Below are 72089 nucleotides of genomic sequence, written 5' to 3' on the forward strand. Positions count from 1 at the left end.
GGAGTTGTCCTGCTCTTACAAAAGAGATGGTGTCTGAGTCTCCGTTTTGGGTCACGGACCATTTTAGCTTAGATTGACTGGCCTATTGCTCACAGACTACAGTATGTCTTATTTTCTTTCCACAGTATTCTGAATTGCCACTGAACTGCTGTGACATTGCTTCCCTTGAAAGTCACCATCCATGCAATGCTGTACTGATTTCCCATAATATTGTGTGACCCTTCATCCTTGAACCACGCAAAAGCATAGCCCACTATGACCCTCTTTGAAGCCATCTTGATAATGTTTCACAGCTGTTGTTGAAATAAATAATGGCATATTTAATGTGAATGTAGTATAAATCTGATGAAAAGAGGTGAAGTTGAGTTAAATCCTGACTTTGGCTTGATAATAGTTAGCGCCATTAACTGTGCAACCCTCAACATCAGCCGTCTGTGCAATGGCCTCTAAATCCATACCACTTATTGTTACCCGTCAAATGTTAACGTTTAAGGCCTATTCATAGTCTGGATTTTCGGTGATGAGGTGACCACCGCTCCGGTGGTGAGCTGACCACCGTAGCTGAAATAACATTGAGCGGTGGTCAGTAAAAACAGAGAGAAGGGCTGGAGCGGTGGCGGTGGTTTGCTCTTCACCGCGGCTCGTGACGTCATGTTGTAGTTCGGTGGTCACCTAACCACCGTAAATCCAGACTATGTATGAGCCTTGAGGGTTCCTGACAGAGCTGACGAAATGTGACGAGTTGGGAGTGAGAACGGGTTGTCAGAGTGTGGCAAGGTGGCGTCAATGTCACATTGTCCCACTAGTGGCCCCGAGAGGCACTGCGGGTCCTCACACCTGACCAGAACAGAGAGGTTTGACCCGACTGACTCGGCAGACTAAACATCTTCCTTCCTTAGCCCCATTCTCTCGCAGGCAGGTTAAAGGGAAGAACACAGACTCGAAGTATACGTTTATTATCATCTCTATAGAGTTAAGTTTGATTTATTTATTTATTTTCTGCAAATGACAGTGGGCTCCATTAAGCTGTTTGCCTGCTGGCCTATGTAGCTTTGACGGAGCGGCTTCAGTCTGTCTCTGCTACCAAAGGCTAATGCACTGAAAGGCTAATTTGATCATAGCTAATAGCCGTCTCTCTAGTGGCGACAATTAAGCTGAAGCTATTTGGCCGGTGATTCATCACTGTCAGATTGTCAAGCTGTCTCCTTCACTCAGGACAGTACGAGAACTAAGTGGTTAACCTTTTCAACATATCGAACGCTGTCGGTCGGACTACCTCATATCTCCATGTTTCAATGTTTTGATGTTTTCCTTTGTCTTACTACACTAACTACAGTGTCACACAAAAGTATCAAAACATAGCTCATCTAAGCTCAAAGCTTTACTTTGTTTGACAAGGGGCTGTGTTGTTTACGCACACAGCAAGCCCCGCAAAAGTGTCTTGCTGGTGGCCACTCTAGGACGGACGGACAGACGAATGGTGCATGTAGTCCATGCAACTATCTGAAAGCCCACACCCTCACCCATCACATCATTTACATGCAATAGCCTACTTATCATTATAATTATACATTGTACATTCAATACCAATGAGACAATGATTGGACTTTGATTTGGTGTGCAGCTCAGGAGACAAAATAATAAAACCTCTCTCTCTCTCTCTCTCTCTCTCACGCTCGCACGCACACACACACACACACTCCCACACACACACACTGTTTTCGCCACATTGCCTCCTAGAAATATGTTTTTGTCAGAACGAAATCAGCGGCGGTCGACCACAAGCAACCGGGCTCAGTGCGACAAGCGAGATGCATCAGGGCGTCCGTGGCCCATCGGCCTCATCCTCAGCACCATGTGGCCGGGACAAATGAAGGATGCACTCATTACCCGCCGTGAATTGGAATTAGATAAGTAGGCCGCCACGCGCTCTGGCGAGCTGCCTTTTGAGGGCAAAACCATCAATAATGTGGAGGATTTTTTTTTTGCCCACAAAAAAGCAAGCAGCCCTGAGATTATATTATAGCCTATCGTCGCTTAGGGCAGTGGTTCTCAAACCGTGGCCCGGGATTCCCAGAGGGGTCCCCAAATGTAAACAAACCAACATACAGTGCTGTGTGTAGCGTATCTGCTCATTTATAAAGTGACAATTGAATGACTTAAGATCTTTTTAATACATCTAAACATGTCAAATTGTATTAAAACCATTATATATATAAAATAAAATAAAATGTGAGAATGACAATGTCAATGAGGCTTTCATTACGATGCAGTGTTTGCAGTCCATGCAGGTCCAAAGAGAACATTATTCTCACAAATAGCACTAGTGACTTCATGGGACCGGGCTGTGACGGAGGCCTGCAGGGGTCATCACTATGCTGGCTTGTGGTGGACATTGTTAAAAATACTGTAGCCTGGTCAGATGATTGTAGTGAGTGAGTTAACATGCTTTGAAGCATGTGAATATTTCCCATTTATCTACACAGTACTTTGCATTCTTATTGAACTCTGTGAGATCTTTTAAGCTGCACTGGTTGGGTAGTTCAGGGCAGAACAAGGCAGTGCTTCATGGTCCTATTCTCCACATTCACAGATGGCTGAGCCGGTTTTGTAGTCCCATCTGGCCATAGCAGCATTTGATCGTCCCCAATCCCTAGCTGTTCTTAGGAGTGTCTTCCACTGAACCCATAAATGATAAAAAAAAATAGACATGTAGGCCTGGGCCATGGCTCAATGGTCCAGGCACCTTGGCTGGTAATCCAGTCGGGCAGTGCGCCGCAGGTTCGACTCCCGATCCCGACGGCCTTTCCTGTCAGCCTACTGTCTGTCCCTCCATCAAAAATAAAGGCGTAAGCCAAAAATAAAATACATTTTTAATTTCACCTCAACATTTTTCTCAACCACTTCAAACACAACATCCCCTATTCTGGGGGGAATGTTTGACAAAGAATTGCAAATGTACAAACTCACAACGCGCCGCAAAGCTTGCAGACCTACTTATGAAGAGCAATCAAACTACAGTTGCTACTGAGGTCCGTAGGTTTATTAGTAGGCTACTTGTGTAAATGTGTGCTTAGCTGAGAGCTTCAGCTGGTCTGGTTAGCATAAGCATTTCCTGTAAACAGCACTCCCTCTGTAAATATTGCATGGAGCAGTAGGGGTGCATAGCCAATTTGTTTGTCCACTTGTTGTCTCCTGTTGTTATTTAGTTTAGGAAGTGCCTGGTGACTGTCCTTTGTGTTTTCTGGCAGGGTTTAATGCAGGGTTTTATTGTAGATAACGGTACATTTCACTTTTCCTGGCGTGCAATACTTTGGCATCCTCTTGTTTTTTATGAGATCTTATTAATATGAATGGGACATAGACAGATTTATTCTAACTAGACGGCAATTACATTTTCATCGTTTGTGTTGGTAAAAATTGATCTACATCTAATTTGCATCAAAGCGTCTTTGACGACATTATGCAGGAGATTATAACTGCATCAAAACAACAAAAAGAGCAGGATCAAATGTCTCCAATTATTGTTGCTGTCTTACATTACAGAACATTAGATTTGTCGCAAATTAGTCTGCATAGTTTTCCTAGATGGATTCCCTCTCACATTAGTTGCAGTGGTTCCAGTGGGTGCCAAGCAGTGATAGAAAGTAACTCATTTCAACATTAGCTATTTGAAAATAGACAATCTAAAAGCTCACAACGTGTTGTGTGTTCACTTATTGTGTTCCAAAATTAAAAAATATATACTTTTGTCTCATATTATGTAGACAGACAGACAGACAGACAGACAGACAGTATAAACGATACATTGCCACATAACTATATTTGCAATTAATGTTGTCAAAATAGAAAAGGTCTAAAAGACCTAATAAGCAACCCAATTTCAAATAAGTACTTCTCTCTATTATTTCATGGAGACTAAAATGTGGGTGATGCGCATGAACAAGTCCATTATGGACTAGAGTAAAAAAGCACAGATGGTTAATCACTTGAACCCCGTCCATATTCTGGGAGGAACATTTGCAAAAATATAAAATAGAACAGCGGATCTGCCAGCTCACTTTACTTTGCAACACGATGAATGCTTGTAAGCATGAAGATCTGCATTTTTTTGCCAGATTTTGAGATGGTGTAGATGGAAAAGGTTGTCCAAGTTCAGTTCTCTAATTAAGCCTACAATATTTTCAAGAATGGGTATTTTTTTGTGTGGCCCTTTCGGTGTGGTTTGCGTGACCATGTCATAATATGGTCCCTGCTCTGCAAGAGGTGACAATGAGGGCTTGGGAGAGGAGAGGCCAATTATTTGAGAAGCTTCCAGTATGGATTCCAGCAGCCTTGTTTCTGCCAGTGAAGACGGATGAACATGGTGAAATAGCATGTGGCACAGTACAGCAGACAGCTGTTCTGCAATGGATTCCATTCCAAGTCCAACATGTAGGACGTGCCTCGTGTACAGTCTGGAACACGTCAATGTATTTTATTTTATTTGTATTGACCTTTATTTCTTCAGAGAAGAGCAAGCTCTCTTTTTCAAGGACTCCCCTATAGAACATGAGCACAACATGTACAAAGTGCAATATGATAAACAACAATGCAAAGGGCTACACAATGCAGGTGCAGTCCTATACAAATGCATCCTAAAGGTAGTACCCTAAAAGTCTCTATTCAGGGAGTCCTGCAGTTTGTTCCATTTGTCTGGGGCATAGAAGATGAAAGCAGTCTTTCCTTGTTCACTGTTCATTCGTGGGGTGATAACTCTAATGTGTGTCTGTGAGCGTCTTTGATATCCTGTCATTTTAGGTTCTAAAATGAAGATAAGTACAATGGGAGCTTGTCACACAGGGCCTTATAAATAAATAAAACACAATGTTGCTCTCTACATGGCAAGAGAAGGCCAGCCCAGTTTCCCCATATAAAATACAGTTTTAACAAAGCAGCTGGTGCTACACGGGACATGACTGAAAGCAGGGTGAGTGTATTGACTATGCCTTATTATTGGCTGCGTTCAGCCTTTTCTTGCCGACACCATGTGCCGTTATGTGTGACCGTGACGTGTAGGCTACTACCATACTGCTTTATAACTGACTCCCTAATGCCTTATGCATCCTTATTACTGACTCTGTACCGCCTTACTGACTCCATAATGCCTTATGCATCCTTATTACTGACTCTGTACTGCCTTACTGACTCCCTAATGCCTTATGCATCCTTATTACTGACTCTGTACCGCCTTACTGACTCCCTACTGCCTTATGCATCCTTATTACTGACTCTGTACCGCCTTACTGACTCCCTAATGCCTTATGCATCCTTATTACTGACTCTGTACTGCCTTACTGACTCCCTACTGCCTTATGCATCCTTATTACTGACTCTGTACTGCCTTACTGACTCCCTACTGCCTTATGCATCCTTATTACTGACTCTGTACCGCCTTACTGACTCCCTACTGCCTTATGCATCCTTATTACTGACTCTGTACCGCCTTACTGACTCCCTACTGCCTTATGCATCCTTATTACTGACTCTGTACCGCCTTACTGACTCCCTAATGCCTTATGCATCCTTATTACTGACTCTGTACAGCCTTACTGACTCCCTACTGCCTTAGGCATCCTTATCACTGACTCCCTAGTCCCATACTACCTTAGGGGTAGCATTGTGCAGCATCATGTTAAAACAGTCTTATTCATATAGTGGCGAACACATTAGAAAAGAAAGACCACAAGTATATAATTGCTGCTCCACCAGACCACGTTTGCCAAATAAAAATACAAATAAATGTTACTGTGCCAGACTCTGCCATTATACCATAATACAGTGACTCAATGCAGTGACAGACCACTGTCACACATACAGTATAGGTTATCAGTCCCATAATGGAACCTAGCTCCTCAGAGCTATATACCGGTAGTACATTGTGTATGTACAGTACAGTACTGTATATAATATGCTTGAATGTTGCATAATTATGCCTTTAAAAAGTTACTATACTAACTCAGCCGCAATGCATTTTTATACTGTATAATGCATTATTATGTAACACAGATGTTGAAGACAGCAGTAAAAGGTTGCCTTGATGCTGATCTGCAGGCCAATGCATTTCAAAGGTGTTTCCACTCCAGACGCTGATAAGCTGGCGCAGGTCCAGGGATTCACATCTCCCTGCGTGCTTCCTCCCCTGACCTTGTTAGCAATTAGCTGCATCTACTGAGCCCAATGTTTCCATCAAAAACAAATCTGTTTAGTTTGAATGTGGCCAGCAACGAGCTATTATTACCACCAGGACGGGTATACACTGTCAAGTCTTTATTGAGAGTGTACAAATAGAAACAAATGGACCCTTATGGGTCTGTAACTCTTGAGTTACATCTGAGAGTTAAATTAATCATGCGTGCGTGCCTGTATTTGTGTCGGGCAGAAACCTCTTCTCTCATACTTAAACTTTTTAGTTAATACATAATGTCGTACTTACTTACATACTATATCATAACTGAGCTGATTTGCAATTTTCCTGTCATTATAGGCAACAACCATTTAAAACATAGCAAATCTAAAAGCTATATAGACACATTGTGAGCTTGTGGATTTTCTATTTCTGTGACTTGATTGCTCAGACGGATCAATTTAGTCAATTATTAACAAAAAATACATTGATTTATCATTGATACATTGATCTCCTTGAAATCTAGTAAATGGATTTTAGTATAATAGTCACTTGTCCAGTTCTGCTGGGAGGCTTGGCGTTCAGCTTACAGTGAAAAAAATGAAATAAAAAAACTAATTTGTGCCAACGCAGCACTTCCTTCAAACGCTCCAAGAGGAAGTCATTAGGTCCCCTGAACGAGGTCAGAGGTCAAAGGTGGGGGGGGGGTCAGCGAGCAATTGAGCCACCTCTTTGTTTAGCGTGAGAGAGACGTTTGCTGACTGGTAAGTTTGTGAGGAACTAACAAGACAGCTCTGTTTATCGGCGCTATAGCCGTGTGCTCTGATGTTGACCTGAGACAAGACATTGTTCACACACATGGTTCTCTAACATTTTCACGTCCAGGATGGACCCCCAAATTGATATGAATTTGCTGGCGGACCCCCATCTGAAAAGCTTGTGCTGATGTGAGTATGTTGACAGGCTGTTGCACAGTCAGGTATTGTCACTTTAAGTAGTGTACATATGGGACACACCTTTCCCAGATACAGTACACGCACGCACATGCACGCGCACACACATGTTATCAATTTGTGCATGCAATAACATGCTTTAACACTAGTGATCCACGTGCCCCGCAATGTAGCCTTTTTTGGTGTGACAATTGTCATCGCAGACCTTCGGAACAACATGTGGGATTGGAGCAACGGAAGTGAAAAATGTGCTTGCCGTCCACGTCAGATCCAGAAATATACATTACTATCGGATTCCTTTCCCAGATTGCGTCCCTGGTCAAAACAAGCTTTATTCAATGACTCATAACCAAATAGCCGATGATCACAGTCACACATTTTTTCACACAAGACAGTGGTTCCCAAACTGAGGGTTGGCAACTTCAAAGGGATCCCCAAATAATTGTGGGGGTCCCCAGATGATTAGCAATGTGCAACATTGTTTTCTCACTCAACAGTAAACACATCATCATACAGTATTTAAATGTATAGCCTGTACACTATACACTAGTATCTGAATATTTCTAAAGTGACAATGTAAATTGTCAAATATTACGTAAGAAAGGAGCACACATTGTGAAAATAGCCAATCGAGAAGCTCACAACACCTTGCAGTGGGAGCTTGTGGTTGGGCTATTTTCACAATATCTGTGGGATGAGTCAAACTAAATATAATGCATACAAGTCTGTCTGGGGCTGGGTCCCCTGCAGTTCAAAGTTCAAACCTACAGTATGATTATTGGGCTGAAAAGTTTGGGAACCCTTGTTCTAAGAAACCCTGCCACTTTACACATTGAACATTGAGACCTTCCACTTAAGGTTGTGTTTACTTCGCCCGCCTCGCATTATAAATCTATTACCTCATTACACTTCAAGGGCCATTTCAATTGCTGCTGTTCATGAGCTCCGAAAATGCCCCGGAAATTATTTCTAATTACCGATTGTCGATGCGGGTGGTAATAAAAAGTGACTGTGCATGGATGTGGCGGGGTTTGGCTGCAAAACAGCAGAAAGTAATTATGCTGATCCGCAGTGAAAATGATATCGCCCACAGTTTCCCCCGGTCGTACTAATCCTTCACGTTTTGTTGGAGCAAATGGAGAACAGTGCAGAATGGACTTTAATTTGATTCGATTTTCATGAGGAATTTAGAAAGCACAGCAGCTTAATCCATTAAAACCGGTAAAGCCCATCTAGATTTCAGCATTGCTTATCTAAAAGTAGCTTATCTACAAGCTTGCAGCGTGTCACAAAGTGTAGCTTTGAGCTTGCCTATTTTTTTTTTTTTTAATCTTGAAAGTGTTTGAAAACATTTGTATAATTTTGAAGTTTTGTTTCTCTTCTCTTCTGGGAGTCCGTGGCCACATACATGGGGTTCTTTCGCACGAAAATAAATAAATGAAATTAGAAATGTATCTATAAGGCATTGTGGAATTGACCTCAGGTCTTAATGGGCTAAAGGGAGGTCCATAAAAGCCCCCGAGGAGTACGACACAAAACGCAGCAAAGCCTAATTCATGCTCTGTGCGCAGAGAATGGTCGACAATAGAAGACCTACGCAACCTGCAATCGTATGAATGTGTTTATTGCGAACGCAGTGAGCACTTACTATGAGACCTAGCAGATCATGTCTGTCTGTCTGTCTGTCTGTCCGTGTGTTTGTCCCGCTATCCAAATATGGAGTGTGTTGCATCAGCAATCACTCAGCTCCATATATGGGCACAAAAGGGGCCAGGTCCACTCAGCTCCATGTATGGGCACAAAAGGGGCCAGGTCCACTCATCTCCATATATGGGCACAAAAGGGGCCAGGTCCACATATACAGTAACAGCGGGACAGACAGACAGACAGACGCGTTCGCTTCCCGCGTTTGCGCGTCTTACTGGTTATATACCAGTAAGACGCGCAAACGCGGGAAGCGAACTTTTGTGCCCATATATGGAGCTGAGTGATTGCTGATGCAACACACTCCATATTTGGATAGCGGGACAGACACACACACACACAGACACACAGACAGACATGATCTGCTAGGTCTCATAGTAAGTGCTCATTGCGTTCGCAATCACTGCGTTCGCAATAATTATTTGCATATAGAGTCAATAGGCCATATTTCCAAAATGTAATCAATTTCCAACAGATCTCCAAACCTGTTGTTTTGGGGAGCGCTGGTTTCAGTCCATTCTCTCTTGTGTGTATTGGCTAGTGAGATGCACCCTAGGAGACATTTATAATTCAAAGCGCAACAGTATTGCGCACAGAGAACAGCTGATATTCAAGCTCACATCGCATCGCGGATGCGAATGTTGTGAGCGTAGAGGTCTGCGTACGCGACACCATCACGGGACGAAGCATAAATTATACTTGATGGGCTGCAGGTGCGCGTGCAGCCATGGACAGCCAGGCTCTGCTGCCGTGATCATGAGCGCACCTCCCGTTCTTATGACAGCGACTGGAGGTGTGGTTTTGAATTGCTATTATTGTTCAAACACAACAGAAACCAATGGACTATAAATTTCAAGGGCGAGAGATCACAATAAAAATCCTAATCATTCTTACTCCACACTGGGATAAAAACAGCATCTGAAAGTTTGAAGGGGCATTTTTTACACGTGAGTGCAGTTAGAACTTTTCCATTGCATCTTATGAGAGGTGGTGTTCAGAACTAACCTGACGCTGCCAGATGAGGGCGGTATTGGGGAAACATATTCCCCAACACAACACTCATCTGGGATCTCTGACGGAGTTGAGCCCTGAGTCAGATCTGCTTCGTACCGAACCAATCAGCGTGAGCTAAAGGCGGGATATGTGCAAAAGCGGATGTGACGGTATATAGACACGTCGATATGATTGGTTGTGTTTGCACGCCCACACGGTGATAGACAGACGCTCCCATCCAATCATCTACCATGTATCTTGAAAAAAAGGAACAGCCCCGTCATCGAATTTGCTTCCGCGATCCCAGATCCAAATAAGCTGTGAAACAAATTTGTGTAGCAAGCTTTTTGGATCTGGCAGCGTCAGGTTAGTTCAGAACACCACCTCTCATAAGATGCAATGGAAAACACCATGTGGGTCAAAATGCTGTCGCCATGTTACAAAACATAGACATTAACCACTTCAGACCTATTAAAATGTTGGCTATTTTCAAAGGATTTGTATACCTTTGAAACCTGTGAAATGGGACCCGCCTGGATGAGTCCCAGAACAGTATTAGTGAGGATACATTAGGCCTATGTCTCTGGTACTCATCCAGGCTGCATAAACTCTAGAGACTCCATTCATGATATCATGTTTTTGTAGCTGATCAATTTATTTGATGTGTAGGGCCTACTCTATGGCAGGGTTTCTCAAACTTTTTCATGCCAAGGACCCCCAAATTGATATATGTATTTGTCCGCAGACCGCCATTTGAAAAGGTTTTTGTGCCCCCAGAAGAGAAGATTTATGTTTAAAAATATATATTCTATATCTTTGCTACTTTTCCAAATCCACTTGAGCTTATAGATCTTTTTGAATAGCCATAAGCCAACATAAGTGGTGATCTTTTTCTTTCTTTCTTTTCTGCTGGGGATCCAGCTGGAACCCCTCCAAGGATTCCTGGGGGTCCCTGGATCCCACTTTGAGATTGAATGCTCTATGGAATAAAGTTCGAATTGTATTGAATTGAATAATATCCTCACAGTCCACCTGTGGGCCCCTGGGAAACAGGTTGAGACTTGCCGCACTATAACCCATAGTGTCAATACTGTGGGGGCCAACAACATTCATCGAAAATAGCCGACCCGCAAGACCCTCCGGTCAACTGAGTATAGGGTTTAAGTGGTTAGCACTCACTCGCTATGTTATACCGACCGAGAGAGAGAGAGAGAGAGAAAGAAAGTGGAGAGAAATCAAATCCCAGCAGCTCATGGTAGCAGCGGCTGAAATCGAAACATAATCGAGGTAATCCCGCTTTTGACCCCATCGGAGTCGGCAGGGGCCTAAATGTATTTCTGTCTCGCCATGATTGAATATGGGGGGGGGGGGGGGGGGTGTTAGGGGGTGTGGGGGTCTCCCACACACACACACACACCCCGCGCAAAGCACTGAGCCCTTTCATAATATCAAAAAATATATACAAATGAATACCCCCAATTAACGACAGGATGGCTTAGGATAAAGGAAAGGAAGTTAGCGGTGCCTTTTATCAGGACGATGATGTATGATGTGATGAGTCTGACCCATACACAACAAGTCACCCACCTGCCATCATGCATCAGCCAAGCTGACTTTCTAATGTCTGTTTAGAGCACATTAAACAAGTGTGATCTTTGCTTAAAGAAGTGAGGCGCCCCCTCACTTCACACAAGTGTGATTTTGTAACATCTTCAACGTTATGCAAGAACGTTATAGCTGGTCGACGAGCTCACAGCACGTTGCACTGTGAGTTTGTAGATCGGCTATTAATAAATGTTTTTTGGCGGTGATGTTGGGTGTAGCCAGAACAAATGGTCAAAGTGATGTTGGGTGTAGCCAGAACAAATGGTCAAAGTGATGTTGGGTGTAGCCAGAACAAATGGTCAAAGTGATGTTGGGTGTAGCCAGAACAAATGGTCAAAGTGATGTTGGGTGTAGCCAGAACAAATGGTCAAAGTGATGTTGGGTGTAGCCAGAACAAATGGTCAAAGTGATGTTGGGTGTAGCCAGAACAAATGGTCAAAGTGATGTTGGGTGTAGCCAGAACAATTGGTCAAAGTGATGTTGGGTGTAGCCAGAACAATTGGTCAAAGTGATGTTGGGTGTAGCCAGAACAAATGGTCAAAGTGTGATGTTGGGTGTAGCCAGAACAAATGGTCAAAGTGATGTTGGGTGTAGCCAGAACAAATGGTCAAAGTGATGTTGGGTGTAGCCAGAACAATTGGTCAAAGTGATGTTGGGTGTAGCCAGAACAAATGGTCAAAGTGATGTTGGGTGTAGCCAGAACAAATGGTCAAAGTGATGTTGGGTGTAGCCAGAACAAATGGTCAAAGTGCGGTTGGGTGTAGCCAGAACAAATGGTCAAAGTGCGGTTGCAACTCTAGTCCAGTTCTCGAAGACTACAGCGGTTGAAGTGGTTACAAGGGCTTAAATACATGATAACTGGAGCACAGGTTCTCTTTTTTGCCCCCTCAAAACAAAACCGTTTCAGACATACAAGGTTTCCCCCCCCGACAGTGGCGTTAAATTACAGCTGCTTATATAGCTTTGTGAGGCGCGGTGTGGAGCGGAAAATATATCAAAGCCCCTAAAAAAATAAAAAATAAAAAAATAGAAGAAGCCCCCCCAAGTAATCACAAGAAGTCAGACCGGCGGGACAATTAAGCGCTTGCCGCACTGATCCCTGAAAAGCTATCCATTAAGCCATGAATGTCCCATAAAAGAAACAATTGCTTATACAGTGGAGGGTGAGCGGGAGCCGCATCGGTTCAGCGGCTTCTAGTAAGGGAGGGGGAGCCATATCATTCTGAGGGCGATGTTGAGCCTTCTTTTTTGTGTATACCTGATCACTGTACAAGCTGAAGCACTGTCTCTGGAGAGCTCTATATGGGTGTTTGTCATCACAGCCATTACTTCTTGTTTTGTGTTTGCATAATGTATATATATATATTTGCTTTTACTTAAGCACTTAAAAAGCCCCAGCCTACCTATTCTGGGAAAAACCTTTGCAGAAAATTGCCGATATTGCTACATGATTTTCAGAATGTACGTGCGTATGTATGTACTCACTGTATATGATAAGAGATTTGTTTTGGTAAAAACAAAAAGTGTTTTTGTTAAAAGGTCAAAGCACTCAATCTGTAGCCCAGGGTTTCATACCCCTTTGTACAGTCCTAGTAAATGTACTTAGTTACTGTGCACCATAATTGCAGTGGAGTTGATAAAAGTGTGTGTGTGTGTGTGTGTGTGTGTGTGTGTGTGTGTGTGTGTGTGTGTGTGTGTGGTGCTATTGTACACCTTATCGATGTAAGCCATTTCCTCATCCGCTATATGTTTCAATCGATAGCGTCCTCCTGCATGGTGCGGTGGGCTAGTGATCCCCCCAGGGACTTTGACTGCAACTTCTGCAACACAGCGGCTATAATGACCTATAGAACAGTGTTTCTCAAACACTGGGTCCCGACCCATTTTTCGGGTCACAGAAACCATTTCATTGGTTTGTGAGTAAATATATGACCACCTTTTATTCTCTGTCTCCCCCCCCCCCCTACATTCTGTGTTTGTCATTAATTAAATGGCATTACAAAAAATGGAAAAAGAAGAAAAAAGAAGATCTATAGCTGTGCTCTACGACACTTCTCAAACACGTTCTTCTTCAAAGAACGTTCTCAAACATATTCAAAACTGTAGCCGATCTACAAGCTCAAAATGCATCACGATGTGATGCTTTGTGAGCTTGCAGATCGGATATGTGCAAATAACTAATGCTTAATACAGGATTAAAGTGGTTAAAATTGATTGTGATGCTATATTAAATATATTTTTCTGGGGACCCCCTGGAACCCCCTCTCGAGGACCCCTGGAGGATCCTCGAGAGAAACACTGGTCTAGAACACTGGTTCTGAGCCTGTGGGCGGGCCATAAGGGTATTGCAAGTGGGCCCTGGATTAATTGGCACAACACTAAAATGAATAGGAATTTAGAAGTAGACTAGGTTAAATTCTAATTCACCTTTAGAAAAGCCCCACCCTCTACCACTTAGACACTCCCACTTGGACACTTTCCAGCCGGGCTCATTCATTCCAATGTAAATATCATGGATTTTACACATTAAATACTGGTTCATTTTTGGAAATAGACCTTCAAAATCTCTTCCAAATGCCATATGCACTGGAAAAATATGTGTGCGACATTTATTTTTTAAACAATGTTTCATCATAGAGACACACAGGGACTACAAAATGCACGCCCCCACATGAGACAGCAGCCCCACTTATGGTCCATTAGAACAGTGTTCTGCAGGCCAGCCCATAGAAGTCCATTGAAATCCAACTGTTAAGTTAGCCTACTTTTAAAATAATACGAAATGAACTGAAGACTACATTGATATGAATAAAAATATGAAGTGTCTTTGTCAACATATATTATGTTCTTGTTTTCTCAATAGAGGATGTATTTCACATTTAATTTACCACTTGAATGAGTTGCCCATAATGTTATCAGAGCAGAGGGGAGACGGCTGACAGAGAACCTGTCGCTTTTAAGGGACGTCACTGCCTTTACGAGGCTACGAGCACCGCCTTTAAAGAGTGGAATTCTCAATAATACATCCCGATCCCGACTGACTTTGTTCATTCATGTCTATATTTTGAACATGTCACAGGCTTATTTATGTCCTACCTATCTCGGAGCTCCGACGGTGTGTTTTACTGTTGTCAACTTGTTAATTAATTTGTCTCAATAGTTGGGAAAATAACCCAGCCAAATGGAGGAGTGGCATATCCTGACATTTTCAACTACCTAGTGAATTCTCCAGATGATTATTAATTAGTCTTGCAAGATGCTGTTTAGATAATTTTCCACAAATACATAGCATATAAAATAAAACAACAAATATATAATATTGGGGTATTGATACCCCCAAGGGATGCGACCGTGACACATAAGTGTGCGACCACTTTGACTTGAGATTCACAATGCTAGCACTTTTGAATCTCTGATGGAGTATATTATAGTTAGTACATTGTGGGTTGTATATTGAGATGGCAGTGGTATGTGACATTGAAAAGGACAAATACAGCCTCGGTAATCAACCAGTGAGATTAGGGTATTTTATGATGCCTCTCATAGGGATTGCATTGACAGCTGCAGTATACCGTTCAAACGGACCTGAAGTGGGGGCGCCGTCTCATTTGGGGGCGTGAAATTGTCACGATATCTGTCTGTTGTATACTTTTATTATGTAGTGTTGCCCTAGTGTTTCCTGTTCTGCCTAGTGCTGTTTGCCTGTCTTGTCTCACCTCACTGTGATTACTAGTTTTCTCCACCTGTGTCCTGTTAGTCTCCCAGCCAATCCCAGTGTTGATTGTAGTTCTGTTGCACCTGTGTCTAGTCTATATAAACCTCCCCGTGTTCAGTGTTCCCTTGTCAGATTATAAATCAATGTTACTGTGTATGTCCTGCTACACTTTACTGCGAGTTTTATGTTAAATATATTGGACTGCATCAGTTTGCCTGCCTGGTTCTGCTTCTGGGTCCTCACCTGACACACCGTGACAGAAATTTGTATTCCCCGTGTGTCTCTATATAGGAAAACTATTGGTGGACCATGTTATGCTTAGCTTTGTTTGGACCATAGCAGCTTGGGGAGGGGCTTAGCTATAGGTCAATTGCATCCAAGCCGGAAACAATCAATTGATTTGTTAATTAAAATAAACACGCTCTGAAAATGCACAGCATTGGTGGTCAGATGGACGGACCCAAAATGCGTTAAAGATTTTCAAGTTGGGCCCCGGTACAGAAAAGGTTGAAAACCACTGACCTAGACCAGTTTCTCTCAACATTGTGAGGCTGCGTTCCCCAAACATAATCATATTTGAACTGGAGATACCCCACCCTGCCAGGCACTTGTAGGGGTTGAAGCATTACATTTACAGTAGTTTGACTCGGTTCCACAGGAATTGTGAAAATAGTAAATCTACAATCTTGCAATGTCTCGCAACATGAGGTTTTGATAGATCTCACATGTTTTCACATTTTCGGCCTCTCTCAGACAATTTGGCCAATATTTGACCAGTTTTATAGCAGAAAGAAAGAAAGACCATTACTTCATCAAGAGTTATCAAACATCTGATAACTCTTGAAGTAATGTTTTTTCTTTATTTATAATTCCTAGCCAAGAATTCTTGTGTGACTCAGTCATCAAATTATTGGCTTAGGAATGGCTTCATGGGGTGTTTAATTGATAGAAAATAAGTATATTTATGGTGAACTACTCCTTTAAATTGTCACTTCACTTTCATCTGGGGATCCACACACTGACAGACCATTGTTTTCCAACCTGAGTTCCATGAGGTGTCACTGGGTGACCCTGTATAGTCCAAATCACACGACAGCATTGTTGGGTCATTTTTGGAAAAAACAATAGAGCAGAGAGAGACGATCTACAAGCTCAATGTGTTGCGATGTGAGTTGTGACACATTGTGATCTTGCACGTAGGCTGTTTCCCAAGATCGGCTATTACCTAAGAAAATTACAAAAATATGCCTGATGAGATGGCTCCGATTCGAGGGGTTCCTTGTCATAATTATGGAATAGTTTGGGAGCCCCTGTGGGCTAATGTATAGAATCCATACATGGTGTGTCTACAATCTGCAGTGATGAAGACATTGTAATTTGTGTGTGCATGCTTGCTTGCGTACGTGCGTACGTACTTGCTGGGGGCAATCAATGCGTTCACATTTATACAGCTTTAACCCATTAAAACCGGGGAAGCATGTGTGTCATTTATTTTTATTTCTTTGCGTTGGCTATTCCAAAAATACCAGATGTACAGTACATCGGCAATTTTTTTAACATGTTTTGTGTGAGAACTACATTTTACAGGGCATTTGTGGAACCTAGGTTTTAATGGGCTAATAGCTTGCTGATGCAGCATATAAGGAGACAGCTCCGCTATTATCCCACAGCATCTGCTGTCACTTACATATTCAATATTCCACACCGCCTACAACTTACTAAACTGATGAGAAACGCCAAAAAAGACCACATTCGCTGCTATATCGATTCAGGGCACGTATATCTTGTTTTTCTGTTCCTTGTGCGAGTCTGTGTGTATCGTGTCCGTGCGTGCGTGTGTGTGCGTGCGCGTGTGTGTGCGTGCGTGCGCGTGTGTGTGCACACTGGCCTACTATACCAAATTTGCCCCTACAAGTATTATTAGGATTTAAGAAGTAGACATTTGAGGACAATGTTCCTGGTCCTCACAAAAGAAGAGGTTGTTTTATCGTTAAAAAGTGGAGTTGCATGCTTACAATTATAGGGAGAGATTCAAGTTATTAATTGTTTTGATCCTTGGATTCATGAAAAGCAGTTGGATTTAGGCTAAGGATTAGACATTTAAGGGCTCCAATTTCATCGCCGCCATTACCTGAGAGCGGCCCGCAATTCAGCCGCTGCCCGAAAATTACGAATATAGGAACTCTCTCTGTCCCTTAATGTTATTTTGGTCAAGCGTCACCCGCTATCTTTTTTGCCGACACCGGTATTTGCGCCTAGAGGTGTGGTCATGGGCGTGTTGGTACGCTTTCCCCTAAATTGCTATTTTGGTCACACACATTTGGGAAGACGATAGTGGAGTTTAAAACCACCCGTAACTTATACCCGTAAACCGTGCCAAATTAGTTTGGTGGAGCGGCACGCTCTGCGCGCCTGCATGGAAATGTCCTTGGAGTAAGGCTGCGTCATCTCTCCTTATTCTCCTATACGCATCTCTTTGTAATTTTCCTATAATCAGCAGAAGTGAGTGCCTGCCACTTCCTGTCCATTGTGTTTATAATTGTATAGTCAAAGACGTTATTATTTGGCTTGTGCCAGGCATTGTGCGGCGTGCACAATTCCAATCCAATTGATTTAATCCAATTGACCGTCTACACGCACAATCTATATACCAAATGAAAATCTGAATTTCGTAGTTTATTGAATTTAAAAAAAATTAGCAAGATTTGAGCGAGTTGTGACTCAATGAAAAGACGAGTGTTCTTGGCTCTGTGCGGGGTGGAGAAAAAAAAAAAGAACGGCACGAGGGGGGGAGACTTCAAGGCAGCAACGCAACACTCTTCCATGGGCTATAGACCGTAAGGCTATGAAGCAATATAGAACTGGGCATAACGGGCAACGGATAAGGGATCTCTTAAAGGCAATGGCACGTGGACTGGTGATTGGTTTAATTATTCGCCCAAACCACACCTATGCATAATATAACGGGTAACGAAGGTGTTTTAGGGATTTAGACAGGTAACCAAAATACCAACTTTAGTGGGGGAACACCCCTTCCCCACTGCTAAATCCCAAAACAGTGTATTTATAAAGATCAGACGAAAATGGAGCCCTTAGGGCTCCATCTTGCGCCGCCACCCTTATCCCTAAACTTATTTGCCATTTTTTACTATTTTGAAAATCATTTTAAAATAGTTCAACTAGCCGATATACAGCTACACTTTGTCTTTGTGAGCAGGAATGTTTTTCCCTTCCTTGAGCACATACTGTACGCTCAAGAGGAGAAAGGGGCGTCTACCTACCTATATATGTCTATGTTTGGAACAACAGCGCATAGCACCCCGATTTGTGGCGAGATTAAAGCATGTCGCAACTCTCTCTCTGTGGGTCTGGTAAACGGGGACTCCCGTTGCATCTAACGTTTGATCAGATAGGCCGTCCCTATAGTACTGTGTTGGATGTACGCTGGTGGTGCATGCTGAAAATAGCAAATCTCTGAGCTTAAAATGTACGTGTGTGAGTCACAATTGTACAAGCTCAGAGATTTGCTATTTTCGTGTGACCGATGTTGGATGTTACTATGATACACAAGCACTGCAACGGGTTGTGAGCTTGTTGATGGCTGGCTTTCAGATCTGCTTGTAGATGGCAAAATTGGCATCCTAAGAGGACGAAGTCCTCACAAGTGTAGTAATATTTGTGTGTGCATGTTTGTGTGTGCATGGCATGCGTGCGTGTGTGTGTGTGTGTGTGTGTGTGTGTGTGTGTGTACAGGTAGCAGTGCTCATTTAAGCATGCTCTCCGTATCTGCAATGACGTTAAGGGAGCAGCATGTGTGCACGGTGCGTGTCTGCACTTTTGTGTTTGCATGCGAGTAAGGCTGCTGTGTGTGTGTGTGTGTGTGTGTGTGTGTGTGTGTGTGTGTGTGTGTGTGTGTGTGTGTGTGTGTGTGTGTGTGTGTGTGTGTGTGTGTGTGTGTGTGTGTGTGTGTGTGTGCGTGCGTGGAGCACTGGTGCGAAGCGCCTGGTTCTAATTTGACAGCTTTATGGGCCCTTGTGCTTAAAACGAAGGCTTGCTGGAAAACATTGCATGAACTGAACCTGCAGTGGCCATGTTTCACATGCACGCCTGGGGGAGCACAAAACGACAAGGAACACATGGTTATGTGCGTGTAGCACAAACACGCACATGTGAACATGCACGCACACATACCGTATACCGGTTTGTATTATACTTGTGTGGGCATAAATATTAGGACAGCATTGAATATGAAAGATGAAAAATTGCTCACAACAGCTCACAAGCTCACAATGTGTCTCATTGAAGCTATTTGTATGTGTGACATCGCCGCACAACTAAATATAAAATAGGGAAAAGTCTAACCCCCTAACCCCTAACGTTAACCTACTGTATGTCTATTGTAACCCTAAACCCAACCTGAATCTCTTTCTAATTGTACACCCATATCACAAAAACATCAAATCTACTACAGCTGTGGGGACATCATCCTCACACGCATAGAAACATGCACACAAACACATACGCATGCATGTTTACACGTACACCAGTAAGACACGTAAGGGCGAGAAACTATGCAATGTTGACGGCAGACAGCTGGGCGAGCGTTTGCGCTTTGGCATGGGGGGTCAGATCAACATGGAAATGATGGAATTAATTCTGTACTGGCCATATAAGGAGCATGTCTTGAGTGTTTGATGGGGTCAGATCAACATATGGAACATCAGAACAGGTCGGCTCCATATGGAGATCTAAGGGTGGTAGCGGGGACATTCTCTTGAGTGTACAGGGTTTGATGAGGGCCTGTTGAGAACTCTAGTTTTCGCCGGCTGCCGGGCGCAGCTGCACTAATAACTTTGGGGCAGGCCTGTCTAGAGTTTGAATGAACAGGATCAGTCAAAAAGGGAGACATTGAAGAGGAAGGATGGATGAACGATCAACATATGGAATGTCAGAACCTGTTCTGACATTCAATATGGGCTTCCATATGGGCTTAATTGCGACAGCAGACCTGGGCACTATATGGGGGCTTTCCCATGTATGGGGATTTTAAGTGATACACTGATGGGAATTGCACATTTTCATGTTTTCATAGTAAATGCGACCTTCAGTCGCAACACACACGCACACACGTTTTGCCATTTTTGACCCTATAACTATTGCATGCCAGTGTCATGCACCCAAAATAGCCAATCTACAACCTTGCAGATTGCCTATTCTGGGTGTGTGCGACGGCATTGCACAACTAAGTATATAAATCAAGCCTTGAATCTAACATTTTATATCATAAAACTCTTTTTAGAAATTATACTATTGCATCCAGCTTTGTTGAGTGTGCATAAACACAACTGGCCCTGTGTTTGAGGGAGCGAAGCTGGACGGGGAGGGTGGTGTATACGTGTGTCACTTCAGGTAGAGTTGAGGTATTCAGACAACACCTGTCCGTGGGGAGTGTTGGTTGGGAGGAGTAGATTGAAGGCTCTACGTTCTCCTGCTCGTGCCTCCTCATTGGTAGGTGAGCCAGTAGGATATAATAGCATTGACAACACACAGCGGATAAGTGAGACCCTAACCTGCAAAGAGCCCTGTGTTTTTATGGGCATACAGGGGTGGATCAAACTAGCACTGCAGGAAACATATGCTGACTTCCTATTGGTTCACCATCCTACAGTATGTGCCCGTCTCCCCACCCCCCACGGTAATGTTTCAAGCGGAGAACACTGAGGTCACCACATTTGGTGCGTGCGTGCGTGCGTGCGTGCGTGCGTGCGTGCGTGCGTGCGTGCGTGCGTGCGTGAGTGAGTGAGTGAGTGAGTGTGTGTGTGTGTGTGAGAGTGAGTGAGTGAGTGTGTGTGTGAGAGAGAGCGTGTTTCAGCCCTAAAAGAGGTTTGCGCTAAATGGCATTAAAAAATTAAATAATGGACGTCCTCACAAGGGAGCAATAATACCCCCCCACACAATAAATGAATGAATGAATGAAAACTGAAAAAGAGCTCCACTGAGCGCATTTTAAGCTGATGATTCGAAAAAACAAACCCTTATGCTCATTCTCTTCCCCCGTATATGGCTCTCAGCTACTGTCGCTGTCGGGCAGAAACCTTGTATGTTTTCCATTAAAAGATGCCCTACTTCATCAAACAAGAGTGTCGCATGAATGCAAAGCCAACCTATGAGTTCACGTGTCACATCGCAACAATATTGTCAGTAGTTTAATTAAAAAAATAATGATGTTAATAAATAAGGAACCGATTTTGGACATATGATGTTTCTGCCCAACTTTATCCAAATTCTTCTCACAGCACGGTTGTCTGTTTCTGTCTCTTTGTGGTTTAAGAAGGTGTTATTGTTGCTTCTGAGCGCTTTGGGGGCTGTGGGAAGGTAATCATTGTAGTTCCTGCTTGGTAAACAACAAACAACAACTAAAATATAAAAAAGAAATATATGAAAAACGGAAAGAAAGAATGACTATATGACAGCAGGAGGAAAGAGGTGTCGAATGGATTCACAGCAGCGCTGTCAACAAGCGGATCAACGTCTCTGCATCGCCGCCGACGGCCGCAAACCTTGTATCTCTGCATCTCAACTTTTAAAGTTCAAATGAATGGCCTACTTCTTCGTTCAAGAGTGTCGCGCAAAATCCCTCAAAATAGATCTGCTTCATTTTTATCTTTTTAGCCTTAATGTCTGAATGTACCTCGTACTGTTCACATTCATGACTAATCAAGAATTAAATTAAGGAATATAACACTCAAAGGTGAGCTTCTACGACAGAAAATGTCCCATGCAAACGCCTATAGCTTAGCTATTGCTTAGCTAGTGCTTCCTCGGAACTACTTGTTCTATAATCAATCAATTACACCCCTGTAGTCTTATAGAGAATTGGACTTTTGCACTTTCTCAGTCTACACCAAATATACTCGCCACAAAATCCGATGGACGCATTGTGAGCTTGTAGATCAGTCATTGTATACAGCCATTGTGTGAGCTTGTAGATCAGTCATATATTTGGCCAATTTTTCGCCAGCATTATATGGACTCTGGGGGAATAACAACATTATCCATTGAAACACCTTTTTCATTAACTATACAGCATTGGTTTTGGGGACTTACAAGGTTTTCTGAACCCGGCAGCTATGCGTGCATATCTGCTTCGAGTCATCTCTTCAGTCTCTTATAACTGCCTCAGAGATGTTGTTTGGATGGTGTTTTTGCTTTCAAGCAATCATGAGAGACTCTGACAGTCCGGGATGAAAGGGGTTTTGTACGATGAGTTAGTGGAGAGCAGGCAGTATGGGAATCTCTGGGCAGGCAGTGATTGCAGTACTTGAGGCAGATAATGTACTTACATTCTGCACTTAAGTAGAAGAACAGTTTCTACAGGAAAAAAAACTTTGGTAAAGTAAAAGTCATTGTGCAACTATTAATTACTCAAGTAAAAGTTAAAAAGTATACCTACAGGCTCTGAAATGTACTATTTTACATGATGTTTCTTTGCAAAGATAACTGTAACCTCATATAATTTGGCGGTTATTAAACTTAAAAATCACCGCCAAGCACATGTCTTAAAACTTGCCCAGGGATGATCTGACGAATCATGCATTCTGGGAGAGAGAAAGTACTTTTTACAGGAATTGCTGTAAATTTGCTGTTAACAGCATGCATTCTGGGAACAGCAAAGCATCCTGGGAAGAAGATAGTTAAAAAGACTCCATTGCAGACAACATGAGCAAGTCCTACTTTTTATTATGCTTGTCAGATGTTAAAAAGCTAATGTATGCATTATTTTAATAAGGAAATATGTAGGCTTTATCTAGTTTTCTGCCATTTAGCAGTGTATTGAAAAAGCTATTGAAAACTGCATGTGCTCTAGTCAGTCTAGCTAGATAAAATAGCACATGGCATGTGTTCTAGCTAGCTAGCACATGTCAGCATTTTGTGTCAGTTTACATTGATATTAATTCAACACTTTTGATTATGTTGGAAGAAATTTTAACTCATTCAATTCAATGCATTTAACTCACTGGTTTTAATTAAATTAGCTTTCATTAATTCTGTTCCATGTTAATTCAATTGTAGTTCATGGCCAGCATGGAAGGCTCATTCTGTTTCTGTTCTTTTTTTAAGGAGCCATTGTCCAGTTGACTGTCCCACTTGTTGACACTCCATGTTTGATTGTGGTGGGTGAGTATGCAATTTTCAATGAGTATAAAATATGGACAGCTTAATTTTTTGTTTACAAGGTGGCTAAGACTACAAATTAGACAAAGGGCCTATAACCTAAAACACCATCCAGTCTCAGCCCATTCATCCAATTTGCATCTGTGATCTGCTTGTATTAAACAACATTAAACTCCCCAACATTGCAGCATAGGCAAAGCTTGAATTATCCTCAAATATACTTGCTTAGTATGAGGTATAAAGTACAGCAGCCTTGTGTTCATTCATACAACAGAATGTTTGGGTATTGGGTATTTTGTATCTTTCAGGGCCTTTCACTGCTTCATCTCAACCATTACTCTATGGCTCTGGTCTCAGACACAGTGTATTTTTTGATATTCCTTTTCTCTCCAATGTTGAATGTTGCCACTACTGTTGGAGCAGCCATCTTTGTAAAGCTAGTGTTAGTAAAAAGCAGGTAAAAGAGTAACGTTTGAGCAGACTAACATCAGTAACTCTACCATTCAATATAGTAGAAGACCTGCAAGTTTACACTGCAGATATGTCGTCTCTGCCTACAATAAATAAGTTTGCTGCGACCATGAGACCCGTTTCTGAATTTGTCTATAACCTATTCACTCATTCAAACATGCACCGTTTTAGTAGTAGTACAGTGCATATACTGTAGATTTAGTTTAAATACTATAAATATATAGTAAGTTACTGAGCAGCTTTGAGCAGGAATAGAGTAAGTTACTGAAAAACTTTGAGCAGGAATACAGTAAGTTACTGGAAAGACTTTGAGCAGGTATACAGTAATTACATTATTATATTCATCTATTGTAATTATAAAATACAGTATGCAAAAAGAACAGCTGCTGCCAGCTCTTTACTGTAATTCTGCAGTGAAAAGGGTTACAGTTATTAAAGCAATAAGCCGCAAGAGGTCTCAGGTTACCTTTTTTTTTAATGGCTGAGAGGGGTAGAGAGGCACGGCACAAAGCTAATATATAATCTATTAAAAATAAAATAAACCTCAGAAACACTGCTCAGCGCACAATACATTTGCGCAAGCAACACTTTTCTTTTTGGTGGATTCCCAGCACAGTACCCTAGGGTGGCATGGGAAAAAGTTAGGGTAGCACTTAGGCAGCACTGTAGAGTGCAGAGTGATCCACTCATTGTAGAGCTGCCATGCGATGATTCATAAGGTGATTATACGTAGCTTATTCACGTCCATATCCATCAAATATATGCGGTGGCTGTCCTAACAGATAAAAGGTATAGTCATTCAGGGAGACATGGCCACCGACATATATTGTAGAGACACATGCGCTTCCTCATTGTCTGGCTTATGCATTAAATATAGACACTTCGTAAATATTCATTGAATTGTGTGCGCAATCTTGCGGGTAACATATGGGGGCTTCCTTGTCGGATGTTTCAATTAGGCAAGCAAGTACCCATGCACACACGTTCACACGCACGCACGCTCGCACACACACACACACACACACACACACACACACACACACACACACACACACACACACATGCATTTGTGCACACACAAACACTTTCATCACATCAATCACTTTTGGATGGTTTGCATATAACGTGTAGATTAGCTACATGTGTTCAATATTGCCTTTGACGGCCAGAAACCTTGCATCTCCACATTTCAACATTGTGCTTCGTCGTAAATCATTGCCCAACTTAGTCAGGCAAGAGTTGTGAAAATACTAGGCTTACAACGCATCACAAAGTGACACGTTCTGAGCTTGTACAGTGTTTTTTGTGTGTTTTGTTTTTGTTTTGTTTGTTTTTTTTGTGATGAAAGGAACATTTTTGGACCTACAAGGTTTCCACCCTGACAGTGACGATATGTTAGTGGCTTCAGTACACTGATCTATAAGAAGCCCTTGGTGTAGTTTATTGGCTATTATATACTGTAGAATGAGCAATGAGAAGAATGCCGTCTCTGACCCATTAAAACCGGGAACGCATCGGATGTGTTTATTTTCTTTGTAGCTAAACCCTCGATCAGTCCCATTAGGGAAAGACCAGGGCCACACAATCCATTGCTCCGGAACTACTCTGCCGGGACTGGGAGGTATAGATCAATCTGGCGCATCGAAGGACTATAGGCTCTGTGGTTTGAGTCCTGTCCAGGCACACCAGGTCCACTCCGGCTCTCACCAGGTCCAGGACCTGTGCGTTGCACCAGACTCCCAGCACCAGACAGTTCATTCAGGAGTGGTGGATTCTTGAGTCGCAATGTTTCTGCAGGCTCCACCTGGGCAAGGGTGGTGCTGCAGACTCCGCTTGCGTCTTGAATGGCCCTCCTAATGGCCTCATCGTGGGTTTGTTGGGCTTCCTCCTCATGGAAGACACAGTGCCAACCCATACTGCTCCCGGGTGCCGTCTACATTCCGGTTGTCACCCGTCTCTCTGGTGGTCACCAGACTATTCCTGGTTGTCAGTCACGTAGTCTATTCCTATGAGTCAAATTGCGCAAATCTTTGAACATACTTTTATATTTTTAACTCAAATGTGTACTTCTGGGGGTCCCTGGAACTAAATATTTTGAGATGGGGTCCATGACATGGAAACATTTGAGCACCACTGATATAGCAACATACGTTTTTTTCAGACTAAATTTAGGATTTAGAAGACTTGTTTGTTTAATTGGCCGTCTCAGGTCTTAATGGGTTAAGACACAAAGCATTGTTATGCATGAGGGAAATGGAGCCTGATCCATGTATATCAGCACACATGCACGTGCGGATGTACGCACACACTGTATTTTTTAATAAAGATTTTATTGATCCTTAGACAGATTAAATTTCACACATGTACTGCATGTGAAAGGAAGCAGCACAGTTTCATGATGGCAAAGCATGTCAAATCTAAAAGTCATCTAAAGTCACGACCCCAGCAAGACTAGAGGCTCAGTCATGTGTCTCTAATGGGGATCCTTCAATAAACATAAACACAAGTCAAGAATGTGTCAAAGACGAAGTACAGTTTTACAAAATAAAGGGCAGGTTATTTATAGGTTTATTTGGACGGGACAGTGCATATTAATGAACAATACAATACAATACAAACACACCTGATTTATGGCAAGAATGCTAATTTCCATCCGTAACCCCCGTGTGTGTGTGTGTGTGTGTGTGTGTGTGTGTGTGTGTGTGTGTGTGTGTGTGTGTGTGTGTGTGTGTGTGTGTGTGTGTGTGTGTGTGTGTGTGTGTGTGTGTGTGTGTGTGTGTGTGTGTGTGTGTGTGTGTGTGTGTGTGTCTGAAACAAAGCCATTTTAGTATGAACATCTTGGAAATATTGTGTGCCTTAATTCAAGGTTATCTTTCTTTTGTCTCCCTTGGGAGAAATTTGTCTTGGAGACAGAGTCACAGCTGCATACAAATAACAGACACGTTCACATACGAAAAGAAAAAACACCATGAAACACCCACATACACAAAACAGAGATATTGCACACATTCCCTTGATAAAGTGCAACTATAGTCATTAAAGTGCATTCGGCAATCCCTGATTGAGCATTTTAGTTGACAGGGGAACAAAAGAGTGTTTAAATCTATGCACATCGTGGAGTTCTATACCTCCTACCGGATGGCATTAGCTCGTACTCTCGGTACAGTACATGCAAGGGGTAAGATACAATATTCCGAGCCTGTCTCACCACTGCTTGTTCAAAGATGGCCTGGGGAGTGATGGGTGGGGTGAACATGCCCATGATCTTCCCAGCCATGTTTGCTAGCCTATTTACTTGAGACTTGTATTTCACAGTTAGATTGCCAAAGCAGCTGGATATACCGTATTTTAGGATTGACTCTATACTAGCTCTGTAAAAGGTCAACATGATATTTCTACTGACTCCAAAAAGCCTAAGTCTTCTGAGAAAGTGTAGACGTTGGTGTATCTTAGAACACAGTGTTGTAACATGCGTGTGCCAGCTCAGGTCCTCATTGATCTGTACTCCCAGATATTTATATGAGGGGACCTGTTTGATGTTATGGTCATGGACACTAATTATACTGTGGTCTCCTATGGACCTGGGGTCTACTATGACCTCCTCTGTTTTGTTTACATTTATTTTCAGATGGTGTAGATATGATCACACCACTCTATAAACTTGTCTACTCCCTCTGTATGGCTGAGGATGTTATTATCACTCTTGAGCAGACTAAGTATCACAGTGTCATCGGAGAACTTGATAACAAATTGATTCCGATGTGAGCTGACACAGTCGTCCGTATACAAGGTAAACAGAAAAGAGGAACTGACTGTTCCTTGAGGCACCCCTGTACTACTAGTAGTAGTGTCTCCTCTGAGAACACCGAGTTAAATCTCACCCTCTGTGGTCTACTAGAGAGAAAAGAAAAATACCATTTAATTATAAAGGGGTTCACATTTAACTGAGCTAATTTACGCAACAGAATATCTGGATGTATAGTGTGAAAAGCCGAGCTGAAGTCGATAAAAAGTAATCTGGCGTATGTCACCTTACTTTCCAGGTGTTTCAAAGTGAGATGAGCTCGTTATTCTCTAGTGGACATGCTTTCTTTGGGATTGGGACTATCACTGATTTTCTCCAGATCTCACTGTATGTGAGTCTAGTGACAGCTGGAAAAGCCTGTGCCATGCTGGGGCTAATTCCTCAGCACACGTTTTCAACAGGAAAGCATGCATTCCGTCCGATAATTGTGACAATCGGGTCCAATATTTCGTTCAGTGACCATGGAGCTAAAGAATGGTTGAATTGCGTACCTTGCTTTTCAATCTCAGATCTCAGTCACCGTTGACTTCCTTGTTATTGGCAAGGTATATTAAAAATAAGTTAAGGACATTGATATTATTATTCCAGATGGCAGATTCGTAGCACCATGGGCTGTACCCGGAAGTTCAACACATCTAAAGATCATCATTTCTTCAGAATATTTATTTGGGGTGTGTAGCCTAGGGCATAGCAGTGGTGGCCATTTCGTGGGTCCACAATATGAAAGCCCATCTATATTTTCCCCCCATAGAGATTCTTTGGTGATTATCGGTTGATAACATTCGAAGCGGTTGCACACACCACAATCCACTTTCACTTTAATGGAGATACAAGGTTTCTGCCTGACAGCAGATGGTAATTTGTCTGAGGGTAGAATTCCTGTGTCACATCCCGCTGTCTGAAATGTGGCAGCAGACTAAATGATTCAGTTGTGTCATGCTGCAAAACAACATGTCAAACAGAATTGTTTAGAAGATGCTCAGACGTCGCCTACATTGTTATGTTGTGATCCTAAAATTAATAAAGGAGTCGTGAAGACGAGAATTGCATGGGACACGCCAGGAGCCATCAACGATTCCAAAAACAAGAACCACCCAGAACCAAAGTCAGAGTCAGTCAGTCAGTCAGCCTGCCTGCCTGCCTGCCTGCCTGCCTGCCTGTCTGTTTGTCTGTCTGTCTCATGGAGTTCCTATAACATCTCCTCCCAGCGCTCAAAAACAGAGAACTTCAAGTTAATTATAGAATCATTCCCTTAAGGTGCTTGATGTGCGTGCAGGCTTGCGTGGGGCTTGCGTGTGTGCATGTTTGCATGTGTGCACGCACATCCCGTGGTGCATTATACAGTAGGAGATGTCTGCAGTGCCAGTTCTTTGTATTATGATTCATTACATATTACTGCTTCCCAACATGGGAGTCTGATATTTTTCAATGTCATGTGTAATGCCCCCCCCCCCCCCCCCACATCACATCACAATGCATTGCGATGTAACAAGTTGTGAGCTTCTAGATTTGCTATTTTAGCATAAAGGTGTATGAAGGTGCTGCAAAAGAAAGCTGGAAAGGTGTTTACCGCAGTTTAACATTTGAAGCCCAAGTGACTCCTCTTGGGCTAGAAACGTCAAACACTTTTTAGGCTTGTTGGAGCATGATAGGGACCAATAGGCTCTATGCACAATTGCACATACGCCATTTTGGAATTAACTCTTCCTACTTCTGGGCCTCTTCCGACGTCCTTCACAGCTGTTAGCCCTACGATGACACTAAAGGCTCTTTTCCATTCTGGTGAAACAGAGTGAGGGTGCTGCTGCTATTGTGCTTGTTGGCTCACTGGAAACACTCAGTGGGTCTCAAAGTGTCCTTGAGTGGGTTCCAAATGGCCCCATATAGTATGGGTGTGCATGCAACTGTGATAATGTACAAATGGATTGTGTCTGTATATTTATTCTATAGGACCCGTACACACAGCACTTCAAACACCTTTGTTTGTTCATTTCACCCTCCCTGTAGCAACTCATAATGTAATAACTGCTCAGTTGGAACTGGATGAATAAAACCAAGCAGCCAGAACATTTCCAAGGTTCTGGACAACATCTGCGCTGGTTGGGCTGTCGGGGCGATGCGCGGGTCGCTTCAGTTGGATTTCTCCCGCTGGTGAGAAGATAACAGGCAGCCCTTCACTTCGTTCACGTCGTCCTGTTTGCCTCGTTTGCCCAAAGCCCGTTTGTGCAGCTTCTTGTCATTGCATTGACTTCTAATCGCTTTGATCTAACTATCAAGGTCTGAAACGTAGCTTTATACTCTATAAAACTGTATAAAGCTAGTCCCCCCAACCACACACACACACACACCACCCCATTGCTGTTAAGAGTGGATTTACGTTGGTTGTTCACTGTTTGTTGTGCTGCCGTCCATCTCACGTGTCTCTCACCCTCACTCGCAGCTCTCCTACATTCCACGAAATGGACAAAAGCCATGACAAGCCCCAAGAGTATTTATAGAAATAGCAAAGAAATCGGATGCCCCACAAGCTATCTTATTTCGCCTCGGGTCAGTATAGAAACCTTGTATCTCCATATTTCAAGTTATAATGTAAAAGTAATGTATTTGGAAATACAAGGATTCCACCCGACAGCGACAATTCATTTATTCATCAGCCTGACAGAACCTGAGCATGCACAGACACAGACACATCCAGGTATGCCTGGTGCACTGCTCTTATTTAATTATACAGGCGGGAAAGCAGACACGCGTTGTACAGACACGGAGGTATCGCAGTTACATGCAACTAAGCGATCCGCCTAGAGCCCACTCCTAGATGGGGACTCTTGCAAAAAGGGGGGGGGGGGGGGCAGACCTCTGTATACCGGTGGCAGTGTTGCCAAGTATGCTTCTTATAAGCCAGTGTTCATTTTGCCAGGAAGTTTTAGTTTAGTGTTAGTCGACTAAATCTCATAAGATTTTAGTCGACTAAATCTACAGATGATTTTGTTGCCAAAACAATATTAGTTATTTCGTCAGACCTTGATGGCGTCATAATGGCAGATTCTATACTTGGCTGAAGGTCAAATATATTAAGTTGAGTTTTTGTTCTACTAGATCTCTTCTCCCCCTGTCCCAAGCGAAAATGTTAGTCTAGTTCTTATTTAGTTTCTTGTCTTAGTTTTAGTAATCAGATAGTTTTTATTTATTTTTTGTCAGTGAAATAAATGTAGTCGAGGAATGTTTTTCATCATACAGTACCTATGGCATAGCCTACGCCCACTGGACATGTGGGGTCAGCAACCTTATGAATGTTTTTCATCATACCTACGGCATAGCCTATACGCCCACTGGACATGTGGGGTCAGCAACCATATGAATGTCAAAAGAGCTATTTTGGAACAAAAACATAATAAAATCTTTCTGGCAGTGGCATGCACATATAGACACTAGGGGGTGGTGCTAGATCACCCTCTGCCCTTTTCAGCAATGTGCCCTTTTGAAAAAAACAGTGTACAGTATACGGGACCATCGTGACATTGATCAATTCTTAATTAAAAGCTTCTAATATATTATTTAGGCCCCAACATCTATAAATCTCACACTATTAAGGCAACCGGCCGGTTCCACGCGCTGCACAAGGTGCCCTTTTTTTCACTTGAGCACCTGCCCCTCTAAATGTCTATGCACGCCATTTCTGTCTGGAGCCGCAAACATGTTTGAACGTTAGGCCCAAGCCTGGAAGGCAACACATGCTATATCAATTGCCCCTTCGCTAAGTCCCTCCCCAGCCTGTCCTTGTTCAATAGGCATGCACGTTAGCCATGCCGTAACTAACTTACTAACTTACGACCGTCTGACAGGAGTTTTCATGTACTGCACAGTAAGACTAGTATTATTAGTATTATTGAAATCACCTGGGTGGCTCAGTCGTGTGACCTGACCGCTAGTCTGGCAACACCGACTGAGGAGGCTATACGTTACACAAACTGCCAAGATCCCATTGACTGCCTTTAACCCTTTAACCGATTGGAAGTGCATCAGAACCATGAACGCACGGCTGCAAACCTGATCCCCTCGCTCCCTGAAAGGTGAGCCCCCCACCCGGGAATGGTGCTAATGGAACCCGACCCTTAATGCCGCCTGTCTGCGTTCCCTAGATCAAGGGTTCCCAAACTCTTAAGGCCGCGACCCCCAAAATAGTCCTATCTGAACTGGGGACCCGGCACTTTGAATCAATCGTAGGCATTATGTGTGTGTGTGTGTGTGTGTGTGTGTGTGTGTGTGTGTGTGTGTGTGTGTGTGTGTGTGTGTGTGTGTGTGTGTGTGTGTGTGTGTGTGTGTGTGTGTGTGTGTGTGTGTGTGTGTGTGTGTGTGTGTGTGTGTGTGTGTGTGTGTGTGTGTGTGTGTGTGTGCGTGCGTGCAAGGTTTAGTTGCTCACAGACACACGTACATGAAAGTGAAAACATTGTCAAAACAAAGACAATCACAAGCATGCACACGCACACGCACGCACGCGCACACACACACACACACACACACACACACACACACACTTTTAATTATACAATGGCCAGACAAGTAAATATACAACACCAACGAGAGGTATTTTATTTAACCACTCATGCCCTATTAAAAATCTACAAGCTCAACAGCCATTTAAATTGATTCGATTAAGCAAACAAACACATAATTTCTTGGTTTGCACAATTTGGAAGTAATGCATTACACTATTTCAAGTGTAATGCAAGGGCCTATATTGTTAAATAAATGCACCATATAAGAATGAGGATGTGATAAAAATGATGTTTTGTGATATCCCCAATCACAGTCCAAATGCTATTGGCATTGCCTAATACACATTATGGGGTTAAAACGCTGCAACCTGCGATATAAGTGACATTGGGCATGCTTTCAAAAGCAAACCTAATAGCTTCAAGTTAAGTACTGCCATTGAAACGCTAAACCACTGGCTCAGCATGGAGAGCTGAGCATCACAGCCTGATCCATTTCCCACAGAACATAATGCAATTCTAGACGAGGCAGCCTTTCTGAGGATGTGTGGCTATTTAACCACACAAACCACATTCTGGGGCATGCAGATATTGAGAGAATATCATATCTTCAAGCTCCTAGATCTACTATTCCCAGTAAAGTGATTTGGTGAAGAGGGAAGGGGGACCCCAGGCTGTAATGTGTGCATTGTGAGTGAGACACTTTGTGAGCTTGTAGATTGGCTACTTGGTGTAGACTCAGGTCCCTGATACTAAGATGAGAGGGTCTTCTAAGACACATTTTGTGTGTCTTAAGTACCAGGTCTTATTCCCTAACTTGAGTAAACTAAAGACCTGGAGGCGTGATCAATGCTCTTTGGCCACTCAGAATAGCCAAATGGCATTGATCACGCCTCCAGGTCTTTAGTTTACTCAAGTTAGGAAATAAGACCTGGTACTTAAGACACGCAAAATACAGCCCAGATCTAAGTGGTATATTTTTAATTTAATGTAAGTCTTGAATGCAGGCCTGTTACTTGTAACAGAGTCAATTTACAAATACATTTATTAAGTAAAAAAATTAAAACAACTTTTTTAGGAATAAGAAATTTGATGACCGGAAGTTAAAGTTTTAATACCGTACTGTAAAAATACTGCTAGTCATTTATTTTTCGACATTTCTGATGTTGATGATGTGCTTCATCAGATGTGCTGATTTGTAGTAAACAAAGACCTAAAAAAAAAAAAAATCAATCAATCAATCAATCAATCAATTAGACCTAAAGTAGAAGACGTATATAGTCAAATAATCAAAAGTAAATGAGCAACGTTTTAATGGACTTTGGTTAAGAGTAGCCTACTTCCACTGGAGACAACTGACGACAACTGGCGTCAACGCCAGAGTAATGCAGCGCCCAAATATGGACATGTCCCTTACTGTGACATCACGGCCAACAAATGCATAAAAGGAACGGCGAAACTGAAGTCCCAGCCAACGTTACCACAAACAGTGTCCGAGAGGTAACGCACTAAGCATTGGAGCCAAGAACATGGCTGACTGGGAGGCAGAAAACTATGTAGCCGACCTCCTGGTTGAAACGGTGGTGATGCCCAATAAATGGGAAGGCGAAGACGTAGATGACGAAGACATCAAAGACAACTGGGACGACGACGAGGAGCAGGAGGAGGAGGAGGAGGGAGACGAAACGGTGGAGAAAACACAAGCGATCACAACAGCGACGAAGGCATCCGAAAAGAAGAGGCTGAGTGATCAAACGAAAGAGGGCAAGTCAAAGAAGAAACAAGAAGAGGAAGCATCGCAGGTGGGAGTAGATTACCTCACAGCCGAGGAGCAACTCGCGGAGAGGTTGAGGGTGCAGAAGCTACAGGAGGAGGAGGCAAACTTGGAAATACTGAAAGAAGCTTTCGGCGTTGGCTCCTATGACCGTGCTACGGGACTCGATGCCATATGCCCGTCCTCGAAGGATGACTTTGTAGAGTTTGAGAAGCTGCTGAAGGAGAAGATTGCGCAGTTAGAGAAGTCGGTGCACTACCCAAACTTTTTGGACTCCCTGTTCCGCGAGCTGTGCATCTCGTTGGAAGTCGAGGAGCTGAAGAAGATCAGCAAATCGCTGTCGGCGCTGCTGAGTGAGAAGCAGAAGCTGGAGAAGCAGAAGAAGGGGAAGACGAAGAAGAATAAAGGGGTGAGCGCTGGTGGAGGTCTGAAGGCCAAGATGTGGGACGAGATGGACGGGTATGATGGCGGCGACGCCCAGGATTTTGAGGACTTCATGTGATGTCGGTTCCTGCTCCACTGGTGCTCGAGATGTGCCCAGTGTGTGTGTGTGTGTGTGTGTGTGTGTGTGTGTGTGTGTGTGTGTGGTCAATTATTTCTGCAAATTCAAAACCTCCTCAAAAAGCAACTGTAAGATGTCTCTACCAGCCCCTACTGGTTGGAGATGTTTACCTTCTAGGCCATTGATGAGAACTGCAGGGTGTCTTCATTATTTTCGTATAGGTTATTCCATATTATAGTATAGTATACAAATGGAACAAAAGGATCCTTGGTCCATTGTTTGTTCAATGCCGTACAGTCATGGTGTCCAGTGCCACTCTCACAATCCTGAACTACGCAATGACACCTTCACGTTGCTTCAGTGACCACCAGGAGTTGCAGCACCCTGTGTCACCGACATTGTCCTTGGTCAGATACCTGTATCTCCATATTTCAGCTTTGTATGCATTTTTTTTCTTTCGTAAATTAACCCATTTAGACCTTGTAAACCTATACCTTTCAAGCCAGGAAAGCTTTTGTTGTAAATGAATGCCCTACTTGATCATACTACAGCACTGCACAAAAGCATCAAAAGTAGCAGATCCACAAGTTCAACACAGTGACACGTATTAAGCTCGTCAATCTGCTATATTTGAATTGATGATGAAAAGAACAGAATTTCCCATGAGGTTTTCACCCAACAGAGACGATTCAGTGGTTTTTTATTATTCAGAAAACTTTTGAAAAAAAAAATAGGTGTTTTTAAAAATCTAATTTACGATGTGCTGTGTTGTGAGCTTTATAGATTTTCAAGGTTTTTGGAAGTCTGAGGTTAAAGTGTGTGGGGGGTTATACATTTGTAACCAATGACAAGGCCTATTAACAAGAGTGTGTGGCTAAATAATAACTACAGTACATTGAATTCATTTGAACACAGGGTATTTTTCCAAGCTTTTCAACATACAAGGTTTCCCCCCCCTGACAGCAACAATTGTTTTACTATACGTTTGCAGGTGTCCGTAGTTCACATACAGTATCGTGTGCACCCTCAGAACAAGAGTAAACTGGTAAAGAAGAGGAAAAAAGGAAAATGGGGGTCTGTGGACTGATGCATGCATCAAACGGGGGGTCCTTGAAATAGAGTAGAAGGTTGAGAATGACTGGGATAAACTGTCCCCATGCCAGTGGCAGGCTCTCCTTGGTTGCTCATGTCCACAGAGACACACCGTGGACTCCCACTGGGGACTGCCATCTGGGAATTATGTTCTAAAGGACAACATCCCAAACTTTGGAAGGACAAATCCTTTGGGAGATCCACCTGAGAAACTGATTTATAGTGCATTTACTTAATATGTTGTTGCTGTTGGGTAGAAATCTGTTTGAAGGGAATAATTTGCGTTCCAATGGATAGCCACTCTCATGCACAGCTTTGTCTGTGTGTTTGTACCACAGAAAATATTTGACTGGCTGAGCACGGAATGTGATGTATGATGATAAGAGTGCCCCTCACTTCAACACCAGTTTTTGAGGGGCGCTAGCCCCTCCTATGTCCAGCTTTGAGGGTTTGTGTTAACACAAACATTGTCCTAACACAAATATTGAATGCCATTGGCAATGAATGGCCAGTTTTGAGTGTTTATGCAAACACAAACATTGAATGCCATTAACAATGATTGGCCTGTTTTGAGTGTTTGTGTAAACACAAACATTGAGGACGCAAATTGTAATTGGCTGGAATGAGATGATATATGATGATGTATGATGATAAGAGCGCCTCTCACTTCACATTTTTGAAGGGTGCTAGCCTCTGTTGTCCAGCTTTTAGTGTACGTGTAAACACAAACGTTGTCCTAACACCAACATTAAAGACAATATTTTTCCAGTTTTTCATGTATCTATGAGGTGACAGTACTTCATTAGACACCCTGGAGTTGTTTTTATGTGCAATGGTGTATTAACTAAAACGGGCCAATGAAATAAACAATAATTTAGTGACACCACACTATCAGCCCCTCCCCTAACCCCTCCCCCTTTATCATACAACTACAGCTGTGGGTGTGGCTTCAGACCAGGTGCAAACCAGGCATACTTAATGAACTGGTGGGTGTGTCCACATAAAAGCATGATTTTAACTAAAACTGAACACTTTTTGGAAAACGTTATATTATAATAATACCTGATGATCGTTATAGGGTGGGAACAAATCGTGGCACTCCATCTTTAACACTTTCCCCCTCATTCACGAGTTACACAAGTTAATTGATTGTAGAACAGCTTCCCTCCCAATAACGAGTTACATGAGTTACGTTTTCATTGTGTATTTTGTATTTTAAGATTTATGGGGTTTCGGACAAACATCTGTTGCACTGGCATGCAAAGGGTTCTGGGAAGTTGAGGCCCAATGCATTTCAATAACTACATTACTAAATTGCAAAACTAACACATTAGGTTACTCTGTCCCAAAAAAGTATTCCGGTTATATAACGCCATTATTTATAACGCTGTTACACCCAACACTGATCCTCCAAACTGTCCCTGATCTAGAGAATCTATATAGAATATACTATTAAAAATCCCACCCGTGTGAAAGGGGTGCTAATATATTAAAGTCTAACTCATGATGATTAGGTGATGTAATGATGATGTAAGACAAACGGTGCCAACACAAACATTAAACGCCATTAACAATAAAGAGACAATATGACGTAAATTTTCCCTTCATTGTCAATGGCCTTTACAAAAACAAAACAAACATTAAACCTGTGTATAGGAGGGAATGGCGCCCCTCAAAAAAGAAAACGTTTTTTCTGCAGAAAGAACTGGGTACTGGGTGGACCAGACAAACTTCACCTTGTCCTTGAGAAGATCAGTCAGAGGAGAGACAACAGATGAGACATTTGTACAGAAACTTCTATGGGGCTGATAGGGTACTATAGAATCTATAGTACCCTATCAGCCCCAAGAAGACCATATGATCCTTCTTAGTAGCAGGGGGAGGGTAATTCTCCACAGCATCTGCAGCCAACAAGTCATCTGGAACCCCCACCTGTTACTCCCTCAATTAATGATATGGTTCAACATTGTAATCTCTTGACATGGTGGCTCCTATGAAAACTAAACTTGTGTGAAGTGAGGGGTGCTCTTATCATCATACAGTACATCACATTATGTGCTCAGCCAATTAATTCATCACAAATGTAATTCCGGCCAATCACTTTTGGCGTCACTTTGCTCAGCCATTCAAATCATCGCTATGCGGTGATCAGCCAATAAAATTGTGTTCACACAAACAGCTAGCACCCCTCAAAAAGAAACAGAACACCAGACTAACACCCTGGGTCAATGAGCATACACGTTCACTGAAGAAATAATGCCGCAGAGCTGAGCGAGCTTGGCGAAAAAACAAACACACTATCCACCTAGAGATTCTTAGGAAGTCAAGCCTAAAGCCACAGTTTAATGAGTTTGCATCCTTTTTTGATAACACAATTTGTAACATTCCAGCTGGTATTATGAACGGTGCTGCTAGCACAAACTCTCAAACTGCATCTAATGGTGTGTGTCAGGTGTAAAAATGTAGATCACTCCCGGGGAGGGGGTGGGGGGGGGGGGGCATTGTCATTCTGCGCAATTGATGAAGAGGAACTCCATTTAACAGATGACATCATCCTTCTGTTCATTGGATGCAATTCCCACCCTCTTTCTCAAATAGGTTTTTGACAGTGTGCATGGAGATTTGATTGAATTTCTATGCTGATGATACACAGCTATATCTTTCTGTAGCTCCAGATGATCCATGTGCTTTAGACCCATTGTTGACCTGTCTGTCCAGCATCAAATCCTGGATGAGTGAGAACTTTCTCAAGCTAAATGAGGATAAGACAGAAGTTCTCATAATTGGTACTAGTGGGCAGAAATATACAATAATAAGTAGAATTGGCAACCTGACTGTAGAAAGGGACAGTACGGTAAATAACTTGGGGGTCATTATTGCACTTTAATACACACATTAATCATGTTACCAAGATTTTCACCTTTCACCTTAGAAATATTGCGCAAATCTATCATTGGACGATGCAAAAACGCGGATCCACGCTTTTCTCTCGGCTTGATTACAATGTACTTTTTCTGGTCTGCCAAAGAAAACTGACAGATTACAACTTGTCCAAAATGTGCAGGCAACCAGAGTTTAAACTAAAACTAAGATGAGAGAACATATTACTCCAGTTTTACCTTCACTGCATTGGCTTCCGGTTGACATAACTACAAACATCACCCCTCTCTGTATTACATGCCTCTCTGTATTAATAAAGTTTAATTGAAAAAATAATTAGAGATTAGAAATTATGGCAAATTATGAGGGTCCCTAACCGCATTTGAGGCAAGCATAGGAGGAAGTTTTGCAACACGTAAAGGGTCATTCCACCCCTTTTGCTACCAGATCTTATTCTAATGATGATTAGGGACACAAGAAACACTTTCCTGGGGTTTTTAGGTGTGTACTGTGTAATGTGTTAATGTGTCATGTAATGTGAAAATATGGTCTCACTTCCTTTCTGGACTACAAGTCACACCTCCACACAGCTTCCCCCATATATAGGCATTGAAAGGCCTCTTCCGGCTCTTGGGCTTCAGCTCTAAAGGGAGGGCAAGCTTCCGCGTTGGTGCCAAGGAGCATAATGAAAGGAAGGGATGTGAGTCACATGACTGTACACTAGGGATGTGGCATATAATGGAGCACTTCCGCCCTCAGTGCCATACATACCGGTCCAATGAATTGCAGCGGTGAATGATGGTTCTACGTTTCTATGTCATGGTTTCCCCCGTCTCCTTAAGGAGAGACAGTGCACCAAAGTATGGTCATTGTAGGAATTGAGCAATCCAGTCAAACCCTATAGTCAAACACACAGACTTCATATTTTTTCCGGTCATGTACTTCAGGGTACAAATTTGAAATTGTGCTGCTGTTATCTTCTACAAATCAGCCTACTATTAACATTTAGTGACTGAGGTTTCTTCCAGCTGTCAAACTATTGTTCATTAACTCGTTCATATTTTGGGCGAACATGACATGAACATACTGTATTTCAGCTTGATGAACATTATTGTGAACACGTTCATTCTGGGCGTGTGTGTCTATTTTTTGGGCATATTTTTATGATATAATATTATTATTATTATTTACAATTTAGGCATTTAGCAGACACTCTTAATCCAGAGCGATTTACAGTAAGCAAGAACAAAACATAGTAATGCATAAAATACATAAAAATAGTCATCAATAATGATACGTAAGCTAAGAACCTAACAGTGTAATAAATTAAACTATGCGTATACAATACACTATAGAGTGCTGTCTGCGTATACTATACACTAAAGAGTGCTATGTCTACATAAAATGCTATCTAAGTTATGTAAATTGAGCCTTTGCCTGCAAGGTCGTCGAGGCTATAGGGCAAGTGCTAGGGCAAGTGCTAGGGGCTGAGATGGAGTCTGAAGAGGTGGGTTTTCAGACTACGGCTAAGGATAACGCAAAAGAGTCCTGGAGACTTGTTTCCATTGTGGTCCTATGACATGAAAACACATTACTTAGTTGTGTAACTAAAACTGTCAAATGATTGCAGTGCACATAAAAAAATGAGTGCAATATTTAATCTGCTAATTTTCAGGAAATGTAAAACAAAAAATGTATCTGTTCCAATGGTCCAATTAAATTATTAACTAGTCACAACAAGCTGTTGTTAATGCTCTTCTTTGGTTCAGTATTCATCGCACGCACGCGCGCACACACACACACACACACACACACACATACACACACGTTTTTGTGACGCTGTAGTGTAGTCAAGTATGGAAGTATGGCACAAACACTTTAATGGAGATAAGAGGTTTCTGCCTGACAGCGTAGAATTGGGTAAATACATACTGGATCTCACAGTGTGGTGTGCATCTATGATGAGAAGCTGTAAATAGTCAGAGGCGGTGCTCGGCTGCTAACAGTCACCCGTCCTTACAAAAAAAATTAAATAAAAAAAGAGAGAGAAACGGGACACCAAATAAAAAGCCTCCATCTCGTTTCATTTCCACATAAAGTATAGGTTACAATAGTAAGTGTATTTTTCTATTATTTTATCTTTTCTTTTTTTTCACTGGAGTCAGCATGTTTGCAATGTGCAAGGACGTGTGCCCACTGCTTCATAATGTGAGTGATGCAGTGTCCAAAAGTTTTAGTTTGAGCAGAAACTTTAATCGCCTGGAGCCTTAGCTATAGCATCCCTATTCAGGAAATAGCAGAAAATAGCAGATCTACAAGCCAGTGTTGATTTTGAAAGCAAATGATACATTTTACATTTTATTCACCTGAATTTAACGATGCTGACTTGGCTCAGTTCTATTGCTATTCATTTTAGCCTAGTTTTGATTTATTTTCTATTTTGTTTTTGTCAGTGAAATAAGTTAGTCTGCATTTTACGTCATATAATTTGTCGATGAAATGAACACTGCTACAAGTTAAACTTTTGACAATTTTGTTGCTTTTTTATGTACCATGGTGTTTTTCTTCAACTATTTTAACAAGTGTACAAACACACTCGTATAGCCGGAGCGACTCCGGTCAACCAAGTGTAGCGTTTAACCCCGTCTAACTCCAAGAGTCACTATCCTAACTCTTTCAGTTAGGATTTTAACATATCGTCACTGTCGGCCGGTAAACCAACTAACTCCATTTTTTTTCATGAATCTTTATTGAATGCCCTTTACGTCTTTGTGTTGGTTAAGAAAATAATTGAACAAATGAAAAGAATCACAATCAAATCTGACAACTCCATTGGATCCTTAAGCTGTCTGCAAAAGCTTTCAACTCCACCCCCTCTCCCCTGTGTCCCACAGAGCTGCTGCAGTGTCAGACTCGGAGCGGTCTGACACTTTAGTCTGTTAAAAGTAACTATGCAGTGTACCTGCTGTCAAACTTAGCACTGATGCTATAATAACAATGAAATATATAATCCTATTGCTATTACTATTACTTGAGAGACTTCATGTAGCATATATCTCGCTAGTTCTACTGAAACTGCAAGTCTGCCTCCGTGAACCACTCTTTGCAGAAGTTATTGTAATACCGGTATGTAAAGTCCTGTTTACTTATAGGCCTATAAGAAGACTACATGAAGCATCAGGGCATTCTTTCATGCATTGCGATGCATTGTGTGAGCTTGGCAGCTTGTCAGCTGTTCTTATCAATGACAGATAATGACAGAGAAAACCTCGTAACTCCACATGAGCTGGATTAGGGTAAAGTGGTGGTGAATAATATAAAGACACAAGCACACAACTCTCTAGGTCGTCCTCAGACGAGCCCTCCATCGTCGCTTCCAGTCATCCCAGTTCTCCATACATCTGGCCAGTTTGCTTTGCGCTCCTGCGTCTTTCATGAGTACATCCACATGTTAAGGTGGGATGTCCTCGTCCCCAATAAGGGGAGTTGAGAGGTTTGAAGGCGTTTTTGTTCATTCCATCAGTGAATAGCAAAGCATGTAACAGAGCTACTAATCACTACAAGCATCCGAACACCAGATAATTGCTGATAGCTAAAAGACAGCAGCGCAGAATTCCATCTTCATTTCATTAAAATATTCCTTTCGATATTTATTTATTACATTTTTCCCCTCATTCTACTTCAGGGAAATCTTGCTTGGCTCAGAGTATAGTAGTCACAGAATGGAATGACTTTCCTCAGCATAATCTTAATATCGCAGGCTATGTCAGGCCGTAAACCTTGTATCTCCCTATTGTAGGCTATTATTATTTTTTCTTAATTTTTTCTTCTATTCTTCTAAATTAAAAGTCTACTTCCTTGTACAGGAAATGTTGCGCAAAGGTGTTGAAAATAGCTGATCTACTAATACATAATATGAATTTGGAGGTGGCAGGAAAAGGTTTGTGGACTAAATAATACGGATCCATGAGAACACAGGTTCCCCCCCATTTGTTGAAAGGTAACGGTTTTGGTCATACAGGGTTTCCCCCAGACAGGGATGGTGTAATGGCTGTAATGGCATCTTGCTGAGGCATGCAGATGTAAAATGAAAAGGAAATCAGCAGGTGAGAAACAAGGCAATGTTTCCCTCTGGTATATTAGAGCGGAGCCAAATGAAAACATATGCTCCATTTGTTGAGGACAAAAACCTGCAATTAAAGCCACAGCGGTTCTCAACCGTGGCCCACTGGTATGAATACAATTTTTGTCCAAACTGTATGGTAGATTATGTTAATACATTGTACAATATACAATATAATTTATACAATCTCTATGGTAGAGCAGGGATAGGCAACCTTCAGCACGGTTGCCACAGGGGAGGGTGATCACTTTGACTGACATACATGTAACAGAGATTTTCTTTCTTAAAAAAAGAAAGAAATTATAAATTTAATTTGAATGTGGTGTCATACTTAAAATTGATATAACACACTGACTATCAAGAAAATAAAAAACATGGCACTTCATGTAAAAAATGTTTTCGACCCCTGTGGTATGCTAAGGTATGCTAAGGCAATATAATACAATCTGTACAATCTCTATGGTAGAGTATGTTGATACGTTTGGGGTGGTTGTATTTTGTCTGGGCTGCTCTTGAGACAATTAGATTGTGTCAAAGGTAATGTCTCACCTACACAAGTTTTGACCTGATGGTCAAGATTCAATCTATACCCTAATGTAATATATTATACCTCTATTAGCTCAATGGTAAAAGTGTTAGCACTTGCGTAAGAAACTGGGATCAAATCTGGGGTACAAGAGGAAAGTTACATACAGTAGTGCTGCTTTAATGAAACAATTGTGATACTGATGCATAGGAACTTTAATTAATATACAGGACATCTCTGCAGCCTGCAGGATAAACAAGTGGATTTGGAAGCGGTGACACAAAATAAATGAGCATGTCAAATAAGTGGTTAATCCATGTTTTATAATGTAAATCTGCAAAGTAACTTGTAACTTTGGTCACAAACTGTTGCAATACTTTTAATCTGTTAAATATTCATAAAAAGCCACACTCACTTAACCATTTCTAACATTGTGGGCAAGTCTTTGTAGTCAAATTATGTCACACTGTGAGCCTTTTTCCATTATTGCACTGTCACACAATGAAGTGCACTATATATAATAGGGCATTCATTGATGAAATAATGAAAATGGAGATACAAGGTAGGCCTACCTGGCCGACATAAAGGCATGCTTGGACAGCAGCCATTATGCTCTTAAGGCTGTTAGACATGTTAGACATTTTTGAGGTCTCTCTCAAATGGAGATGTAAACGCTCTCTCCACCATGAAGCTGCTATACCGCCTGTAGGTTAACTGCAGACAATGACCCGGAGCCAAATGAGCCATCTCAGCTGCCTTGGGAAGGTTAGGGTGGCAGAAGACAGAAGGAGAGATTTAGGAGCCTGTCTGTTCTTGTGAGAAAATTCTACCGCTCATTGACCTGTTGGCTGCTGTCATCATCAGTGATGATCAGCATGATGAGATGGATGCTGATCAGTGAAATTGTGTTTTGATTACATAAAGAAGCTATGTAAATGCCTAAACATATTAAGCCATACATTAGATGTGTGTGTTTTTCACCAATATAGAATGGTTGCACCATGTCAGTGACCTTTGCATAGATTCCTGTGTGAAGTGAGGGGCACTCTTATCATCCTACATCATCATCATTACATTCCGGTCAATCACAATAGGCTTATGGTCACTTATGGTCATGTGGTGTCCTAAATTTTCTGTCCTCACTTTTTATCCTCAATACATACATTGCTCAGCCAATCAAATCATCGCTATGTGGTGCTCAGCCAATCAAATCATCACTAAGAGGGGGCCAAGGGGCCAGCGCCCCTCAAAAAGTGGATATACCGGTAGTATACTTTGTCTGGTTCAGGAGAAACTAAAATCCACGGCACGCGCGTGTAGTCACCGAATTAAATAACCACACATCACTAATGTATGTACACAGTGTGTGTGTGTGTGTGTGTGTGTGTGTGTGTGTGTGTGTGTGTGTGTGTGTGTGTGTGTGTGTGTGTGTGTGTGTGTGTGTGTGTGTGTGTGTGTGTGTGTGTGTGTGTGTGTGTGTGTGTGTGTGTGCGCGTGCGCGTGTGTGTGTGTAATAGAGTCATCTGTGAGTCATGAAATACACTTGCTTCCCAACCTCATCTCTTCACAACTCTCTCCCCTAGTTCCAGACTGAGTTAGTAGCCAGTCTGTCTCACCAGTGCTCAATCAATAATAATAATAATTAACATGCAAGAACACCACATACTTGCACAGCACCCAAACTTTGGATGCTCTTTGCTCTTAAAAGCCTGGGTGCCCTTAACCCCCAATGGGTATATGGACTAATAGTACAGTACAAGTATTCTGTTGCCCAGGGTCTGCACGGTCCTGCATGGGACTGTTAGTGATTTCTGGAGGTAAATATAACATGGATTCTTTTTTTCATGGTCTATCTATTTTATTATTATTTCCTTTTTTGGGAACCTTACAGTTCCCTTTGAATAGGGATGCTGGGATTTGGGTGGTTACCCACTTGAACGCCAGCATACATTTTCTGGGGGAACATTTGCCCCAAAAAAAGAGGGCGAACTCAACTCTGGTTCTCTCAGACTAGAGGGTTTGAGCCCTCAGCTTCTTGTTAGCGTTTGCATCTAGGGCTGTGGTTGCTTGGTGAAGCGACAGGCTCACACACTGCCTCGCATAATGTTGAGAAGTGCAGCAGTGTGATTTGTTCCGTACGTTGCAAATTCATTCGTTGACACTTCATACATATTTCAACATCTTAATTCACAGAGGGAGAAGGGAAGCGCCTCACAAGCCTTTCCACTTGTTTTGCATTTTAATTTGAAACCCAAACCCCACTGCTGCCCCACTGTGCGTGGGCACGCGTGCATGCATGCATAAGCGTGCGTGCATGTGTGTGTGTTTGTGCACGTACAAGCGTGCATGCTTGTGCACACGTTTGTGTTTTCACGAGTGCGTGCATCTGGGGCCAAATTCACAAACATTTGCATTCAAATCAATTTGTTTCTAACTAATTTGACAGCTTCTATCCGTCCATCCGTCCTTCCTTCCTTCTCTGCAATTATATACAATGCTGAACAATTACATACAAGAGCAATTGCATACTATACACTACAGAATAATGACATACAATGCAGAACAATTAGGCTATATTCAATACAGAAAGATTTGCCTACAATACAGATTTAGTCTACATACTGTACAATACAGAATAATTATAGTCTACCATGCATAGGTAGGCTTGCACATACAATACAGAACTATTACAATACAGATCGAACAATTACATACTGCAGTAGACACTACAATTGACACTCATAGTACTCGCACACTAGATATTTGCCTCTTTGTACTGCTTAAATCCCAAACATCCATATAGCTGTCTGACTCCCCTCCAACTGCTCTCTCTCTCTCTCTCTCTCCCCCCGTCTCTCTCCAAGGCTGCCGGCTTCAGATAGGACTTCATTTGTCCCCGTACGGATGAACACGTATAGCGCGGTACACTTCATCCTCTCTGTAAACAGACTGGAAATGCACACCCACATGCACCACCATCCCACCGAGTCGCACCACGGATTACAAGTGGCCAATGAAATCCCCCTACCGGCCTATAGGAAGACATGCTATACGAGACACGAATGATAATAGGTTGCCTTTTATTGCCATACAGCAGTGGTTTTCAAACTTTTACATGTCAAGGACCCCAATAACAAAAGAAAAGCGCTAGGAAGACAGACTCTACGAGAGATAAATGGTAATAGGTTACCGTACATGACCTCAGGACTCCTGTAGACTGTGAGAGACAAACAGCGGTGGAAAGTAACTAAGTAGGCTACATTTATTCAAATGCTGTTATACGTGCGTATAATTCTTTTTGGTACGTTGTACTGTAGTTTGATACTTGATTTTTTTTGTCCACTACAAATATTTGAGACAGCAGCAGCCTGCAATTTTGATAAGGGAGACAGTAATAATGGAGCATATAGCAGTAGGGAGTCAGTAATAAGACTGCATAAGGCAGTACGGACTAGGTAATAAGGCAAAATACATAGATCAAAGACAACGCTGTGTGTATGTACTGGGTGTGATTTTGACATTACTACTTTTACTTAAATTAATAATAATTCTCCCACCACAGAAGATAGAGAGAGAGAGGGAGAGGGAGAGATAAAGAGGCATAGGGAGAGAGAGAGAGAGAGAGAGAGAGAGAGAGAGAGAGAGAGAGAGAGAGAGAGAGAGAGAGAGAGAGAGAGAGAGAGAGAGAGATATGATAGAGGAAGTATGATATGGTATTCAGCATACATCAGAAAGGCAGAACGAGATAAAAGGTAAATGTCATGCACCATATTAATATTTCTGTGGAATGAGAGAGAGAAAGAGAGAGAGAGAGAGATAGAAATAGAGAGAGAGAGGGAGGGGGGGATGAAGAGGATTAAAGAAAACGATGAAGTGATGCACTCATTATTCCCGAGAGAGAGAGAGAGAGAGAGAGAGAGAGAGAGAGAGAGAGAGAGAGAGAGATAAGGAGGGGATGAGTTAAAAGCAGTGAAATGACATTGCGGATGAAGAGGGAGAGAGGATTAACCACATGAACCCCAGCATTCTTTCTGGTCAGGGGAACGTTGGCCCAAACATAGCCAATCTAAACAAAAGAGACTTGTAGACAGAAAACAATGGTCAGAGGACAGTCAGTGGATTTGGTTTTACTAGAGCAGGGGTTCCCAAACTTTTTTGGACCAGGTACCCCTTTTGGGGTAGATATTTTTCCAGGTACCCCCTCATCCTAGCCGTCTAAATGTATACAGACGTCTAAATGTGTACGTCTAAATGTAGACGCTAAATGTGTACGTCTAAATGTAGACGTCTAAATGTAGACGTCTAAATGTGTACGTCTTCTCTTATGGGGGTCCCTGGCATATCTTTTCAAATGGGGGTCCACGGGCTAAGTAGTGTCAATTTGGGGGTCCTTGACATGAAAAAGTTTGGGAACCACTGCTTTAAACACTTTAGCACTTTATGAACATGAACAAAATAGATGGGTCCCCCCTGGAACTCCCTCAGGTACCCCTGGGGGTCCCCGGACCCCACTTTGGGAACCACTGTACTAGAGAATAGAGGGTTTAACATCTTTGACAGAAGAAGTCAGGCACGAGGCGCCGTGGATGATGTTCGCGGATGACATTGTTATATGTAGCGAGAGGAGAGGGCAGGTTGAGGAGAGCATATAGGTGGAGGCATGCATTAGACTAGAGCATGGCGATGGACGGACCCCTTAGCTGAGTGAGAGATGAAGCAGGGAACCCAGCAACATTATGTTTGTATAAAATTGTGTTGCAAATTATACTCGTTCATATATTTCATTTATAGCTTCATAGACTTGTTTGACAGCAGTATAATTAGTGTTGGATTATTGTGTTTTGTTTGTTTCTTTACACATGTGTGAAGTTTCAGACACACTGGCGAGGCGAGGCCCAAGAAGGTTCTCCTCTGAATAGGGATGATAGGGTTCAAGTGCATGGTTAAATATTTATGCTAACACACAAAGATTTTGCAGTATCTGAGGACCACCTAGGGGTCCCGGACCCCCTGTTGAAGAACCCTGCATAATTTAGAAGAGGAATGAAAGAAAGCAGGAGTAAGGCAGAATAGGGTGTACCTAAACGAGAGAGAGGGCAGTAGAACAAGTGAGGAGGTGAGGTGGAGCGGAGGGAGGGAGGAAAAGTCTCAGGAGTTATATTTGTTATGTATCAGGAGTTATGCTGTACGGCTTGGAAACGGTGGCACTGACAAAAAGACAGAGTTGAGCATGCTGCGATTCTCTTTAGGAGTGACAAGGAGGGACATGATCAGAAATTACTACATGAGAAGAAGAAGAAGAAGAAGAAAACTGAATACATACATGCAAATCCAACAATAGCCACATTTAAAACACTTTATTCAGACTCCTCTGAAACAGGTTGATGACTACAAGTATTTGGGTTCATAATATATCTTCTTCCCAAAAGGACTTTCAAACTAGGTATGGCCTAGTCAGCCTGCAATGACATGCATAAGATCTGGTCATCCCAGTAGTAAAGTAAAAATATTTAGGACGACCGTTGAGCCGATTCTACTCTATGGCTCCGAGACATGGACACTTTCAAAGAAATTAGAGAAATGGTTGGATGACACCGCCTTCTAATGAGAGCACAAAATCTCTCTTGGATGATCCACCCATCGACTAATATAATGTACGGCAACCTTCCCCGTGTTTAGTCACTATTACGATCCAGAAGAACCTGTCGGCCACCGGCCTACTTGAGAACGATGCAACTTGGGAACCTAATAATACTCGTTGTCATAGCACCCGTTTTAACTATCTGTCTGTGTCCCTTTTGTGCCCATACTATTATGGAGATACAGTATACAGATCTCTGTATCTGCAAACTGACTGTGAAAAGTGGACTGTAAGTAATCAAATGGCAGGTGTGGGGTTGCCATGGCAATCAATTGGCTGAGGCAGAGGCTGGGAATTCTACAGGTTAGGGGACTTATAGGCTCATTAGGTCCACTGGCAGAGACTGACCAGAGCCTTTTGTGGTGTTTCTGGACAACGGTTTATCCCACAGACTCAAGGCCGGGCACTGCACTCCCTGTGGTGGTCAAATGGTGTGGTGTGTCCAATTTGAAGTCGTTGGGGCAAATGGTTCTCGAATCTCGAGTTATGTGGATTACAACCGCGTACACACAGACAGACAGAGACGTGGTGCATTTATAGTTACTGTATGAAATTAGTTAAACAATGATAACAACAATACTTCAGCAGTAGGTGTTCATAGCTAAACATAGCTCTCTCTCTCTCTCTCTCTCTCTCTCTCTCTCTCTCTCTCTCTGTCTCTCTCTCTCTCTGTCTCTCTCTCTCTCACTCTCTCTCTCTCTCTCTCTCTCTCTCTCTCTCTCTCTCTCTCTCTCTCTCTCTCTCTCTCTCTCTCTCTCTCTCACTCTCTCTCTCTCTCTCTCTCTCTCTGCTCTAGTTCCTGGAGGGAGTTATTCCCACTCGGTCCAACACTCGTTAGTCGTGATTCAGAGCTCTTTCAAAGGATCCTATTTCCAGGTATTGTTCGGTTTTTCCATCGAGGACCACTTTAGAAATGAGTGTTTTCAGTCAGCTTTCTAAAGTGCTGTCCTCTGAGATGGTATGTTAAAATGTATTTTCCCTTTTCTTTGTTTGTGTTCTTTGTTTCATTGATGTGGTTTAACCACTTGAAATCAGCATCCATTATTCCCAGGGGAACACGTGAACTTGTAGATTGGCTATTTTCGGCATAGAGGTTTGCGGGAAAGTACAAAATGTCTGAACACATTAAAGGAGAATGTTGTGCTAGAAGGTTTTTTCACCTTTAGTTGCAGTTGTTTAGTCCTCATAAAAGTGGTCCAGTTGTTATTTTGTGAAAAAACGCATTATTGGCTATGCTGTTACTACTGTATATGCAGTAAAGTGTCATGCTACACATACTGTTGACATTGACACATGCCCCCCAGCCAAAATCACACCTTGGAAAGCATGAGTGTCTATTTCAAACAAAGTGTTTTTTGACTGGGGGGTCATATTTTGACAGCAGGAATTGCCTGTCATAATTTGACGCATAGGGCCTTAGTCCTACTTCTCCTCCCAGCCCAAATCAGTGTGTCTTGTCAAATCAACTGTGCTCACATGTATAGTTTCTGACTGGTTACTTGAGTGATTATGTTTACTTTTGTTTTGTAGGTTAATGTAATGGGTATTGTAATTTTGTTGTAAAATATTATTATTAGGAATATATATTATGTTTTTGTACTTGCATACACATTGTAGGCTACAATTGTGCAATGAGCACAATGTGATGTCCATATCAAAAAAATAAACATAAACATAAACTCAACAGCCCACGCATAATGAAGGAGGCAGCAGGAGGTTGCTTTACTGATAACGAGTGCTTCCAAACTCTTGAAACTTAGAAAAATAATCATCTGCAAGGAATTTAGGAAGTAGCTCATAACATATACTGTACATACGGTGGATTCTTAAGAAACAAACACTTTGTAGATTGAAAGAGGAAAATTCAAGCTTTTCGTACAGCTGCAATGTTGGTGAGTTTAACGTTGTTTAATACAATCACATATGACTTTTCTGTTTGGATGAATGGACTGTCAATGGGAAGTTGTACTGTACCTAGTTAGCACCTTGCTGGCAAGATGGCATATCGTCAATACGCGGTGAAGAAAAAACTGGAACAGAATTGATCTGAGATCTAATCCAAGTTCAAGACCTTGTATGACTTTTTTCAGAGAACTCTTAGGCTTTAGAACTGTATGGTTTAGAACAGTTCTCAAAAATAACAGATCTACAAGCTCGGCAGCGCATAGCAATTGAAACATCTTGAACGTGTTTGAAAATGTATTTTTGAGGGGGGCTAGCCCCTATATTCAGCTATAGTGTATTGTATGCTGTCTGAGCAAATCGGCTATTTTGTGCAAGCACAAACATTAAATGCCATTGAGAATAAATGGAGAATTTACATCATGTGGACAAGCAAATCAGCTATTTTGTCCTAACTCAAATATTAAATATTTATTGATATTTATTTTCATATTTTTGAGGGGCCTATACAGCTTTTGTCCCCACACGTCTCAATATTTGCCATTGACAATGACAGGAGAAATTAGGTCAAATTTCCATCAAAACATTAAACGCCATTGACAATGGTATGTCATATGTAAACGAGCAAATCGGCTAACCAATCAGATGTCGGTGGGAATGCTTGGCCAATAAGGGACCACCATTACATGATGATGTATGATGATTTACGATGATTTACCCTCAGTTCACACAGGTGTGATTTTTTAATTGTACATCATGAAGATGTATGATGATAAGAGCGCCCCTCAGTTCACACGGGTGTGATCTTTTTAAACACAAATCTTCTCTTCTGGAGGGTCCCTGGCACAAAACATTTTCAGGTGTGGTTCTGCAGACAAATTATGTATCATTCTGGGGTCCTTGGCATGAAAAAGTACTGATTTAGATCGTATTTGTGGAATCGGCATTGGGTTATATAGGGTTAAACATGGAGATGCAAGGTTTCTGGCCGACCGTGACGACGCACCAGAAACTCCACAGAATCGCTCCTGGAACTAAACAACCCGATTCCAGAGATGTCTCAAACAGTTTTCGACTCCCTCGCCTTAGTATAGATTGTGGTCTTTGGGAAATTTGGCTCACCGTGAAAGCAATCTCGCAGAGCCACATTTTCTCTTTTCTTTTCTTTTCATTTTCCTCCCCCTAAAACCCCGAAGCAAAACAAAAGGAGACTGAAAGCGTTGGCTTTAAATGCCTTGATACATCTACAGAGCAACAACCAAGCGTTATCCTAGATTATCAGACCAATACAACACCATCCACTAAGTAGAGTATTTATAGATTCTTTTTTCTAGAGTTGCCTCTTATCACTTTTTTAAAAAACCATTAAGTTTGAATTAAAGACCTAGAGATCTCTGACCGTTTATACATACGAGTGTTTTGGGTCGGGTATGTCTTCTAATTGAATCATCAAGGAGATGATTATTATTTTACCCATTAAAACTGTTTAAGCGCCAGTGGGCGGGGCACCAATTTAGGCTCTGAGTGCCTATTATAAAGTAAGAAAGAATTTGTAATTATTATGCATGTAATGTGCATGTCATCACCTGTACAACAGATTAGAGGAATTTTCAAAATATGGATGAAAAAAAATGTAAGAATTTCAAATAAAAATTTGAAAATATTGGCCTCGTTACGTCCATGGCACCCACTACAAAGACGGCAATATTTCGGGATCACGTCCATGGCTACCAAGGAGTTAAGACCTGAGGCCGATTCTACAAATGCCTTCCAAATCAGTCATTCTCAAACCTTTTCATGGAACCCCCCAAAAATATATGATATCATGTGTAGCTCCAGAAGCGGATTTTTTTTTTTGCGATCACATGAGTCCCTGCTTCCATAATATTATGTGAAACAAAATATATTAGCCAAGTGCCAGTGTATGGAACTCCAACCTCTCCCGTCAAATCAAACTTAGCTTCTTCTATGCAATGGTAAGTCTGTTCTGAACTTGCTAACCCTGAAGAAGTCTCTAGATGGGTGCTTCAATTTACAATTTAGGCATTTAGCAGACACTCTTAATCCAGAGCAATTTACAGTAAACAAGAACAAAACATGGTAGGCTAATACATAAAATACATCAAAATAGTCATCAAGAATTATACGGTGGAATATCTACACCAGGTGCTACACCAGAATCTTGCGTACAGTACTTAACATCAGCAAGAGTACACATTTTTGAATGCAAGTGTGAGCTAGAAAATAGCAGCCAGGAGATTGAGACTAGCAGGACACTGCCAAAGACACTAAGCTGCCAGCCATCAAATTAGTGCTGTTGGAACAAACACACAGGCACCTGCCACGAGGACGTCCCACATTATGAGGATGTACTCAAGAAAGACACAGGAGCACAAAGCACCAACGAACTGGCCAGATCTATGGAAAACCGGGATGACTGGAAGTGATGATGGAGTGGGCTCGTCTGAGGACGACCTAGAGAGAAGACCGCCATCTAGTGTTTATCGCCATTGACCCATATTGAGTCAACTCATTATGTGCCAATGCCTCATTAGAATGGTGTCATTTTTGTCTACTCTGTGCCTCAGAGGAGGGCTGGTGGACAGTTCAGAAGCCTCCCTACCAGTGACATTGTCCGTAGGCATGTAGACTTTTTTGTCATTTCAAACAAGATTTCTACCTTTATTTTGATTATTATTCTTGTATTAATGCAAGACCAATGCATCCTGCAATGTATTATATTTATATGCTCTTACAAAAATAATAATAATAATAAAAAAGGTAGAGATCTTGTTTGAAATGACAACAAAAAAGCCTGCCTACCGACGGTGTCACTGGTAGGCAGGTTTCTGAACTGTGACAGAGTAGACAAAATGACACTATTCTAATGAGCATTAGTGGCAGTGTTGTTCAAGTGACTTTTAAAAAGTAATTAGTTATAGTTACTAGTTACTTTACTAAAAGAGGTTTAAAAAATATAAGATTTTCCAATTCACACATTGTTTTCAAGGAAAAGATATTCCCTAATGTCACTGGTTTGTTTTAAGCTCTACTCTAAAAAAACAGGCATAGAACACTTATGCCAATAGTACAATATCCAAAATCACAGACAAAAAGTTGTTTCTTTATGTAAAGTATAACTTAAAGTAAGGGCACTAGTTCCAACACTGATTAGTGGACGGTTAGTCGTTTACACACCGGAATTCCGATGCTCGCTATTCCGACGCATCGCCATTCTGACCGGCCACATTACTAACCCTGCCCCTCACCGCACATGGAAGTCACATAGTTGGAATGGCTGTGCATCCGAATGCCACTCTGTCCCCAGTGAGGACCAATCATATTATGAAGATAGGTTGAAAATGGGTGAAGAGGTCCTTTAAGAAGGCGAAGATTGAACCAGATTAGAACCCGTTCATGAATAAAGAGAGATCATTCTGGTCAATAAAGTCTGGCCAGCAGAGGCTAGATCTCTTGTGTTATTGATATTTGATATATTGATATTAAGCGATAACGCTCCATTCAATTTATACTGGTCACCGTGGAAGGCCATGCACTGATCACGTGGTATCCCCTCTTATTTAATGTGATCCCCGTCGCTATAGAAAGTAAAATCCTCACCGTTAATCTATCCAATTTTAACTGTGGTAACTGTGAGAGTGTGCGAAAGGAACCAAGTGGACCCTTATGGGTCCATTTGTTTCCATTTGCACAGAGTTAAATTAAATAAATAAAATGCAGACAATGTTAAGTGTATTGTTACTCATTCTCTCTCTCTCTCTCTCTCTCTCTCTCTCTCTCTCTCCCCCTGCCCCCCCTCTCTCTCCCACTCTGGTTTACGGTTTCTAATAAAACCCGGGGCAGTAAAGACCAATGATGTCTGGAATAATGGCCGACATCTCTTCACCATATCACATAAACGGACATCTCCCGCTTTCACACCCACACGCAGCGGCTGAAAATTGACCACAGTTATGAGTTATTTACCAAGCGTCAGAGTGAACGTTATGACTTGTTCCTCCTTCTAAATGGACTAACGGTATGTTCATTCTATTTATCATCATTGCATAGTAGTACAATACCAGTTAAATAGCTGTGAACATAATGTGCTATTTGCTCTGTTTCTTTGTCATCCATACAGGTTTTAATTACCTAACTATTTAGACCACAGTCTAACTAACTTGTTTTAATTCTTGCTATTCTCATAATCTAGAGATTAGGCCAACAAGGCAAACTGAATCCATCTATTTGTAATCCTACTAATGTGTGCTTTAATTATATGTGTAATAATGACCAATAAATAATGTAAAAGACACTGGTTTGGATTATTTAAACACTTTTAGCATTAACCCATTTTGGCCTGACGTCGAAATAAAAAAAACGTTCGCTCTGAAAGAATATATATTCAAAGCTTTGTTCCACATTTTTACGATTTTTCAAAAATAGCAGACCTACAAGCTCGTAGCGCGCCACCGAGTGGTGCGCTATGAGCTTTTAGATCTGCTATTTTTGAATAGCTAAAGTATAACATAATGCTTAGTTAAAACACCAAAAGGGGTTCCCGCCCAAACAGTATATATCTGAGTAATTCGCCTAGTAGTAACTATTTAGTTGTTATAGGCCTTCCCAGGGGCCTTAGCTCTGATATAAATACCTCAATTATTGTGCACGATTGAACAAATCAATTAATTAGGCAGCAATAAAGGTGAAAATATTAGATTCCGCGACAATATATATATATATATTGTAATTGTAAATAAATGTATAATATATGCTTATTCTGATATAATCATTGGGGGGCTATGCACCTCCTGAGCTGACACTCCTTGACTTCTCTGTGCGTACTGAAAGAAACGCAGGGCTAATTGAAAAACAATTACTAGGCGCGTTAATTGCTGCCCGTTTGAAAAGGACCTTAACAGGGGTGTTACTGAACAAACGCTCGAGTCTGTAGAAAATAGAAAACAATATTGCAGGTCGGGATGCTAATTTAATTCAATCAGAAAAAATATCTTGACCATCAGGCCACATTTTGTGTCAGATCCTGTGTCTAGGGACACATTGAGACATGACCTTTGACACGATCTAAAACAAGACAAAGGCAGAGAGAAGAGAGTTATATTATATTAACATACTCTACCATACAGATTGTATAAGTGATATTGTATACATTATATTGTATTAACATAGATTGGACAAAATTAAATTTTATTCATTTAACAAAAGTGCTGCTTTATAATTATGTCGCGCATATGCAATGATTTTTTTTTGCTTTTTTTGGCTAGTTATTTTATTTTTTACTTTGATGACCATTATACAAATAATAAGACCAGAATAGATGAATGGCTCTCCCTCTCCACCGTGGCTCTAAGGTCTTCATCACAGCCCTATGAGTCACTGCATGTCGCCTGGGCTTTTACATAAGCACAGGTAAAAAGATAAAGCCAGAGAGTTTACAAATATAAATAAAAAATAATTAATAAATCTTACCATCCCAAATGCACCATCTGCTCAAAATATCTCTTTTTAGAGACCTCTGTCCAACTCTGTTAGATGCTAGTTATACTGTGATGTTCAAGGGAAAACGTTAACCACTTTCAACCTCACATTCCTATTTTGGGCATGCCATTAGAGATACACTTCAAGTACCGGAAATACTTGCACAGGTGCACCACAAGGCTGCGTACTGAGTCCACTACTGTACTCTCTGTACACTCATGACTGTATAGCCACCCAGGCATCAGATTCCATCGTGAAGTTTGCGGATGACACGGCTGTGATTGGCCTGATTTCAGAGGGGAATGAGTCTCCCTATCTGGAGGAGGTGGAGAGACTGACTCACTGGTGTCAGGATAACAGCCTCCTCCTGAACACCAGCAAAACAAAGGAGATGATAGTGGACTTCAGGTTAAAGGGCAACAAGAACTATGCCCCCCTTAACATCAGTGGGACCACGGTGGAAAGGGTAACCTGTTTCAAATACCTAGGTGTCCACCTGACTGAAGACCTGTCATGGTCAACCCAGATGAACGCTGTGGTGAAGAAGTCACAGCAGAGTGACTTCTCCTCTTGCACTAATACACCTGCACCATAGAGAGTGTCCTGTCAGGAAATATCACAGCTTGGTATGGGAACTGTACGGTGCGAGACCAGCAAGCCCTGCAGAGGGTCGTCAGGATGGCGGGGCGGATCACAGGAGGTACCTTCCCGGCCCTCCAGGACATCTACACCAAGCGGTGCAGGACAATTAAAGACCAAGCGGATCATGGTGGACAGTACCCACCCGGCTCATGGTCAGTTTGAGCTGCTGAAGTCCGGGAAAAGATACAGTAAAAAGTATTTTTTTCCCCCCAGGCCATTGGGATCTTAAATATGTTGTGCCACAAGCTCCTCACGTTCCTATTCCCTCCCCTGCACGGCATTATAGGGCAAGGACCGGATGTCTTCCTCAGCCAGCACAGGTGTGGCTGATTCCAATTAGCCCAGCTGCTCCACAATCACCATCAACAGAGGCTGCCAAAATAAGCTGCTGAGAGTCTGCACCCGATGCTTGGACGTTGACTACTGTGGTTAGTGTTACCGGCAGTTTAGATTCAGTCTCTAGCGTGCTTGCATATTGTAGATCTGCTATTTTGCTTTTTTGAGAGTTTTTCTTGTGGTAGATCTGCTGTTTTTGTTCTAACTTTACGCACATACGACCCCCCGCCCTTCACATGGACATGACATTAATACCTTTATGGATTTACACATGGACATGACACAAATACCTCTATGGACATTGTTATTTATTTTGTGTTTTTAGGGTTGGAAGTGCTTTAAATGGTAGATTTTACTTTTAGCTTTTAGTCGTTTTACTGCTCACTTGTGTGGGGCTGACCTACGTACATTTCACTGATTTTAAAAATACAACTTTTTTAAAATATGTAGCCTACCGGTATGTGACGAATAAAGATTGAAGTATCCAATCTAAGACACCCCCCCCCCTTTCTAAATTGCATATAGTTTTTAATTTGTTTATGTGTAATTCTTATATGCTGATTTTAAGGCCAAATGTCTGACCATGTGCCTTTCAGTCAAATAGATTATTCAATCAATCTGTTCTGCCTTCCAGTCAATCATATCAGTTGCTAATGTATTTTGTCACCCCTACTCTATTGCTGCACAATGGTACAGCCCTCTATGTTGTTGTAGTGTGTTGACACCAAGGGGCCAGTGAGGCTTTCCAACGTTGAAGCACTGGGCCCTAGCGGTAAGAGGAGGGACTGCAGGCGGACCCGTGGATTCACGGGTCCGCAACAGAGGTGTAAAAAAATATTTGGCACCAGGTCAGACATAAAAAAACGTCATGTCCAGACTAAAGTGGACGCTGGACAAAAATCCCTTCTATGTTTCGACTAGTGTGACATACGCACATGTCCGGGGAGGTCTCTCCACTTTAGTCCACTTTAGTCAGGACATGTGACGTTTTTTGACGTCTGACCTGGTGCCAAATATTTTTTTACACCTCTGCTGCTTAGCGGAGTGTGTGGTGTTGTAGAGGAGGTCTCCCCGGACATGTGCGTATTTCACGCTAGTCGAAACATAGCAGGGATTTTTGTCCAGCGTCCACTTTAGTCCACTTTAATCTGGAAATGTGATATTTTTTTACCTCTGACCTGGTGCCAAATTATTTTTTTCACCTCTGCTGCTTAGCGGAGGGTGTGGTGTTGTAGAGGAGGTCTCCCCGGACGTGTGAGTATGTCACACTAGTCGAAACATAGCAGGGATTTTTGTCCATGCACTCCAGTGAATAGCATTTATCCATTTAGATAACTTTTTAACGTTATTTAATTACTTATTTTTACACAAACATAATTTGTGTCTTTACAATAACTGTAATGTAATAATACTAATAATGTAATGTAATTATTTAATTAACGACACTTTTATTCTGAAAGCAACTGGATGTCTTAAATTTGCTAGCTCTCAAACAGGAAGTTCTAGATTTGCCAAAAGACGGAGCCGTACTATACATCCTGCGTCTACTCTAAGCGTCTACTACATCCTGTAGTTCACTTAAGAAATAAAAGTATTGTTAGAAGTTTTATTTTTAAGAGGAATATGAAGTTTGTTTCGGTTGTAGCCAGCTGCCATGAGTCTACTCAACAAGAAGTGCCGGCGGTGGTAGTGGAATAATAACAACAACAACATGCTTTTAGCTAAAGTTAATAAAAACCGCATGCGTCTACGACTTAAACAATGTAGTCTAAACTCTTTGGAATTACGTTAAACATGGTATATCCTCCGTGGCGGCCGCGGCGTCATTAGGTGAGTACTAGTTAATTAATTAAGTTTCATAGTATCCCCCAACATGAACAGGTTACAGCCTACACTGTAGGCTGTAGGCCTACACTGTAGGCTCAGGCTGTAACATAATGAGAATCCTGTAGGCCCTACAGGATTCTCATTATGTTACTGTCACTGCCTGCAAGGATGGCCGCCGTGCCATTTCTTATAAACTATCTCATTCATACGTGGAGGTGGAGTTGTTGTTGTTGTTGTTTTTGTTGTTGTTGTTGTTAATGCGCCACGGTGCGCGGCGAGAGGGCATCAGAGCACAGCGCAACAACAGCCTAGTATGTCATAATATTGTCTGTACTCTAGGCAAGCATTGTCTGTAAGTGTGCCTTTTTCCACAATTAACTCCTTGTTAAACAAGTGATTTGGGATCTATTGTTCTTATGCTATCATGTTACTCAGCCACGTGGGGTACTTAAGTTGAACCTTCATTTATTAGTGCTGTATTTATGCACCGTAGCTGTTAAATCAGCTATTTTTGTCTGGGTTTTGTGAAATTAATATTTGCCTCATATTGTTACAGTTCAGTTGCCAGTCATACTTAACACTTACCATAACCTAAATGTATTCTACACTTATTAAGGGACCAAGAAGTCACAAAGTGACTTTGGTCACTTATTGTTTTTGTGGGTTTTCTTCTCACATTTTCATTTAGTTTTAGTCATATTTTAGTTAGTAGGCCTACTTGTCGTCAAATATATAGAGCTCCTAGTCAAATATTACTCAACTAAAAGTAAATGTGGTCAATCAAGTTTTCCCTTCCTAGAAATATAGTGGAGTCCAAATAGTTGTCTTTGAAATATAGTGGACTGAACCATAAGTATCCAATAATGCAAATACGGTACTCAAAAAATTAACTGAAGTACAGTACTTAAGTAAATGTACTTATAGTCACTGTCCACCACTGGCAAATCAATTTCTAATCAACGGAACGACTGTCAGAGACATCAACTGACACCTGAACTTAAGTTTACATCATGGCAAGGTAACTACACAAGCCCAAACCTCTAGCAAAGTGTCATTTTGCCTTAAGTGGTTCAACCCAAGCCTAGAAGCATTGTTCCCGGTCTGTCATACAATCCCTCTGTGCTTTGTCTCTTAAATAACTCTTGCCGGGCACGTCTTAAATGTGCAACAGGATCCCTTGTAGAATTAGATAAAGGAGTATCAGCCGGTGAGACTTTAGATGCAAGGTGCGGTCTGGGGTCAGTGTGTTGTAGGTGTGTGTCAGCCATGTGAGAGGGCTGCAGCCACACCGCCAGAGCTACCAAAGCTAGAAAAGCAGCAGTATCTGCCCTGCCTGAGGATTTATGTCCCTGTCGTCTTTTAAATCGCTCCTGAAGATGTATGTGTATACTGCGGAGAAAATTGTAGAACAATAATACATACCTGTGCGGCTGTGCCTGTCGGCCACTGGCCTACTTGGGAACGATACAAATTGGGAACCTAGTTGAATGCATACCCGTTGCCATAGCACCGGTTTTAACCACCTGCCTGTGTCAGTGAGTGCAAACTGACTGTGAAAAGTTAAGTACTGGTTAAGTAATCAAATGGCAGATGTGGGGTTGCCATGGCAATCAATTGGCTGAGGCAGAGGCTGGGAATTCTACAGGTGAGGGGACTTATTAGGTCCACTGTCAGAGCCTGACCAGAGCCTTTTGTGGTGGTTCTGGACAACAGTGTATCCGACCGACTCAAGGCCGGTCACTGACTCACTGCACTTCCTGTGGTGGTGTGGAACACGTGTGTCAAATTTGAAGTCGGTGGGGCGAACGGTTCTCGAGTTACGTGGATTACAGATGTACACACACATGTACGTACAGATACGTGCATTTATTGTAAGATGCATTTTTCATAATCCAACCTTTATATTGTATCATCACTTATAAAACTTTAGACTTATATAATGCATGATATGATATATGATAATGATATTGTATTTGGTAGCCTGTAGGAGCCAAGATGTCGCCACTATTGTTTTGGTTACAGTCTGTCTTGTTATGGTTCAGATTGTCCTTTTAGCAGTTAATATAACGACTGTCTGAGCCCTGTGCTCGTTGCCGTACCACCAACCTGAGTATTGGTACGTCTCACCATGATATCATGTGCATTAAAGCATAACCATCACCACCTAGAATATTGTCTCCGATTCCTATTGGCTCATTCCTGAACACATTTGTACACCAAGGGCCAAGGCCTCATTTCCTTAGATTTTATCACCCTTGTCTTGCACATTTGGTCGTCTCAATAATGTGTTATTTTCAATACTAGACCGGTGCCCGGCTGTAGAGCACCAAGTCAGTAACGATGGAAGTTGGAGGTCTATGCCCCACCCGGCTATGCAATACATAGCATAGTCAGAGTTACCGTTCCACCTATCTGTCTGTGTCCCTTATATTGCCCATATATGGAGATGCCTGTATGTGTGTTTGTCTGTGTCCCTTTATGCTTATATGGAGTTATGTTTCAGGCATGCCCAAATATGCAGTGTTTTGCCTAATCTCAATGTGACGTCATATAGGTAATCTACAGGTGAGGGGACTTAGGCTTTTTGTGTTTTTTTATTTATAGTGCTTTCTAAATAAAGTGTAGTATGACTACAGGCCATAGCCTGTTTGCTTTGTAACTGCCAGTTTGAACATGCATGGCAGCAGGAGTGCAGCAGTTTGGAGTCAGTGTGTTGTAGCCGCATGTCAGCCATGTGAGAGGAGCAGGTGTTTGTAATTTCACACCTGTAGAGACGGACACACACACCATGGCTGTCCATCCATCCACACAGACTATATCTATAGTCTTTGTGTGTGTGTGTGTGTGTGTGTGTGTGTGTGTGTGTGTGTGTGTGTGTGTGTGTGTGTGTGTGTGTGTGTGTGTGTGTGTGTGTGTGTGTGTGTGTGTGTGTGTGTGTGTGTGTGTGTGTGTGTGTGTGTGTGTATTCCGTTTCTCTCCTAAATTGAATTTTGCCACTACTGGTGGAAGGAAAAGAGGACGACACCATGATGAAGCACATATATTTGTTTAGAACAGGGTCCACCATTTTCAATTCATCAGAACATTTCAAGACGTATAGTGAAATAAAAAATACGTTTTTCACACTTTTAGACCACATACGTGGTCATCATTTGGGCATACCTAACAACAATGGATGCCAAAAAAGGGAAAATTCACGTTCTTCCAAACACAGCTGTTGTTAGTTGTTGATTACATAACTACTCCGTTTTTAAGTTAATTCAAGATGACATCCAGACAGTGTATTACTCAGTAAAATTAATCAGCATGCTAAAATATGTATCTGAAAACATTATAGGTTAGAAATGAGCCACATAGCAGCAAACTGGTAGAGCTAACCGGCTAACGTAAGTAGCATTATGGCTCGATTGATCGAATGCACTATAAAAGTGCAATTGCCATTAATCAATGGCACTGAAAGTAGCTAGTTAGTTAGTTTAATTGACTGTTACATTTTGAGTCGAATCTGCATGGGTTTCAGGTTAGGTTTCTGGTATTGTGAATGAATGAATGAATGAATGACATTTTTATTTTCGTGTCATGCCACTTTGGCCCATCCCATATGGGATTATATGACACATTTCACAGAATACACTGAATACAACTGACACTTCCTGTTCATACATATTTGTAAATTATTCAAACAAACAAACAAAGAAAAGAAAACAAAGAAAACAAAACAAAACGAAAACAATCATAACAAGGCCATTTTACATGTAAATGGCCCTCCTCCTCATTGACCAGGCCTTCTCAAGGAATGGGGCAAATGAAAAAGTGTACTTTTGAAACAGGCGCTTTAGTCTCTCGAAGTCCTCCAACCATACAAATTCATGGTTTGGGTCTATCTTATTAAAAAGTCTCTCCCTAATGGAGTTGTAGAATGGACAGTAAAAAACAAAATGCATTTCATTTTCGATTTGCTTTAGATCACACAGACTACATAGTCTATCCTCCTCCACCGTGCCTACATATCTACCTGTCTCAATATGCAGACCAAGTATGCCAGCTCTAATTTGGGCACACAAGGATCGTTTTTTCTTTGACATATTATACTGTACATAGTTTTCTGTCTCGTAGACCTGTTTTATCTCACAGTATGTGCGGAGCTTTGGTTTACACCATATATCCAGCGCCCATCTATCCTTTACACCCTGAAAAATAATTGATTTTATTGCCTTAACCTCTACTTGTTGTTTACTATAATAGTGGTCCTCATAACCATCTCTAAGAATATCGTACATGTCCGTAGCCCATACGCCCCTGATCAAAGTATCCCACACAAGAATCTTTCTTACAATTATGTTAGAGTTCAACCCCAGTATTCTGTTCTACAGACGTACCATGTGCACACTCCACCGTACCTCATTGGGTTCCCACCCCGTATCCCCCAAGATAGCCAAGGTTGGTGTGAATTTGTGTAACCCCAGGAAGTATCGCATTGCTCTATTATGCACAGTCTCACTTTTAGGGTATTGTTTAAATCCCCACACTCCTGCTACATAATCCAACACTGGACATACACAAGCCTGGTATAGTTTGGAGTAGGTAGAGATTACTATTGTGAGTGTGAAGTATTTGGACAGGTAACATCATACATGGGTATATCTTGGTGGTGTATCGAAACTTGAAGACCAGACCCATTGTAAGCTGCTCTGTCGTCAACCCTAAGCCATTCCAGCCTATTAAAATGGGCAGGGGTGAGGTGGGTTCTGGGAGTGAGGCCAAGTTGCCTGACCAGTTTGTTTTGGGTCTGGAGCCTTAATGTTTTAAGGGCCTTTGAGGTGCTGTGGTACCAAGAGTCGAAGTCGAATAAGTCGTGTACAAGGGCTCCTGTTAGGGTCTTCAATGTGTTTTTGTTGTGCTATCAAAACCAATTGCTTATTAATCAGTATGGAGTGGTTTATACTAGTGTTGGAAGCCTTTTGGAGGTCCAGCATAACCATGCTGTAGTATTTGCCAGCATCCACCTTGTGTTTGATGTGTTCGCTCAAATAGAGTAGGCATGTGTCAGTGGAGTGGGATGTTCTCATACATTAGGTTTTTTTGTGGCAAGATACTTTTCAACCTGTTCATTCATTCTTTCCCATCACTTCCGAGATAGAGCTAATGAATAGAAAGAGGGCAGTAGTTTCCAACGTCTCATTTGTTTCTTGTGCAGGGGGGTTACTTTGGCAAATTTTAAATCTCGAGGGACCTGTCCCTGTTTGATGGAGAGGTTTATTATGTGGGTAATGATTGGAGCTATAGAGTGGCTGAGTCTCTGAGACATTTGGAGGGAATATTGTCATGGCCAGTGACCTAGCTTGTTACTGTGGAGTCTGTTCTCCTATGTCAGTGAATGCTGGCCCCTAAAGCAGTGGCGGTTAGTGTTCCACGGGCCCTGAGGCGAGATTGACAGCCCGGTCCTCCCACCCCTCCCTTGCTACTACCCCCCCCCCCCCCCCCCCCTCGCCGAACGGGACCATAAATACCACTTTGGACTAAACCCCTCTATGTCGCTCAGTTGCAGCATACCTGATGCAATGAATAAACAGAATGTAGCCTCACAGGTCACATACCTGATGCAATGAATAAACAGAATGTAGCCTCACAGGTCACATACCTGATGCAATGAATAAACAGAATGTAGCCTCACAGGTCACATACCTGATGCAATGAATAAACAGAATGTAGCCTCACAGGTCACATATGTACCTGATGCAATGAATAAACAGAATGTAGCCTCACAGGTCATACCTGATGCAATGAATAAACATAATGTAGCCTCACAGGTCATACCTGATGCAATGAATAAACAGAATGTAGCCTCACAGGTCACATACCTGATGAAATGAATAAACATAATGTAGCCTCACAGGTCACATACCTGATGCAATGAATAAACAGAATGTAGCCTCACAGGTCACATATCGAAAATCACGTTACATGTCGAAATGGCCATAACCATTCATTCCGGAGCTAATCAAATACTGGAGGGTGTAGGGCTGCTACTCACATATAGTTGTGCCTGCCGTCTGTACATGGCTGTGATGAATGGGACAGCTTCGGGATTCGGGAAAGTTGATTAAATAGTCTCTTAATGTTTCAATTCAAGTGGTAAAGTTCACGTGGGCATGTTCGTCCATCTTTCTGATTAGGCTACTGTTGTCTTGGTATGTGACTTCACTCACCTCCACTATCAAAGAATCAAAACTCACCTTTATCAGGCGATTGCAGAGCAGGGCTAACAACTGTATACAGCCACCGGAGCAAATTCGTCCTCCTGTCTGCGCCATGAAGGGCCACAATAAAGCGTCTCCCTTTACCTCCCAAGGAACTACATTTTACACTGCTTATTATTGACAGGAAATGTAGTCTTAGTCGCGGTCACTCTTAACAGCGTGTGTTTGTGGGAGAGAGAGCCAGAGAGAGAAAGAGAGAGAGAGAGTATACAGTTTACTACCACGCATCGGAGCGGACGGCCGGCCGGGCGGGCCCCGAGGCAGCTGCCTCTACTGCCTCTACTATATAGCCGTGCCTGCCCTGAAGCCAACCCTGTAGAAGTCTCTTGACGGGTGCTACACCAGAATGCTGTGTGCAGTACTTAACATCAGCAAGACTGTACATGTTACTAACAAGACTGTATGAGGGAATACCAAGGATGAGCCAGAAAATAGCAGCCAGGAGAATGAGACTAGCAGGACACTGCCAAAGGCATCAAGAACTGCCAGCCAGAAAACGGGTGCTCTGGGAACCAACACACGGGCATCGATCACGAGGATGTCCCACATACGTGGATGTACTCAAGGGTGATGCAGGGCCCAGGCAGTGGCGTAACCGTCCGGGCACCCGACTGGTAATCCAGTCGCAGTGTGCCGCGGGTTCGACTCCCGAGCCCGACACGGCCTTTACTGCATGTCTTCCCTCATCTCTCCCCCGTTTCCTGTCAGCCTACTGTCTGTCCCTTCAAAAAACCAATAAAAGGCGTAAGCCACAAAAAAATATCTTAAAAAATAAAATAATAATAAATAAATAAAAGGGTGATGCAGGAGCGCAAAGTACCAACAAACTGGCCAGATGTATAGAGAACCTGGATAAATGGAGGGCTCGTCTGATGACGACCTAGAGAGAGAGTGACCTTGTTGGGTTGCAGGGCACTCAGTTTTAAGGTCGAAAAAAAAACATGCTGAGAGAATCAGCCATGCATGTAGCATTGCATTTGTTTTATGTCCAATGTTTTTTTTATTCTGAAATGATCTGCAATAAAATAATGTCCACTACAGAGCTAAAGGATTATCCACTACAGAGGATAATGTCCACTGGAGAGGACAAACAGCACCATCAGGTTCTCAGATAGTGTTTTGTACGCCCCTTCCAGTGGAAGAACGTACTAACAGAGAGCTTGCCATAAATATCAGCCACGTTAACCCATTAAGACCTGAGGCCGATTCTACAAATGCCTTCTAAATCAGTAGTTCTCAAACCGTTTTCATGTCAAGGACCTCCAACATGATATGTCATTTCATTATGCTTTAAGTAGGATGTGACGTGTCTAAATTCGGTCATAGCCACTCACCCAAATGTGATGACTTCACATTTGTGATGACCTCGGCTATGGCCATTTTTATCCCAAGGAGTGTTTCCATGCAAAACTAATGCTTGCAATGGATTCAGTATCATGAAAACCCTCTAGTTTGACCCTCTAGTCACATGCTACTTAAAGCATCAAATGACATTTGATTTGCCTTTGGTTGTTGGTACTCCAACTTTGGGCAGCTGTCACAAAGTTTCTAAGGGAGTTGGGTTGGAAGAAATTGATAGGTAATAGTATACACCTTTATGTGAAGAAAGCTAGAGGTATGCATATCATTTGCATTTTTGCACACACACACACACACACACGTGCGCGCGAGAGAGAGAGAGAGAGCTTGTAAATTGTCTATTCTGGGCGAGGAGGGTTTAAGTGGATGAAGTAGGCCTATCACAACTAGGATAATATGATGCACCATGATCCTGGCCAATAAATAAGTAAATAAATCCATGCCCACCAATTAATGATGACCCAGAATGTATTTTTCTTAATATACATTTTATATCATAATTGATTCAGGGTGATAAAGACTGCAGCGCTTCACATGGGAGTCTAATCACTCTGTCAGGGTTTATTTCTCACTAATGACCTGCCTCCCTGCAACATTATGCCTGAGCTTATTATTTCATGTCAGCTCATATACCAGAAACTGCTTGCTTGCGTGCATGAGAGACAGAGAGAGAGCGAGAGAGCGCTATTACCTACTTTAATGTTAGAGTGACATTTTGCCCCATAAGTCCTGCAGTAACATGTTGGCATATTCATATACATTAGGCCTCATTGTTGCCAATAGTTCTGTTTATGTTGTGTTGCTATGATCCCAGAAGAAAAGATTTAAGTTCTTAAATTTCTCAAACACTTTCAAGATTTTAAATCTGAAGTGACACAGTAGATGTTTTCCCAGTTTCAATGGGTTAATTACAAGCCCGAAGGGCGTAAAACCCCTTAGTCTTCATACGGATTCCGCCATTTTTCGCAGTTTGGCAGTTCTGTGCTTCATTTTCCATGAAATTCGGCAATACGGTAGAGGGTCGTGAGAATCGCTTAAGAACTGAAGCTCACACTATTTTGTCAAAGGACTTCTGACCTTACATCTCCAAATGAGTAAATTACTGTATATGATTTGCTCATCCACTTTTGACAACGTCAAGGAAGCGACATAAAATAATTTCGTAGCCTGGTTAACCACTCCCCCTTGAAATTGCATTTCCATTCATGCGAGTGGAGAGCAGCGATAACGAGCAATTTGAACAGGCATAACTCATGCCTTGTTTGATCAAAGCCATGGAGCTTGTTTACAGGTGTGCCTTGACTCAAGATAAAGTGCCCCTCGGGGCACAGGTCTCCACCAGGTCAGGTTGTGGCCTCCTGGTGGTGCTATAATAGGCCAATGTGAAAAGGGTGACATTTCCTCTTACGCCTTGGATGGCATTTGGATGATTTGAGGCATTTTGTTCCAAAAATGTGTTTTGCAAAAGTCCACCTGTTGGTGGCGCGTTAACAGGCCAATGTGAAAAGGATGGGATATATTCCTCAGCCTAGTAGGAAAGTCTGTGAAAGATTTCACGTAAATTGCACGCTGCGTTCATGATTTGAGGCTTTTTGTTCAAAACGGACCAATCCTGCAAACTTTGAAAGCCATTATTAGCCAATTAAGATGGAATATGAAATATCGGACACATGACTATAGAGATACTGTGTAACGATTGTGGGATTTTTGGACAAAATCTGGAGGAGTCAATGTGTTTTACAAAAGTTGGCCTCCTGCTGGCGCTATAAATTTGGGGCAGAGGTTCATCGTTGGCATCCAGGGAGTGTGTGCGCAAAATTTGGCATTGACTGGGTTAACGGTGCCGGAGATTAGCTGGTAAAAGACGGGCGGACGGACACACGGACTCACTCGCGCACACACACGGACGGAGTGCAAAAACATACTCTCTCCCCATGCCTTCGGCCTGGTCGAGACAATAAAGACTATATGCAATATGCAATGCATAGGAATGAAAAGCAGAGGCATGGGTCATGAAAGGCAGAGGCATGGGTCCTTCCCCCCCAATATCAAATCATACCTTGGTCGTCCCTATCCTTTCATTACATGGTGGATAAATATTAATATTTCCCCATCACCCTGCACTTGCATAACGTCCGGACACTCTAATCTCTGCTCTGTTCTGCAGAACAAAATGGAAACTGGGAAGACATTCTATCCAGAATCCATTAGCTTTTCAATGTGAGCACATTTATCCTGCTATCTGTGAAATAATGAAGGATTTTTTTTCTTTGCTCCTCTTGTCTCCTCCGCCGGTCCAATTACCTGGACAACTGGATTTAAATGTTGCTGCTTCACAAGTGCACGACGAGAAGAGAGTTAGTTAAACAATATAGATTCATGGTGGAAACACGGGACGCAAAGGGAGACTAATTAAAGACAGGGGAACAGATAAGGGACAGTATGTATACATGCTAGCAGTGGCTGAGCAAGTACAATTTAAGTAAATGTAGGGATGGACGATTCAATATCGAATCGATATCAAGATAATATGTCGGTTTTAGCAAATATTTTATTTGAAAATAATTATGTTGAAAAATAAATACAAAAAGCCTTAAAAAGCCTTTTGTGTTGATGAAGGCTGCAGATTCTATCAGTGTTTTCTGGGGAAACCTTCAAAATAGTCAACAAGTTGGAACATTTTTAAATAAAGATATTGCGATCAAGCCGTCTATCTTGTGGATATGGGCCAACATTTCAATAATGGTGCATATAGTTTTGTAATAAAGAGGCATTGCTTTATTAAATTCAGTGTTTATAAGCCTTTTTTCAGAATGGAATTTATTATTATTATTATTATTATTATTGTTATTATAATTTTTTCTGTTATGTATTGAATTATTTATTATTTAAGTAAAACATTATTACGACCCATACAAAATGGTCTGCTGAGTGTTTGGGAAGTGCTGCGTTCCTGGGATGAGTGTCGGGAAGGCAGGGCAGCGGCAGGAAACAGGAGAGCGGTGTCACGTCGAATATGGATCGCTGTGACACATGGGACGTAACGCATCCTGAGTTGATCTTTACCACCGGCATTCACATCGTTGTTGCTGTGGTTGGGCCGCTTGGGCAGAAAGCTCGCATCTCCAACATTTTACATGATTTTTTCATGCCCTACGTTGTCATACTGCTGTGTCACACAGAAGTATAGAAAAAATAGCCGATCTACAAGCTCACACATAGATCAGAATGAGTTTTGTGCTATTTTTGAAAGTTTATAAATTGGACAATAACAGTGGTTAACATAAACCACTGAAAAGACCACATGATGGAGATCTCCATCATTGCTGGGCATCATATAGGGGGGAAAAATTGGTGAAAAACAATTCATATTATTTTAACCTAAAAAAATGAGAAAAATTAAGTTGGGAACTTCTCCTTTGGTCCGCACGTTCCTAAGACATGTGAGAATGGTCCAGTGAAGGAACACCTGCCTGTAGACAAAACCAGGGATGTGGGCAGGAAAAACAAACCTACCTTCTATGATGTCACTGAGCATCATGAAGGTACTGAAAGACACACCCACCTCAGACATCAGCAACATTATGAAAATATATATTTAATCGTCCGGGTGTTTAGTGCTCTAGCGATACATACATCCATTATTTCCTTAAAATACCTGTACTATCCACAAGTTTCACACATTTATTGTATTTTCTAATTAGTTACTGTATCGATTTCAAATCATTGAATCGTATCGTATCGCCATAATGAACCAATATCGTCCATGTATGTCAAACATGTATTGTGATTACGTATCGTATCGCTGTTAAACTGTATCGTTACACCCCTAGTTTGGGATATACAAGGTTTCCACCCGACAGAGACGATATTTCAATGTCAATGGACATTATTATTATTGTTGGTCTCAGCTTTCCCCCACTAAAGTGGAACACAAAACAAAATATCCCTTTCACTGTACTGTACCGTGCTGTACTGCATGTACTGTAAGGTATTGTCCATCGACTTTGAAATGATTGCTGGTATTCTCTTACTGGGCTTACATTACAAGCTGCCCTTCTGACATTTTCATGTCAAGGACCCCCAAATGTATTAATTAGGGTGCGGACCACCCTAAAAAATAACCATGACCCCAAAAATGTGTTTGAAATGAAATATCCTTTTGATGAAGGGGCATGTAGTAATGTATTCATTTGATGAATTAATACATCGACACAAAATGACAACAAAATTATGGTCCATAATCCATCCCGCGCAACATGGAGACAACAATAAGTGTTAATCAACTATGAATATTTTGTTACTGCATTGTTGACTTCTCATTATGTAGTGTGCAAATTGCCATGTTGGATACCGTGCATACGGCAAAATACAAGGGGACTCCTTCTTATGAGCCTATCCCTAACCCTAAACTCACTAAAACTATGCCTGTACCAAACCTTGACCCTAACCTTAACATCACAGAAACCTTGCCTAAGGCTAACCTTAATCCTAATCTTAACCCCAGTAAAACTACGCCTAAACCTAACATTAATTTCTAACCTTGACCTCACTAAAACTATGCATAAACCTAACTTTAATCCTAACCTTAATCTCACATAAATTGTGCCTATAAACCTAACCTTAATCCTAACCTTGACCTCAGTAAAACTATTCCTAAAACTAACCTCAAAACTGAAAATAGAAGTGCACAGTGCTATGATCCAAGTTCATTCATACTAGCAACGGCCAGTTATTTTGTAGCTAACTGTCTGCTATCTACCTGTAGAAATAAACATGTGAATGAACAGAATTGTGCTTTCAGCCAAGCTGTGTATACAGTATGTAGGCTATAAGACTACTGTGCCATACAACGTTTTTGACATTTGTGGTTTCCACCTGACAGCACTGACGTCTGCTGTGACTAAAACCTCTTGAAAATTGAATGTTTAATATAATTTAAAGCCATCTCTGTTGCATGCACGCATGCACACACACCCTATGCCTCCTCCTCTGCAATGATGAGAAGCTTTCAGGGGAAGACTCCAGAGAGACAGACAGACACAGAGAGAGAGAGAGAGAGCCGAGACATCTTTTAATTATGATAATTATAATTTCATATTTATTATATTATTTATATTATTTATAAATAAATGAGAGTCCTGAGAACCCTTTGAGCTACTGAGAGTGAGGAATAGCATGCACACACGCAAACACCCACGCACGCACGCACACACACATGAACGCACACACACACACACACACACACACACACACACACACACACATACACACACACACACACACACACACACACACACACACACACACACGTTCAATTAACAAAACAAAGCCTAACCTGTCTAACGATGATTTCGCTGGTGGGCAGGTTTCCGAAGTGTCCACCGCCCTCCTATGAGTAGAAACAAATTGTACCATATTAGTGAGGAGGATATGTTGTAAATGGGTGAAGTGGTCCTTTAATAAATGTTGTTTTTTATCTTTAACTCTGAACTCCAACAACCCACTCCAGCCAACAGCTATAGCAAGCTAACACGCTAAAGTTATATAGCCCGTAGACTATATAACTTTATAGGTTTTGGCCTATGCTTCTTCAACCATAGGTCACACAATTCCTTGGTGTACACACACACACACACACACACA

The 72089-nt window shown here is 41.9% G+C and overlaps 1 protein-coding gene across 1 annotated transcript; it reads left to right on the forward strand.

Annotated features, from left to right (window-relative positions):
- Positions 1–33609: 33609 nt before the first annotated feature.
- LOC308322218 (eukaryotic translation initiation factor 3 subunit J-A-like) lies at positions 33610–34356 on the forward strand (the record flags this gene model as incomplete). The annotated part of the gene is made up of 1 exon (XM_080773412.1): positions 33610–34356. One exon carries the CDS (start codon positions 33610–33612, stop codon positions 34354–34356), a length of 747 nt encoding a protein of 248 aa, XP_080629538.1.
- Positions 34357–72089: the final 37733 nt, after the last annotated feature.

Source organism: Protomyctophum bolini, assembly GCF_963924005.1.
Source record: "Protomyctophum bolini genome assembly, chromosome: 10".
In the NCBI taxonomy this organism is placed as follows: Eukaryota; Metazoa; Chordata; class Actinopteri; order Myctophiformes; family Myctophidae; genus Protomyctophum; species Protomyctophum bolini.